We start from the raw sequence: 72,089 nt of genomic DNA, 5'->3' as shown, positions 1-72,089 counted from the left end.
TCTGGATTGATAGTTATAGCCCATTTGATCAAATGGAATAGTTTCATAAATAAAACCATAGACAGATGGCTAAATTTATTTGGATTATTGTAAAACATGAAATGCTAATGTCTTTTTAAGCTGAGCTTTCTTGAACGTCCCTGATGACAAAATACTGCAGGTAGCCTTAATAAGCATTTTGGAGAGGTATAAGGTTATTTGTTGTGTTGCTTTTTAAAATTAATATTTGTTGACTGTTTTGTGACAAGAGTCAAGTCTATTTCAAAATGCTTTATTCAACACACTTACGGGAGAGCCAAAATTGGAAAGTGAACAAACTAAATAGAAGCAGACTCACAGATACAGAGAACAAACTGCTGGTTGCCAGAGGGGAAGGGGGTTGGGAAACTGATTAAAAAAGGTGAAGAGATTGAGAAGTACAGGTTGGTGGTTACAAAATAGTCGTGGGAATGTAAATACAGCACAGGAAATACAGTCAATAATATCGTGATAACTATGTATAGTGACAGGTGGATACTAGGAATATTGGAGGGAGCATTTTGTAAAATACAAGATTGTCTAACCACTATGCTGTACACCTAATGTAAACAGTAATTGAACAAATTATTAAATGTAAACTGTAATTGAACAAATTAAAACAAATAAAAGAGAAATTATAGATCTATATGTTTAAGTACAACCCATGAAAACACTGAAAAAGTAATGACATCAGTATAAAAACACTTTGAAAGCTAAATCTTTGTCTGATGTGTAACTTTAACATTTCCCAGGGTGAGGAGCTACCTGAGGAGGTAAATAAAAACTTCCCTTCTGCATAAAGTCTTGATTACGCCTCATTTCTGTCTCCTAAAATAACAGAAATAATATTGGCTCTTTTTCATCTTGCATCTCTAATAAGCTACATTAGTCCTAAAAAAATAATAAGCACCCTACAATATAAATATTCTCTAAATTACAAATTAACTTTTAATATGTAAATTCCATATAAGCAAAAGACAGGAAAGGTGATGGTCAGAAGAGGCCTGAATTCAGTTAAGTCTGAATTTGCTCCTTCCGTACTCATACACACACACACACACATACACACACACACACACACACACACACACACACACACACACACACCACCTAGCCCTTATTTTTTCTTTATTTTTACTGTTGTCACTGTTACATAAGTCCCCATCCCCACCCCACCCCACCCCTGGCCACCACCACACTAAGCACTCTTGACTTGTCCATCGTCAGTACCTAGTCAACATATTCTGATAAGATCAGGGTAAAAGTTTTTCTTCTAATAGGAATGAAACTAACACCACGTACACTAAAAGGCACTTACATTTATCTTAGCATGTGCTAGGAGAAAGGCAAATAGAAACAACTTTGCAATCCAGCAGCATACAGGGAGTTAAATAAAGCCAGTCTGGTAGACCAATTTTCCATAATTTAAGGTTTAATTCACAACTTTATTTTTATATACAAATAAAAACTAGTGAGAAGTTGAGCACTGGTCTTCTATTGAGCACCAATATTAATTAGCTGTCCTTTCCTAATTCCTTTACTCAAAACTTGGTTTTCTTTCCAGAGAATCTCCATTGATTAGGGGGAATCTTTCTGAAGTTTGTTCCTTTCATAAGTTTTTGTTTCTCTCTTTAGAAATGAATATGGCACATATTTGGAGTAATGCAATTTCACCGCAGAATATTTATTTTATAAATTTTTGTGAGCTAATATTTTTAAAAATCTAAAAACTAGGCATAGTTTCTATGTCTATTTATTCATTACGGGTCCAAAGTTAGGTAGACTAGCACTCTCGTGACTGACCTTACTCTAAAGTACAAAACGACAGAACAAGTCAATCATCAAATGTGTAGAGTAGCATTTTCATTAGAAAATAGGGGCAATATAAAAACGAGAAAAATATTTCTTTAAAAGGAAAGAATACTCCAAAAATGTTAATAGTGGCTGCCTCTAAGACTGTAGGATTGTCATTTTTTTCTTCTTCCTTGTACTTCTATACTTTACGAGACTTAATAAGTTTGAAGTAGGCGCAGAAAGACCTATGTTTTAAAATTCCCAAATCAAAAAGAAGAAAGCTTGGATGTCATTGGTAGGGGGTGATAGTAAGGTAAGTTACTGTCATATGTTCTATATTTGACTCTTCTGTTGGTCAGGCAGCCTTCACAGAGAATAATACAGGCAGTTTTGCCCACATGGTAAAATAATAATTGGATTAAAATAGTTTCCAGTGTTTGGACCCTAAGATTCAAAGTATTTGATTCCTTCAGACCAAGGTGTTTTTGTTTCTCAGGGTTTACAAAACTCCCTGAAATGGGTACAATTAATCTTATATATAAAGCATACAGATTGAAGATTTATATATTTGCATACATTAAACCTACCAGTCATTAATCCAGAGGTGACCTTTGTCAGCTGGCAGATGTTTTCTAATTCTCTGAACACAAAAAGAGTAGACAGTATATTTGGATGGCTCCCACCCTTGGCATTTTGCAATCCACCAGACAAGTCTTCAGCACACAATAAGCGAGCCCTGGACTATATTCTCTGTTCTGTGTGAACAGGGACAGAGTACTCCTGTGAGATTTAACCTTTACCTTGGTTTGTCTGGAGGCCATGCAAACTAAATGCTTTCAAAAAATAAAAATAATAACTTCCCAACTACATTATAATATAAACATTTTCTCCTAAACTTCATGTAGTTAAATCATAAAATTGCTTTGTAGCATGGGTGGTTCGAATATAAGAACATATAAAAAGAAAATGGAACTTATTCTGGAAAATATCATTTCCCAGTCTGGTAAAGGGCCTCAAAAGTTATCTGTTATTGCAAAAATGATGTTATATTGGTTTTTAAAATTTTCTTTAATGTATTTATTTTAGAAGAGAGAGAGGAAATCAGGGAGAGAGAAACATAGATTTGTTGTTCTACTTATTTATGCACTCATTGGTTGATTCTTGTATGTGTCCTGACTGGGGATCAAACCCACAACCTTGGTATATCAGCACGATGCTCTAACCAGCTGAGCTACCCAGCCAGGGCTATATTGTTTATTTGTTTTTTTTTTAATCTCTTAACTTTTTTATTTTGCCTTACAAAACATAAATTAGTTCCCTAGTGTACACGTATAACATTTTTATATTTTGTTACTTGGACTTAAGTTTTTGAGACAAGGGTTAGAATTTATGAATACAGATTAAGATATAATCATGTCATATTATCTATATGCATATATAGCCAAAGTCGAAGGATTTCCTGCAGTGATAACAAAGTCTTCAAATTCGCCTTCTCCCCGCTTGAGAGTTCTTGCCGTGAAGCTCAGGTCCTCAAGTCTGATTGAAAGGATGAATCCAGAACTGCAGAGGGCAGAGATCATGCAGAGACTGTCTGCATTAAGCCAATTATTGATCAAGGATTCACTGAGTGCTTACTATGTACCAGGCACTATTCCGGGGTCTCCGGGTAAAATGAGCAGCACAAGAGACAAGACTTCCACTTTCAAAGAGTTTATAATGTAGTGCAGACTCACTAAACAAACATATTTAAAAATTTAAGACTGCATTAAATATTTCAAAGATAAGGAATCAGAACAATATGAGAGAGTCTAACTAGAGGGGTAGCTGAAACCAGAAGGAAAAAGTTTTGCTAAGGAGGAAAAAAGTTTTTCTCGACACTCATAGGGTCAGAAGATTAAACTCATAGAGATAACAGGAAAGGAGCATACACATTTATTTAACATAAGTTTTACCTGATGCAAGACCCTTCTGAAGGAAATAAAGAACCAAAGAAACAGACCTGAGCACTTCTAAGCTAGGTTTAGTGAAGAGTGGGCAGTTGTGTAGAAATATGACAAGTTAGAAAGTATGACTTAAATTTAGTAAACTGGGGGAACTTAGGAAGGCCTGTTTTGTTAGGATTCTTCTTGGCGGCCCTTTGTTTTAGGAGATAAGGTTGCTCCTTTCCTCCAGGTAGAGGAAGGGCACCTCTCACATACAACATAAGGGTTTATGACCTGTTTCACCGGAGATAGGAGGAGGAAAGATCAGAGTGACCTTTCTGTTTTTTCCAGTTCCTTAAACTCAGTCAGCTTAAAATATTCAGCATGCCCAGGTGTCATATTTTGCGGTAGTGTGTTCTAAACCCCATCACTATCCATGTGAAGATCTGAGGAAGTAAATTCCAAAAAAGGGGAACAGCAGGTGCAAATACCCAATGGTCAAAAAAAAAGAAAAGGGTGGGTTCCATAAGCAGTGGAACATAGCAAGAGAATAGAAGCAGTAGGAGGTAATGGCAGACAAAGGCCACACTACAAAGAACTTGGAATGAAATGATGCCATATTTGATTTTTTCTCAGTGGGAAATCTATCCAGAATGCCTCCACCATTTAGAACTTTGCTTCTGAGACTCCATGTAATCTATGTTCAAGAAGGGCATCCTTTTTATGAACATATTTCAGACTGCTCCCTCAGCCACTTATCCCCAACAAGTCACAGCAGCCACTGGGAGTTTTAGTCTGTTTCAAGCTATTTTTCTTTTCTTTCTTTTTCTAGAGATTTTTATGTATTTATTTTTAGAGAGATAAGAAGGGAAGGAAAAAAAGAGGGAGAGAAACATCAATGTGAGAAACATCAGTTGGTTGTCTCTCACACACCCCCAGCCAGGGGTCTGGGCTGCAACCCAGGCATGTGCCCTAACCAAGAATTGAACCAGTGACCTTTCAGTTTATGGGACAATGTCCAACCCACTGAACCACACCAGTCAGGGCTGAAGCTATTTTTATTTTCTAAAATTATTTTTAAACTATTTACTAGAAATTTTGGACATAAACAAAAGAAAAAAAATAGTACAATTAACCCCAAGTTTTAACAATGATCAACAATTTTTTTTAAAGATTTTATTTATCTATTTTTACGGAGAGGGGAAGGGAGGGAGAAAGAGAGGGAGACACACATCGATAGGTTGCCCCTCACATGCCCCCAACTGGGATCCTGGCCCACAACCCAGGCATGTGCCCTGATTTGGAGTCCAACTAGGGACCCTCTTTGGTTCACAGGCTGTCACTCAATCCATTGAGTCACACCAGCCAGAGCTCAACAAATTAATTTTAAGTACAAAAGCGATTCACGCTTTCTGTAGATAATACAAAAAATTTCAAAGGAAAAAAGGCACTGAAAATTCTACTACTTAGAGATAGCTATCACCAATAACCACAGCATAATGCTACATCCCTTCCAGTTTACACTCACACACACACACACACACACACACAGGGTGTGGTTTTTCTTGCTTCCTTGTTTGTTTCTTATTTTTGTTTGTCAAGGTGAGTTTATGATATACGTGCTATTCTGTAAGCTTAGGCAACCCTTAAGCCATTTCTTTGACTCTCCTTTCCCCCTTCCCATGGAATTCTCTGTTTCACCTGAGCTCATGACACATTTATTTTGACATTCCTAATGTTTATCCATCCTTTTTACATGTCCAACATAGCAGAACTCTGTTGTGTTAAGAATAATCTCCATATTGATAAATTATCTACATAGTTAGAAATTGCAGGTTAGCACAGTAGTTAGGAATGTGGACTCTGGGTGAGATAGGAAAATGATTAATCTCCGTGGCTCAATTTTATTGCTAGTAAATTGGAAAAATAATAGTTTCTACCTCCTAATGTTGTGAATAATGTAAAACAATGTATGTACTTGTGGTGCTTGTCACTGTTGAAAAACAAAATTCAACCTTGCGAATTTGAAGATCTAATTATTAATCTTTATTAAGTGATTCATGAATCTGGCAGCAATTCAACCTAACAACAAGAAGAGCTCTTCAAAAGGTTTTACAAAATGGAAGGTTTTTATAGGAAGAAAGGTGGGGCAAGAAAAGACAAGAAAAGATTACTTTTAGACCAGGACATCTTTTGGGGGTAAAAGAATGGCAAGAATTTTGTCATGTAGATTGCTTCTTCCTATGGGGGATGAGAGGACCCATGTAGCAGACTCCTTCATTGGTGTTGCTCAGAAAATTTCAGACTGGCTAATTAAGATTATGTTCTGGGAGAGGCTGAAACATCTATGAGATCAGGTATTAAACTGAGGTTTGGAATGGACTTTAGCATAAGTGATGCCCATTTTGGGTCTATGGTCTTCTCTTTAACATCATATGTCATGAGCTCTATAAATGGTTGTTATTTTTGTTATTAAAGTATTTGTTATTGGTGAACTAAACTTTTTTGCCAAATGATAAAATATCAAGGATATTGATTTAATATCCCCAAAAGTTGTAATCAGCACCTGAAGTCATTGTCTTATAGCTATATAACTCAGAAGGTATATTTGCTTTTATTAGTTGAAGTTAAACCATAATGTCATGTTAGCATTGTTATCTATCAATCTGCATATGTTATATAATATTGTATTTAAACAAGTCTTGGTCTGAGTTCAAGAGAGGATGGCTAGTATGTGATTAACTTCCACTCCCAGGTGGGGGAAAGAAAAACATTGGTGTTGGAATAAAAACGTATTACCTTTCATTAATCAATAATGAATGAGTAAGTGAGAGCAGAAAGAATCTTGCTAACACAAATCTTAATGACAACCTGAGAGATAATTTATCTGGGTTACACCCAGCAGTTACCTGTGCTTCATTTCTAACCTGTAGGCAGCACTGAAAAAACATTTAAAATAAAGGAATATGGTTTCCAAAAGGATAGAGAGGAGAGAGCCATCTCCTTAATAAGTCTGTCTTAAAATTTTCCTTCCACCCAATTTTGCTGATAAAAATCTTCCTATATTAGATGGGGAAAAAAAGCACTAAAAATAAATCAGAAATAGAGCAGAGACTCAGCAGAAAACAAAGTGAAAAGGTTGATCCCCTTTGTAATTTTATTTTTAAGGTGAGATTTTTAAGAAAAATAACAGTCTATTGTTCTTTGCTACAATCAGGAGTAAACATTGATATGTTAACTACCCTCTGTGCCTCTCATGCTGAGGTGTCATTAGCAAAGTATTTTCAAAATATAAGTTGTTTCCATGAGATACTAATTCCAGCTCTATGATTTCCTTAAATGCATTTAACTTGGCATGGCTTTAATGTTACTTTTTACCAGAAGCAGTCATGTTGTGTGGCCGTAAATTTACAAAACAGATTTGCCTAAAAGTAAACAAATGAAGACTCCATTGAAATTCCTTAACACTGAAGCTCTCTCTTTAGCTTACCCTTTGTCTTACTCCCTCCATTTCTTTCTCTCTTTACATCTTCCTATTTTTCCCTTTCAATTTCTACTTTATTCTTTTCCTTTTCAAATGACTAGATTATTATAAACATCTTTTCCTACACACACACACACACACACTCACACACCATTCACCCAACCGCATCTGCTACTGATTGGCTTCTTGCAAAAGGACAAAGGACAAAGGGTCAGTTAGAGGAGCCATCCTTCAGTTTGTATGTAGAGATCTGCCAGACGAGCTGAAATGGGTAAAAGTAACTGTCATTACAACTCTGTAGACAATTAAATAATTGGATCCATATGTGTTGGCTTACAGGGTTTTAAAAAGAAATTAACTTCAATGTGGAGTTCTGATTTCTGTAAGAAATAACACACTTACAATTATTAGTCTAGTTTACTTCCTGCCTAGTTGGTATACTAATCTTTTATAGAGACTTATGCTTATGTTATAGCATAGATTTTGATGCTTGTGTTATAGAGTAATTGGATGTTTTAAAGCTATTCACAAGAAAATAGTACCTAACTTAAAAAATTAAATTTCTGTAAGTACACACAAACATAAAAACATATTCTCTCTCTCTCTCTCTCTCTCTCTCTCTCTCTCTATATATATATATATATCCCTATAACCATTATATTTCTGAAAAATAACATTTGACTGGAAGTTCAGCAGAATCAGAAATCCAACGACTTGTTCATTTGAAGCCAAAGAATAAATAAAACTTAAAATTCAAATAAATTTCATTGTAAATCTTAACATAATAATGACTGTTTGTTTCTGCAGCTATGGAGAGGTAGCTAGTAACTCAGAACAGGAATGCTAGTTCTCACTGCCTGGGTTCAAACCCTAGATCTGTTTACCGACTATGCAATTTTAGAAAACTATCTTATTTCTCCATACCTAAGTTGATTTATTTGTAAAACAGGCATAAGAGGGTTGTTATAAAGATTAAATTAGTTAACTCAAGTAAAGTTTTTTTTTAATTTTTAATAGCAAGGCATCTTATTTGTTTATTTTAATATCTTCACCTGAGGATAAGTTTATTGATTTTTAAAGAGAGAGAGAAACATCTATGTGAGAGAGAAACATTGATCAGTTGCCTCCTGTACACGCCTTGACCAGGAATCAAACCCACAACCTTTCAGTGTACGGGATGATGATCCAACAACTTAGCCATTCTGCCAGGGCTCCAGTAAAGTTCTTACAATAATACTTGCAATATAGTAGGTGATACAGAGAGAATCTTTCATATTAAAGTTGCTTCTAACAAAAACCATTACGGGTGCACAGTTGTTCTATTACTAACTGACTTTGGCCTTCGGCAAGCCATTTAATGCCAGTTTTGTCTTCTGTGTGGAGAGACAAACAGATTGGACTTCATTTCTAACATTACATATGAGTATTACTAGGACCTTTATTGTACTACAATAGCACATAAGCTAGTTTAAATATTGTGTGATAAGGACTTAACAGTCACAGTAATTGAATAACTGATCACAAATATTTCTAGTTCAGGTACCAAATTTGGGGACTGCTGAGGTAACAACATAATAAAAAATAATAATAAAACACCCCTTCCAGCCAGGTCAAGAAGCTAACAGAGAACCATACCCAACATTCTTATTAAATATCCCATGTGAGTGCTCACTACAGAAAGGAGGGAGTTGGAAATTATTCTTGACTAGTTATGAGGAAAAAAGTCAAGCAAAGTATAACGTTAGGCAACTGGACTGAGCACCCTGGGATAACACTAATTGGACTAGATTCTCTGGGAAAGAGAAATGATATTTTGCAGGATGTTACTAGGGAGTGAAATAAGGGTCAGTGTTGAAAGGATGAAATGCTTGGAAATTGATCAACAACATTTTCTGTACTTTGTCAACCACATACCAACTGGCATGCTACCGCCCTAGTGTTCTACCTGAGATACAGATGCTTTGGGCTTATATTTCTGCTTCTCATAACATGCAACAAAATCCCTGCACACACTAAGTGTTTTCATTTTATGTTTATTAAATGAGTTAATGAAACCTCTTACATTTTCAACCAAAGGAAATTGAAGTAGAGCCAAAAGTTAGAGTTTCAGAGAACTTCAGAATCTGTCATTTAAAGACTAAATGCCTCATTTTTAAATGAAGGGTCTGATAAAATAACTTGAGCAAATCCATATGACTTAGTGACAGGAGCCAGGATTAAAAATTCAAGTTTCCTGACTCCTAAGGTCATGCTATTTCCATTAGACCAAACTACCTTCACTTTTGGTGACGAACAAAATCATCACAAGCCAAGATTCAAATACCAGGTTTCTATTCTTTTACCTTAATTTTAAACTCTAGCCCACTCAACTTTTGTAGTTTAAAAATGATTTAAAATTCTATGAATCTCAAAGTCTTAAATATGTCCTTAAAGAACTCCTACACAAGCTTTACTAGCAGTTTTATATCATATATAAAACATCCAGTATACCATAATTGTTGCCTAGGAGTCACTCAAATTTATTATGAAAATTCCTGAGACTGTATTTAATGAATAAGAAGAAGCAAAGTTAAAAGTAAGGGTAGAAAAGATGAACTCAAAATCTTTCACTTATTTTCTTTTTAAAGAGTAATATTACTGAGACCTCTCCTATGTCAATTGAACAATTTTTACCTAATTTATGTTTTTTTTAATTGATTATTTTTTAGAGAGAGAGAAATATCAATTTGTCATTCCACTTACTTATGCATTTATTGGTTCATTCTTATGTGCCCGCACAGGGGGTCAAACCCCAACCTTGGTGTATCAGAACAATGCTCTAACTGAGCTAATCGACCAGTGTCCTATATTGTTTTTCATTAAAAAATATGTAGCCCTGGGCAGGTAGTTCAGTTGTTTGGAGCATCATCCAGATACATCAGGGTTGTGGGTTCCATCCTGAATCAGGACACATGTAAGAATCAACCAATGAATGGTGGGGATGGCAAATGTCTGTCTGTCTGTCTGTCTGTCTGTCTGTCTCTCTCTCTCTCTCTCTCTCTTCCCCCCTTTCATCTCTCTCTGAAAATCAATAAATGAAATTTGTAAAAAGTATATAAATATATATGTAAAGATCACCAATATCCCTTTTAATTAATAACAGAAGTCTTATCCTGGCTGGTGTGGCTTAGTGAACTGAGTACCGGCCTGCAAACCAAAAAGTCACCAGTTCAATTCCCAGTTAGGGCATACGCTGGATTGCAGGCCAGGTTCCAGTTGGGGGTGTGCGAGAGGCAACCAATTAATGTATCTCTTGCACATCAATGTTTCTTTCCCTCTCTTTCTCCTTCCTTTCCCCTCTCTCTAAAAATAAATTTAAAATTTTTAAAAAGTCTTCCTGATGCCATTTGGTCTATCATCAATCACTTTAACCCAGGGTAAGAATCACCCTGTTCGGGGGGCAGTATCTAAATGTTCCACCTTTGTTGTGGCCTGTATTATTTTTGTACTTCATATAAGTGAGAGCATACCACTCTCGTGACCATGTTATTTAGGGAGATATTCATACTCTCAAAAGTGAATGCCTTTTTTGGAGTTATGGGGTTTTTTGTGAAAATATATGTTTTGGCTCAGATATTATCTTGATGCAGCACTTATAACCAGTAATGTTTTTTCAACTAGCACATGTGCCCAAGAAGATCCTGGGAAAATTTTTGAGTGAGCATTGTACTGAATAAATGCTTTACCACACTCAATATTCTAACTTTATACATTTGATATTTCCTACATGTCTAATTCACCATTTCCTCTAAGTAGGAAGAATGTCAATTTGGTCACATTTTTTCAAAACAAATAATTTTTTATTTACTATGATTCGATCATCTATAATTCTGGTTGTTAGTTTCCTCATTGGTGTTCATTTGGGACCCAGGAATGGCAGTAGATAATTAAGGGAGCCCTAGGAGAGCTAATGTAAGGAATGAAAACTAAAAAGCATGCGATTGATCTAGACCTAGAAGTGGTCAAAATGAAACCAAGAATTAAAAGAAAAATTATGACGAATGTACCAAAACCAAAGGTCAATCAATGTATTGATTTGACATTCACAAAGAGTCAGAAAGCAAGAATGGAAGAAATGGGAAATCAGAAGGAAATATGGCCTCAGGCAGATAACTGAGGTCAGAGCCAGGTATTGGGAAGGGGTAGTCAACATCATCTAAGCAATCAGGAATCAAATAGGAAATATTCTTGGGAAGACAGACTCTAAATTAAGCCATACTATGTCTCTACCAGATTAGTTTTAAATGTTTCCATGTGTGGGTAGGATACAGACCCTGATGATATTAAGATCTACTTCCTGTACTAGGAGTATTCACTAATAAGTTAGATAATGAAGACATGGCAAAGAAGGAAACATAAAATTTCCTATCCTCACGGAGTTTACATTCTATAGAGGTAGGTAAATCACAGGGTATGGAGCTTAGTTACATAACCAGGTTTTCAAACTTGAAAGGCAATTCAGTTTCCAACCTTATCTAGATCAATTTCAAAAACTTCTATCCTTATATTTGCTCTAATTAATTCTTGAAATTACCCATTTTTTCACCTTTCCCAGGTAAATATTTTTCACATATTCCTTCACTTTATCCAATATTCACTTCTGGTTTTAAGTTCTCACCCATTCATTTTTAAATATCTCATGATTTTCATATTTAATTCAATATGAATTCAATATTTCTAGGCTCTGGAAAAAAAAACACATCAAAATGAGAAAGGGCAAGTCTCTCCATTCAAGGAGGTGTTATGTCTGCATGAGTTCATATGTCCTCAAGAAACTGTCAGACCAGGATGAATGTACTAGGGCCCACAAGGGAGGAATTAACGTGCTACAGTGATGAAAAGGCTATGATAACAGAGGAAATTTTACAGACCTCCGAAACAGACTTGAAATCACTTTCAGTTGGCAGGAATGAGGAAAAACTTATAAAAAAAATCTAGGAAATTTAGTTAAATTAAATTCTGTAAAATTTAATGAATACACATTAAACCTTTTTTAAAAAAAGATTTTATTTGGACTTCTGGTCAAGATGGCAGCATAGGTAAACATGGCTCATCTCCTCACACAACTACATCAAAATTACAACTACACTATAGAACAACAATCACTCAGAACTATCAGAAATTGAGTAGAATGAAAGTCTGGCAATGGAATTAAAGAATCCACACCCACTCAGACTGGTAAGAGGGGCGGAGACACAAAATATTCTGGTCCCAAACCCATGTTTGGTGGACAAAAATTCGGGAAGGATATCTCAGGAATGAGGAGTCCCAGCCCCACACCAGGCCCCTCAGCCCAGGGTTCTGGTGCCAGAAAGGTAAGTCCCCTTACTTCCCAGCTGCAAAAACCAGCAGGGATTGAGTCAGTGGAAGACACTTCTGGAGTCCCAAGAAGTTCCTCTTAAAGAACCCACACATGGACTTATTCAGACTCACTCCCTCTGAGCTTCAGCACCAGGGTAGCCGCTTGAAAGGCACCAGTGGCACACAGGGAGGAATTGAAGTGTCTGGCATGAAGGCGAGAGCTGGGGGGTCAGCTGTCTCCCAGACAGAAAGAAGGGCAGAGGCAATCATCTCTTTACTGCAACCCCTCCACCTCAGAACAACGGAGCAAGGAGGCATGTGTCATATCTGAGACTCCATCAACCTAGCTAACACTGTTTCCCCCTTGCATTCCCCAACTGGGGCCCTGGCCCACAACCCAGGCACGTGCCCTGACCGGGACGCAAACCAGCAACCTTTTGGTTCATAGGCTGGCACTCAATTCACTGAGCCACACCAGCCAGGGTAAGAGCAGAGCCCATATCATATTCCTCATCTTATCCTTATGCTTAGAACGGAGCCTGGAATATAGCAATAGTTTAAGTATTCAACAGATATCTCTTGAACTGATCTTGAATGACAACTAGCAGGACTTCAATTACGTAAAACTGGGACAAAATATAGCAGATGTTTACAAAGAAAATAAACATACAGCCTGGTCAAAAACAAGAAAAGAGGAAAATGTGGGGGAGAGTATCCTAATTTGGATGGATTAAAGCTCTCACAGAAAGGTCCTGTTTGAAAGTTTAATGGTTTTATGGGAGACACACCAGTGTCAGTAGTGTGGTGAAAGTTGGAGTCCAATATTGAGGAGATGTATCCTGAGAAGGTGGTAAGGGAGCATAACAATCTTTATGTCAGACATCTGGCTGAACAGTGGATGAATGAAAATGGGCAAAAGGAGAAAATTTTTAGGAAAGATTAAGGTACAGGTGAGAAAGAAGACACCATGGAAGGGACAGGCTCTCTTAGGACAAATGAGGGCATAGGATCAAAATCAAAGGAGTAAAAGACCCAGGACTAGATCAACACAGGCTTCATCTTGGCTATGCTATTAGCTATTTCATTTCATTTTGGACAAGTCACTTAATTCTCTGAGTTTGTTTTCTGACCTGTAAAATGAAGATAAAACTTACATCATAAGATTATGATGTCTAAATAACATAATTTCTGTTTATATACCTGGCATGTAGAGTATGCCAACATAAAAATCAGTATGTTTTATAGAATTACATAGAGAATATATCTACTTATAAAATATATGAATATATAGGCATGTACTGGTTTCCTAGGGCTATTATAACAAAGTACCACAAACCAGGTCAATTAAAATAACAGAAATTTATTGTCTCACTATTCAGGCTGCCAGCAGTCCAAAACCAAAGTGTCGGAAGGTTTGATTCCTTCTTGGGGACTCAGAGGGAGACTATGTTCTATGCTTCTCTCCTAACTTCTAGTGGTTGCTGGCGGTCCTTGCCTTGTAGCAGCATAACTCTAATCCCCTGCTATTGTCACATAGCATTCTCCCTGTGTGTCACTGTGTGTCTGTGTCTCTTCTTTTCTTATAACAACACCAGTCATATTAGATTTAAAGGCCACCTTACTCCAGTATGACCTCAATCTTAACTGATGACATCTGCCAAGGCCCTATTTCCAAATACAGTCACATTCTGAGGTTCTAGGTTGGCATTTGAGGATGACACAACTCAGCACAGTGAAAGTATTTTCCTAAGTTATCATTTTTCTAAGAGTTATTTATTTATTTTTAGAGAGAGGGGAAAAGCGTGACAAAGAGAGGAAGAGAAACATCGAAGAGAGAGAGAAACATGGATTGGTAGCCTCTCGTACTCCCCCCGCTACTGGGGGGCAAACTCACAACCCAGGCACATGACCTGACCAGGAATCAAACTTGCAAACTATTGCATTGTGGGATGATTGATGCCCAACCCACTTAGTCACATCGGTCAGGGCTCTTACCCTTATTTTTGTACAACCTGAAGCACTTCTTGCCATCCATGAAACACTTTTATGAATCCAAGCTCTTATACTCAACTGATTGTACAGAGCAATGTATAAATACAGCACAGTAATGTAGTTTCAATAGGCTGCTGTTATTATAAGAACTAGAATTTTGACCTTAAACAGGGGGATAAGAAAACAGTTAAAAGCTCAGGTCATAGAATCTGAATTCTATCTATTCCTCTCCCCGGTTGTGTTGCCTCTTCAGTCGATAGTTTTCTCATTTAATAAACAGATAGTAATGTTCCAGAAGGTTTTGAGGAGGATTAAGTGATGTAATATATGTAATGCATTTAGTGTGGTACCTGGCCCAGAGGGACAGTTCTTTATTCTCAAAGAGGCCAACCTTTGCTGTAAGTGGGGTGGAAATGAGTGTTTCTGTTCACATAAACAAAGATGATTTCTCATTTTCATATTGAAGTCTGAAAGTCCTATTTGCAGAGCCACCTGCATTGTTTTGATTTACCACTTTGCTACCAAGATTCCTCCATGCCCAGTTGTTCAATACGAACATGAATGATTTATCCCCCTTGTTGACTCACATTCCAGAGAAAGGCTGGATCATTTGCCACTGTGCTTCGATGTTCAGAATTTCGGTTTGCCCATCAATTTTATAACATGTCACTACTATACTGCAGAAAGTGACTGCTTAAACATAATTACCATCATCTTCCTGAAGTTGTTTTTTAAAAGAATGATTTTAAAATATATACATAAATAATGTCTTACCTTCCATAAATTTAATACATTATTTCACTGAAACTTTAGAACTCTTATAAGTTGGAAACCAAGTATTTCGTCTCAATTTTTTTTTTTTAATGAGAAAGTTGAGTTCAAAGTGTTTACATGACAAATATATTTTGCTGTACAGTAATGTAGTTTCAATAGGAACTAGTTTCAGTGGAGATGGCATATGCAAATCTTCCACATGTGGCTTATAATGACCACATTCTAGGAGTTCATTGTTGAACATCTGATAATAAAATGTAAACATTTTAATCTACATATGTAGTCTGTGGTGGTCACTGTTTTATCCATACAGCAAACTCACTACCATACCTTTGAACAGACTTAAAACTTGACTTGAAGTTAAATTGTCAAAATCTATATTGGTCTTCTGGTGGTTTGCGTGATTTAACACTCAGCCCGGTTAGCTTGCTGTTTTCCACTGTGCCAGGGGAAGCTGGCAGGGGAAGTAACAACCTAAAGCACTTTCTGCAATTCATGAAACACTTTTATGAGTCCAAACTCTTATACTCAACTGATTATATGGAGGGATGTATAAATACAGCATGGTACTGTAGTACCCTTTAACACTATGCTTCCATTCCCCAAACAGGCAAATATTCTTTGGATTTTAAGAATTTGTGTATGCTATTTTCTGTTGTAAGGTACATGAATAACAAGTGTCAATGTCAGAAAGGTCCAAACCTGTAAGAAATTTTTATGAGTTTATTTGAGCCAAACTGATGACAATTGCCAGTAAGCCGAACCTCAACGGATTGAGAAAATGCTCTGGAAAATGGCAGCTTTACCACTTACTATATACGTCAGAATCAAAGGGGGAGATGCAATGGGTTACATGAGATTTACTGATGATAGATTAGGGAGATGGGAGAAAGCAAAGCAGGGGAAATCTCTGGAACAGGATAAAAAGTAAAATGAATAGACACATACTTCCTTTCTGTAGGCAGTTATAGGGGCGTTAACAGTTAACATGATATTAATAACAATGAGAGGATTTGTGGTCTCTGCTCTGGCGTTCCGTTGTGCTTTGAGGGGTCCAGATAAAAGGAAATAACTTTGATATTCCAAAGGTATGTTACCATAGATGAATAAAAAAAATAAAAAGAAAAGATATCAGACAGGCTCAGTTAAAGCAAAATTGACCTTTGTTTGGAAAATATACTGGCCTAGGATATGACTACTGGTCATGAACTGCTTTTAGTAAGAAAGTTTTAATTTCAGGTCCCTGAGTTTGTAAGGCTGCCATGCAGGCCTCCATTGAGCTTGTCAAGTTTACTTCGTGGCCCCTTTTTTTTGAGGCAGGCAGGGAATTTTACAGACTGATTTGTAAGATCAAGACAAATCATACATTAATTTCAAACCTCAGGAAGCCCAAGGCTGTGTACCAACTACCTGAACCTAGAGAAACCAAATGAAACGAAATTGCTGGTAGTTCATAAAAGCTGCATATGCTTTGGATCTGGTATTTCGCTCTACATGTGTTTCAAAAGTGTATCTACAAGATTCTTTTGGTTTACTTTATAGTAATTTCCATTTATAACAGAGAAGGAAGCACTTAAAACAAAAAAAGAGATCTTAGTACATATATGCCAAAGACAAGGCTAGATGGTTTTTGTGTCTTCTGAATTCATTGGAAGGTCTCTAATTTCTGTGACTGTGATATTCTGTTAGCCTGGTATTCTACCACATATAAAATGTTTTAACAGAACACAGATTTCATGAGTTTGTGGTCTGTCTAAGCTTTCCTTTTAAAAATCCTGGACATATTGCAGATAAAAATGATCTCCATTACTTTTTAAATTGCACTTCACAAAGTAAAAATATAAACATTTTTCAGATTTATTTCAGAACTTTCTAAATCCCAGGAATGTTTATTGATACAGATTAAGCAATTTAGAAACTGAAGACAAATAGGCCCACTTCACAGTAGCTTTGGTGATGAGAAAGCATTTCAGCACGGGTTTTGCCACAAAGCATTTGGGAGTCTTAAGTTAGAGCTTCAGAATTCCTTCTGAAAAGGACAAAGGAGAGACTTCCTGTCACTTCCATTAGTTTCTGCATGTGGGACCAATATGGGCAACACAAAGTTTAAACAGATGCAAATGGTGAGGGGAGGAGGAAAACTATGCCTATACCTAGTTTTACATATTTCTCCAAGTCCAGATCGCATTAAGTCAGTCTCTCCAAAATAGCTTCCAGAGTAGACTTCCACTGAAATTCTTGCACACTTGAACGGTTTATTTCACCAATATTTGCTTATGGAAATGAAGGGGAGTGACAGAGGGGAAGGAGGAGGGGAGTGGAGGAGGGGTTAGGGGCTGAGGGAGGCTCTGACCACAGCACAGCACACCAGTAACCTTGTCTGATGTGATCATTAACCTCCCTGGAAAAGGCAGCTGGCAGTTCTCTGAGGTTTGTCATTAGAATGTGAGAAGAGCCACACAGATATTGCACAGACTGTTCAAAGAAGTCGGATTTACTTTGAGAGCTACTGCTCCATTTTAGTGCAGCAGAAAAATGAGATTTCAACAATTCTTTTTTGCATTTTTAATTTTTATGATGAGTCTTCTTCTTATCCATGGACAGAGACCAGGTAAGACTGACACATTTGTAGCGAGTAACTTGTTTTTTGTTGAAAATCACTTAGGTGTGCTTGGGGGTGTCGGGGTGTATAGGATTTCAGAGGTATGTTATCTATCCTGTCAGCTCTATTATTTGGTTAGTTTTTGAATAGCTGAGTATTAAAATGATGATATTTTACCACTATTTTTCTGATTTTAAAGAATATTGATCCTTTAGCTATTGTAGCTATATTGTCCTAACAAGTAAAAAGGAGTAAAAATGCTTAGTCTGCTCATTACCGTGGTAAATAAAACTTTATAAATCCAAAGCAGTTTATTAAAAGAGCATGTTGCTCGCTAAAATGGGGCAACTGAATTAACAACGTATAAAAGTCATAATGTGTCAAATTGTAGATGAATTCTTAAAATGGGTCAATAGCTATTATTTCCAGTTATATATAATTAGGTGTGTCACTTAAAACAAAAAAAGTACTATTTTAATATTATTGTGGTTATTAAGCCAAAAATATGTATGGTTAAGATAAATAAATATTAATTTACTGGACATATCTTTCAAAGATGATACCAGTTGTGTTGTATTTATCTAACAAGAATTTAGTAAACAGTTATTCTAATATGCTTTTACTTCAAAGCCAAATATCTAAGATTTCTAAGCACTGGCATGTAAAAAGATTAGAAAATGATCTGACCCAGGAAAAAGTATACTCAAATTTAAATAGAAAGGTGATTATATTTATATCCTAATGTGTTATGTTATCTACTTGATAATATAATTGGCCATTTAGAACAGAAAATGATACATAAGTAGTTAAAAATTCAGCCTCTGCCTCTTAGTTAATCAGAAGTTTGATCACTGAGGATGTTTCATATGGAGTTCCCTGGTGTGCCCTTTTACATAAATAAGAAAAAAATCCAAATTAAGAACACAGAAAGCATTCCTTCTCATTGTTTACAGAGCTTGCTATTCAAACCGTTTCTACTTTTCTGGAATATGAAACACCTTGGACAATGGTCTTGTAAAATATTTGTGCTTAATTCACCACATAAAATAAAAGTCCAGGAGCATTTTGGAAGAAGACACGTAGAAAGAGGAGGATATTACTATTAGATCATGCTGTTACCTTGAACTGCTGGGAATATACCTTGTGTATCAGCATCACCTTAATTTTTTATATCACAGTCACATCTAAACAAATAGAAAATAATCCCATTATAGTTTGAATCCTAAATATTCCCTTGCTTCCCCCAGACTGAACAAGAGTTAATTTTCTGAAAAAGTGCTCTTAATATTTCTCTTTTTCCCCTCAGCTAATTTGGCAATGAGAAGAAAACTACACAGACTCAGCTGCCATCAGAGGAGATGCATTCCTCTCCATTCCCGAGTGCCCTTCCCCTGAGGTATTTGTGATGGGAAATAGCTTTCTTACATTTAGGCAATGTTCCAGATTGGATATTCATAACAAAGAACTCTGTTCATACTTTGTAACGTGTAATAATGGCTTTATGGTGATGTCATTTTCAGGGATGCATGCTAACAGGTGAAACAGTGAAATGACATAATTAAGAATAGTTTAATGGGGTAGATGAGAAAAATGTAAAAAATACTGATAATTGTTGAATCTAAATAATAGTTACATGGGGATTAATACTGTTGTGTGTGTTTAATAATTATAATTAAAAATCAGGCACCAGAAGAAAAAAATTATGGAAGTATCTTTAAACATGTGTTTTGAAAAACACTAAATAGCTCATATTGAAATCATTTGGATATATTTGCCCAACAACACTGTCCAAATGATGTGATAGCCTCAATATAGTTTATTTTTACTGATAATATTTCTTTTAATATATAAAAACTTAATTTCAATGGCGTAGCAGCTTTACAACCTCACCAATAGAACTGTTCTTGATGGTAGCATCTTTAAGAATAAATTCTGAATAGAATTTTGCTCTTCCCCACATGTTTGTTGAAAAAAGAATGATTAAAACACCAATGATTTTACACCACCACTATGAACCAGTAATACTGCCTGAATCAACTAACTTCAAACGCTGTCCATGTGTAAATTACTCTGCACTAAAAAAATAAATAACTTGGCATTCCACATAAGTATTTTAGGCTTTTAAGTCATAAAATATATCTTCCTTAAAATAATGCCATAGAAATATTCCTCAGCTGGTTAAGATACACAGGCAATTGCTGAATTAGCTTATTCAGCTGGCCTATGGAATGTTGTGTTTATGGCACTATTCATTCAGAGGAAAGAATGGTTGCTATACCTATTGTTTAATATGTGCTTTTCAAACCCAGTGAAAGCCTCGAGTAGGACATTAAAAGAAGGAAAAGCAATTCAGTAATAAGCATTTATCACGAAGACTAAGACAAAAAGCCAACTTCTCTCTCCTGTATCTGTAACAAATTACTCTTCGCTATCAACACATGAAAAATAAATTTGGTGGGAGAATCCAGAAAGATACAATAAGAAGTTCTTGAGAAGACAATTGGTAGAGGGTCAAACATGCTTTGAAAGGATTTTATATGTTTAAAAAAATCCTTTGCTGTGTGTTGATAATGCATTCTAGTCTCACATATAAATAAATAAGGGTAAAATCCATGCTGAAGAGGAGTGGAGAAGTTCAAGATTTTCCCAGCACTCCCCCACAAATAACAAAGAGGAGAGGAGGCATTTCACAAAAGCAAGGGAATTCCTGCATATACAAAGCAAGATACCTTACATACAAGCCCTTAGTTAGCCACAGGTTCTATTGGCTTTCTCTACAAACCACCTGCCATAAAAACTAGTGTTGCAAGTAAACAAGACAGAGTTAGGAAATTTAAATCATCAAAGTTAAGAAAAAATTTTGCTCTACAAACCAAATTTGTAAACCGAAGGGAAATTTAAGTAAAGGCTATATAGACTGTTTAATGACAGCAATCCTTTACAAAATTAGGCTGATCCCCTTATAGAACTGCTCAGCTTAGAGCATTCATTTTGTCGGTGTTTGGACTAGTTCTACATTCCAGCTACAGTTCTTTGAAGAATGTGTAAAAACCTTATTTTGGAATCCAGAGATAGTATAAGAACCAATATCAGATAAACATTAGATCATTTTCGAATATCTTGCTGAACCAGGGTGCTATAATAACAAGTGTTACCTTCAGATTTGATAGCATAAATCTCACTGTCCTAAATATTTGCACATTTTTTATATGCCTTGCAACAAAATATCCTGACAACTTGATAACTGGGTAAAAGGCACTACAGACCTAGGTAATGGAGCTCTAAGGCAGAACCCCACTTTCATTTATTCCCCTCTGATTTTCTGCATGCTTTAGATAAAATCACATGTGGTTACTTGATTCAGTTGGGGGTCAAGTAAAACTAAATGGATAGGAAAGGTAAACAGTTAACTTTGGAATTTTTCTAGATTAACCCTTTAGAGGGTTTAGACTTTTAACTCAATAGAAATGTTCTATTACCTTGACTGTCAAATTTTTCAGCTTCTAGAGTCCTCTTCAGTGATCCTCAGTAAGACTTCCTAACAATTAAATAGAAATAGACTTAAATCAAACAGAAAAATTATGCTGTGTGCAATTCACGTTCTTGATATTTTTTTCCTCACAGACGTATTTCTTCATTACATGCAGCCTTAAGTGAATTAGGGCGGAGGAAAGCAGAGAAAGGGCGTCAGGAGTTCTAAGCTTATAGGTTAATGTGAGAGCTATAGCATGGAAAATGGGGTAGGTGCTTTAGACTAGTGATTTCCCCCTTCCCACAGTAAAGTCTTACTACATCAATGCTTTTACTTATAAATGTGTGCTCTAGATAACTACATATCCTATTAGTACATACTCTATCTAGTTTTTAAATAATAATTGTAATATGTTTTCATGGTGTAAAATTTTTCCTAACAATATGGAAATATGTAGAGTCAAAAGTAAATCTTCCTACCCGCTTTCCCATTTGCACTTACCAGAAGTAATGTCTATGAAAAGAATTTTGGTAAAGTGACCTTTTATAAATGAGACCAGCTAATATTCTCTTGCCATCTTTTAAATAAAAATTTAATTGAATTTATTGGGGTGACATTGGTTAATAAAATTATATAGGTTTCAAGTATATAATTTTAGAATTGTCACCCTTGATTGCCATTCAAAATGTAAGTTTTTCTAGTTCTCCATTTTCTGCCTTATTCTTATCCCTCAAAGGCATGGACTTCTTACATCCTTGACCAAATCTCTGCCCTGTCTCCCAACTCATTCTGCTAGTGTCCTGTAGTCTTGGCGCCTCTCGCTCCATTCTGCCTTTTTGGCTAAACTGAAAGTCAACTTTGCCTTTGACACAGAATCCCCACTTTTTAGTGGACAACATCTTCTCCAACTTTAGCAGGGCTCTCCAGAAAGCACTCTTCTGCTTACTCTTAGGTGCTTCTGATTCCCATTCATCTACATAGTTCGAATATTCAATGACCTTTGTTTTCCTTAAACTTCTTTTTTTAAAAAAATATTTTATTTATTTTTATTTATTTTTAGAGAGAGGGGAAGGGAGGGAGGGAGAGGGGGAGAGAAACATCAATGTGTGGTTGCCTCTTGCTCACCCCCAGCCTGGGACCCGGCCTGCAACCCAGGCATGTGCCATAACTGAGAACTGAACCAGCTACCCTTTGGTTCACAGGCCGGCACTCAATCCACTGAGCCACACCAGACAGCCTAACTTTTTTTTTTTTTTAAGAGATTTTATTTATCTTTAGAGAGAGGGAAAGGGAGGCAAAAAAAAGGAGAGAGAAACGTGCATGTGAGAGAGAAATATTGATTGGTTGCCTCTCCTATGCTCCCCTACCAGTACAAACCCATAACCTGCAACCTACAACCTGCAACCCACAACCCAGGAATGGAACTGGCCATTGATTGGTGGGATGGCGCCCAATGAACTGAGCCACACCAGGGCTCCTTAAACTTCTTTACCTCTTTTTCCAACTCAGTGCAAGAGATAATTCCTCTTCCCACAGAAAATGGATATAAAAAGCTGCAAAATCAGACCCTGCCCACAAATTTAGAAACATCTATATCTGCACCGTTTCTATTCTTTCTTCCTAGTCCTTCACTAACAGATTCCTCTCTTGGGTACGGTTAATCTTTCTATACCACAGGAACTTTGATCCAGCAGTTACTCCCTTTTTTTACCTAGAATGTTCCTCAGTCAAAACTGATCTATATTAAAAAAAAAAAAAAAAAGTGTACCATTGACCCTACCGTGCTCTCTAGTGACCAACTCATGTTCTGTACACAGCCAAATTTCTTGAAAAGATGGCTCTTTACTGCCCTCCTAGCTCCTCATTACATTCTGGGAAGGGTCCCTAATGACCCTTCTTCTCAAACCCAGTGAACACATTTTGGTCCTGATCTCAGTTATCTTGCTGTAGGTCACATCATAGAATAGATTTTCCTTGGTTTCAGTGACACCATCCTCCCTTTGGACTATTTAGCTCTGTATTGGGAACAAATCACTATTCCTTTCAGGGCCTATGATGGTGTCCAAATGCCTACTTAGAATCACCTTAGCTGTCCTATGGACTCTTGGAGCTCATGTCTACAGTGTATATGCAGATCTCTACCATGGCTCCTGCACAGCTCATTCCTGTAACTCAGTTCTTAGTTCCTATATCATAGATGTCATCAGGGAAGACGTCCCTGATGATCCTTTATACAAAAAAGCAATACCAAAATACAGTCTTTAAAAAAAAAAAAAAAAGCAATACCTCACTCTACCCCTATTTCCCTTTTCCTGGTTTGTTTTCCTTCCATAACACTGAATGTCATCTGACATAACACCTATTTCCTGTTATTCATTCAGTGTTTGCCCCTCTTCATTAGAATATAAGTTCCACGAGAACAGGGACTTTGTTCTGATCACAGCTATATGCCCAGTGACTATAGTAAGTTCTCCAGAAATATTTGATGAATGAATGAGGAAATAAAGGAATGAATACCTAAAAGTAATTTCTCCTGTTCTCAAAATTTGGAGAATTATAAAGACACTATATATTAGATGTTTACTGTGTAAGAAACTATATGCTATGAAATATACATGTTACTTTCTCAACATAAATTTCCAAACACAGTGCCCTAATATTTAGTTCTAGTTGGTTTCCCAGGAGTATCAGTTCTACCTTAAAATATATATTTTTTAATGTTCTCTTCATCTCGATTACTGCTATCTTAGTGCCTGTTATATCTCTCTAACATGATTTTAACACCTTAACTGATCACTCCAGCCTCCAGTTCTGGTTCTGGAAAGTCTTATTTTTTGTTCCATCATCTGATCTTTCCAAACTAAATCCAATCATGTCATAACATGATTAAACCCTCAAGTGTCCCTGTAGTCTTCAGGACAGTGAGAATTCCCATAGTTTAACAAACAGCACCTTACAAAATGTACCTCTTCAGCATCATCTGTCACCTCTTCTTCCCTTCCTTCTTGCCAAGGGAATAAGGAAGAATTAAGACTATTTGGACTTCTGGATTCGAGCTCTGGCCATATAGCTTGATCCCTGGTGATCATTGGTAGGTCATTTATCCTCACTAAGCCTCCCTCAACTTCCAGGCCTGTAAGATGGAGCTCGTAATGGTACTTAACTTTATCATAACCATTCCAGCACATAATAAATGCTAACTACAATAGATAGTAGCTAGAATTATTACTATTATCATTACTTTAAAGTCAGTCAATTCTTCACCTCTTGCTACACATCTGCCTGCAACGTCCTTTCTTTATTCTTTTCCTTACTACCACGTCATCCTTTAAGAAATGATCCCTGATTTCGATACCCCTACCACTTGTATTAGATGCCCACTTTTTTCCTCAGCACCATCTATATACTTCTATCAAAGTACTTGACTCACTGCATTGTAATGTGTTAACTGACTGCACCCTTCCCTTCTGCCCTCAGCATGCAATAAATTTCCTGAAGGCAGAAGGCAGAATGCAAAATGGAGTATTCTGACTTTGTTACATTAATATTTGTTAAGTGGAGCACCGAGAGTACAGAATGGTGTGCCTTAATTCAACAGCTGACTACAGATAAATTGCAATAGACAAGTTTATTATTCATGGCATGCCCGGAGGGGCCACACAAGGAGGTCATGGCAGAATGGAGACAGAGAGAACAGTGACAGAGAAAGAGGGATAGAGAGGGAGAGAGAGAGAGAGAGAGAAAGAGAAAGGTATGGGACCTGGGGCACATGCTTGTATTAGAGTTTGTGGGTGGAGTGCTTTTGTATTACTGGACTAGGGCTGGACTGGTAAATTCAAACCAAAATAGAAGGGTTTTGATAAGCCCCACAGGGGTTTTATCTAAGGGGTACATAAAGTATAGAGGCCCTGGGAGGCAGGGGAGACTTGATCACAGGGGCTGTTGGAGAAGTCACATCAGGAACTTATACTTGCTTGCGACTCTGTGAACTGCTGTCCAGGACATTTGTTGGCGTAAGGGGGCTAGTATCAGTTTAAGGTCCTTGCAGGCCATTTAGCCAAAACAAGATGAATGCTGAGGCAGCAATACCATGGAGTAGCTTACCTAAACCCTTATCTTTGTCTCTTCAGCCAAAAAAAGTGCTGGAAATACAGCAGAGATTCCCCAAATGTTGCTAAAAGAAGTGAAATGAAACTTTCATTATCTTAGCATTTAAGACTTGTCATGATCAGATCCATCACACATTTTCAGCTTTATTTTCTAGTATTAACTGCCAAACTGAACTTCAGTTTCCCATGTCTGTGTTAGAAGTGTTTCCTCTTCCAGGAATTGATTGCTTCCCTCATCTCATCAAGTTCAAACCCATTCCCTCCTCTAGGGTTCTCTTGAAATTCCATTTTCTATATGAGGCCCATCCTGATCCAATTAACATAAAATAATCTTCTACTCTCTTAACAATCACAGCATTTTAAATGGTAGGGGGTGTTTTCCAATAGATTTTCAAAAGCCATTTATCATATTCTTCTTTATTTTGTCAGATTTCATCTATACTGGCATGTGAGCTCCTTGAACACAAGATAGGGTCCCTAAAGTTTAGAGTGTAAATCTTCACAACGTGTCAATTGCCTGGAAGCATCTTTAAGTTTCCTTCATGGACTATATCTGCAGGATGTCCTACTTAAAATTAAATATAGAAAATTACTGTTTTCTCAATCATAGCCTGGTATCCAAAGATCGTGCTCAGAAAAAAATCCCTCATGTCTCTAACTTACTGATAAAATGAAACTTTTCTATAAAGATCATGATGCCTTAGTGATAATATATTACATATAGATTATGTATTGAATATATACATAGTTGTTATATGTTATATATTGCAAATGTATATGCCCCTATATATACTGATATATACAATGAACTAAATATGTATATGATGAACTAAAGCCTAATTTCAGAGTTTTCTTCACTTTGGAAACTGATTCACATTACAAAGTCTGTAATAATTCTTTCTACAAATATTTACTTAAATAGCAGCTTCTCTCATGTTCAGGAGTAAAATTTTTTTTCTTAGCATAAGTCCTTTGTCTTCAGTTTGTTCTCAGTTATGTAATCAATTACTGACTTAGAGATATCAGGTTAACTTTATTATTACACAGCAGTAATACATTTGAAAAACTATATTCTTCTTAGATAATAACAAGAGAATGTTTACAGTTTTGTGGATGACTTGAAAAAACAAAAATCATTGATAATGAACTACTTCAACATATTTCATTCTTGGATGTATTTTTTAATAGTAGTATATAGTACTGAATGACACAATTCTTTCAACACTATAAATATCAAAATATGCAGATGAAATCTAAACTTTCTGATCATAATAAAATTATAAGTAATTATCACCAGAAACATTCAAATTCTTGTCAGTGTATCTACAATTCCTCGGAATATTGCAAATTTATAATTCTTGATAGTTGACCTATTACCATACAGAATAATTTAAAATATTTATAAATAAATAATAATACAAACCATGTATCTTCTGCTTTGTAAAAATTTTATTGGAGAAGAAAAACAGGTAGATTATACACGCTTCCCCAAGATAGTCTTCTCTACCAGGTCTCAACCATGCACATCTATAGTCACACACGGAGCTTGGTCAGCCACCGCCACTATTCCAGCATAATCAGGCCTTCCAGAATACTGACCACCTTTTCCCATATCCACTGATTGGTCCTCTCTAGTCTTCTCTCTCTTCAGCTAAGATTCTATAATTCATTCTTTCCCTAACTGCTGCCAATGTTATATTTCCTTGCTGCTGTCTTCATCTCATTATTCTAGAAGAATACTAAAGTCTTCATCCAAGCATGTTATTGCTACTGAAGAATATACAAGAAATCTGATTGAAATCATTTTTTTTTTAATTTATTGATTTTAGACAGAGAAGGGGAGTGAAGGAGAGGGGAGAGATAGAGAGAGACACATTGATTTGTTGTTCCACTTATTTTATGCATTCATTGGTTGCTTCTTGTATGTGCCCTGACCAGAGATCAAACCCACAACCTTGGCATATGGGGATGACATTCAAACCAACTGAGCTGCCCAGCCAGGGCTGAAACCACTTTTAAATTCATCTATAATCTCAGTCCTTCACAGTGTCCAGCAAACCTACTACCTTCCTACAGTCAGCTTGCTGCCTTGCACTCCACAGTAACTGTTTCTGACTTTTTGACTCATCTCAAATTTCAGATCTTTTTCTTTTTCAGCAGATGACCTTGTCTCTTATATCAGAGAGAGAGAAAAGTCCTCAGGTGGTATGTACCTCAACTTCCCGGTACCAAACTAGAATCCCATCTAATCCGCCTCTTATCCAGCTCATTCCCACCCTTTTCTTCCCTCTTGGTGCCATGGAAGGCATGACCATTCCTCCAGCAACCCATTCCCCACTTCCAGTGAAAGGAGGGGCAAGTATTAGGAAAGCTGGTCATTACTGACCAAATCCTCCTGATCATTTGGAACCAATGCTGTAGAGGTTATGGTTTGGCTTCCTGGGCCGGTTGTTACAGTTTGTGGGCCAGAGTTCTATTTTAATCTGAGGTCTGGCCATTGCCATTTGCATATTCAGTCTCCCAGCTCCAAACTTACTTCATCTCCAGTTCACAGCACCCAAAGCTAAGGACTATCTACCGTGCACCAACCTCCTCACATCCACTTGTGCTCCTCTTTTATCCATTCTTCTTATTATAGCTTCATGCTTAAGGACCTTTAGCTACTTCTCTTTACGTTTAGGATTAAAATAAAATTCTTAATGTAACCCATAAAACTGTGCAGTCAAGGACTTCTCTCCTCTCCAACCCTTTCTGACTCACTGTGGCTATGAGAGGTTAGCAGAGGCGTCCAGTTTCTTTTCAGGACCCTCACATGTTATTTTCTCTGCCTAGAATGTGGGATGTTCTTTGTCTTATCTTTACCTAGTTTATTCCTACTCAATCAAGACTTTGAGCAAATGTCACTTAATTTGGTGTGTGTGTATGTGTGCACCACATATAACTTCTCTCATTACATTTGCCCAAGTAACTTTGGAAGGGGATTTTGGATTTTGGAGATTTTTAGGTTTTACATTTCATTTATATTGAAATTGTGTTAACTTTATACTTCTCATTTTTTCTCTAACAGTAACGTTTTTACATATACAAAAGTTACATATGTATGTGTATATACCTGACATATACACATATATGTATATAACATATGGAATGTGGAATGCATTTATTACCTTGCCTTTTTACAGGTTACTAAACTTAGGGGTATTTATTTGTACATATGCAGACAGTTATTTTGAATGACTCTAGAATTTCATTGTATAGCCAGGCTTAATTTATTTGACTTGACTATTGATGGATACTTATGTTTTATTTATGTTATTTTGAACAAGGGTGCAATGAACATGTATGAATACATCTTTAAACACTTGCACACTTCTTTTCTTATAAAACATCAAGAATTAGAATCACTAGGGCATGCATATTTTTAAATTTTTTGCGATATAATTTACATACCACATAATTTACTCATTTAAGGTGCACAGTTCAATGGTTTTTACTACATTCAAGTAGTAATCAATTAGAACATCTTTATCACCTCATAAAGAAATACCCATAGCCAGTAGCAGACACTTTCTACTTCTCTCCAACTCTCTAATCTTAGACAACTACTAACCTAGTTTCTAGCTACAGATTTATTTCTTTTGGATATTTTGTATAGATTCTTATAATTTTTGTGTGGGTGTGATTGGCTTCTTTCACTTAGCTTAATGTTTTCAAGGGCCATTCATGTAGTAGCACATATCAGTACATAATCCTTTTTTAATAACTATTAAAAAATATAGACAAATCACATTTTGTTTATCCAGTCAGCTATTGTTCCCACTATTTAGCTATTAAGAACAATTTTACTTTGAATATTCATGTGAAAGTTTTTGTTTGAACATGTTTTCAGTTCTCTTGGATATATACCTAAGGCTAAGAGTGAAATTGCTAGATTATACAGTTTTTCTATGTTTAACTTATTGAGGAACTGCCAAACTTTTCCACAGTGGTTGTAGCATTTTATTAAATTTATCATATTCCTACCAGCAGTATATAAGGGTTCCAATTTCTCTACATCTTCACCAACACTTGTTATTATAGCCATCCTAGTGGGTGTGAATTGGTATCTCATTGTGATTTTGATTTACATTTCTCTAATGACTAATGATGTTGAACATCTTTTTTCATGTACTTATTGGCCATTTGTCTATCTTTGGAGAAATCTCTATTCAAATCCTTTGCTCATTTTTCAATTGGCTTATTTGTCCTTTTGTCTTTTTATTACTGAGTTGTAAGAGTTCTTTATATATTTTGAATACATGGCCCTTATCAGATACAGATTTGCAAATATTTTCTTCCATTCTATGGGTTATCTTTTCACTTTCTTGGTCAAATGTGTCCATTTTTCTTTGGTTTATTGTGGCTTACGTGTCCTAATAAAAAACCATTGACTAATCCAAGGTCACAAATATTTACTCCTATGTTTTCCTCTAAGAGTTTTATCACTTATATTTATTATCTGTTTTAAGTTAAATTTTGTATGTGGTGTAAGAAAGGGGTCCAACTTCTTTTGCATGTAGATACTCAGTTTCGATATCTAGCACCATTTGTTGAAAACACTATTCTTTCCCCCCATTGAATTATGTTCTCACTATTGTCAAAAAATCGATCGACCATAAATGTCAGGGGTTATTTCTGGACTCTAGGTTCTACTTATTGATCCACATGTCAAACCTTGTGCTAATACTACAATTTCTTGATGATTGTAGTATTATAGCAAGTTTGTTTTTTAAGAATTTATTTATTTATTTCCAGGGAGAAGGGAAAGGAGGCAGAAAGAAAGGGAGAGAAACGCGATATGTGACAGAAATAGTTATCAGTTGCCTCTACCTTCCCCCCCAACTAGGGACCCAGCCCACAACCCAAGAATGTGTCCTGACTGGGAATCGAACTGGCAACCTTTTGGTTCACAGGCCGGTTCTCAATCCACTAAGCACACCTGCCAGGGCACGTTTTTAACTGAGGCTGTGAATCCTCCAACTTTGTAGTTCTTCGAGATTATTTTGATTATTCTGATTCCCTTGAATTTCCATATGAATTTTAAGATCAGCTTGTCAGCGTCTGCAAAGAGTCAGCTGTGATTTGGATAGGGATTGTGCTGAATCTGTAGATCAATATGGGATATATTGCCACGCTGACAATTAAGTTTTCCAATCTGTGAACATGGGTTGTATTTCCATTTATTCATATCTACTTTAATTTTTTCTACAATGTTTTGTAATTTTTAGAATAAAAGTTTTATACTTCTTTTGTTTAATTTATTCCTAAATATTTTATTCTTTTGCTGGTATTATAAACGGAAGCATTTTAAATTGGATTTTTAGAGAGAGAGAGAAAGGGAGAGAGAAAAACATTGATATTTTGTTCCACTTATTTATACATCCATTGGTTGCTTCTTGTATGTGCCCTGACTGGAGATCAAACCTACAAACTTGACTTACTGGGATGGCACACTAACCAATTGAGCTAACTGGCCAGTACCTACAAGTGAAATTTTCTTTAATTTTGAATTGTTAACTACCAGTATAAATATATAATTAATTTTTGGTTATTGATCTTATGTCCTGGAACCTTAATGAAATTATTGATTGATTAGTAGGTCCATTAGGGTTTGCTATGTATAAGCATGTTTTATGCAAATAGAGATAGTTTTACTTCTTTCTTCCTTTCTAAGCTGGTTGCATTTTATTTCTTTTCCTTGCCTAATTGCCCAAACTAGAACCTATAGTACAGTGTTCAATAGAAGTGGTAAGAACAGATATCCTTGTTTCAGTCCTTATCTTAGATGGAAAGCATTCTGTCTTTCACCATTACGTGTGATGTTAGCTATGGGTCTTTAGATAAATTTTTATCAAGTTGAAGGAGTTCCCTTCTACTCCTAGCATGTGAATGATTTTATCATGAAAAAACAATGTTTTTTCTGTATCTATTGAGATTATCATGTGTTTTTTCCTTTATTCTATTGAAATTATGAAATTTTCATAACTCATTGTCTATTTTAAAAATTAAGCATGGGCAAATTGGTCTGACGGATAATGTTCTTTCTCCTTTGTCTTTCAAACATAGATCTTCTTTTGCTAACTTCACCCGATATGCCAGATGAAGAAGAGGAGTGAAGGAAAGATACCCATGGACCCACAAAATAGTGTGCTTGCTTAGAAGTTCCTGTTTGAAAAGGAATCGTTTGAAAGCACCTGGGATGTCTTATTAGTGTCACAGGATTCTCTTCTTGTTTTCTTTTTAGAGGGAAAATAACAAATTCAAAAGCAATAACAGTTTGAAGCACAGTAATTTACTTGCACAACAAAAATCTCATCTTTTCTACATATTATAATTCTTATGTGGGTTAAAAAGAAAAAATCTTTGTAATGTATTAGGACTCTATAAAAGTCAAAAAGTGTAAAAATAAACATTTTTCTTTCATATTCCTATAATTCTTTAAAAATATTAAAATAATTGTATATGTTTGAGTGATTATTTTAAAAAATGCTAAATCTGGAATCAATTTCAATGATTATTTGGCTTTGCAGAATTGAGAGAAAATAATTGGTTCATCGATTATTTATATAGAAAGACTAAGAAAGAAGTTATTAATTGCTACCAATTTTATATTATAGGCTTTAATGTTTATGAAAGTATTTTTATTTTGAATAATATTCATTTAAAGTTGTAAAAAAAGTTTGAAACACAAATTGTAGCTCACTTTATTTTAAAACTGAAATGTTCATTTCTGAATCTTTTTCTCATCATCTAATTACAAGAAGCCAATGTTTTATTTTCTTTGATGTGCTGATTCCTTTGTATAGTTTCTTAGAAAGGCCCCCTTAAAGTTGACATTTAAAATACAGTTACGCCATCACTCTCCCTCTTAGGAGAATGACTGAGCCTTCTCCCCTTCTTTCCCGAGCACACTCTCTCAGGAAGGGGCCTGTGCCTTTCTCTTCCTCCTCTTCCCTGCAGGATAATTCATTACCTTTGCCTTTCTCTCTCCTAAGCTTCAAGGGTCCATCTTTTGCCTCTGTACTTGTTTCCTGAGCTTATACAGCCCACCTGGTTTACTTCTAGTACCTCCGTAACTTTCTAAATAAACTTTCTCTTATATTTTAGGGAAGTGTGTGTGTGTGTGTGTGTGTGTGTGTGTGTGTGTGTGTGTGTGAAATGTGTGTGTGTGTGTGTGTTACTTATGTCAATGAAATCCCAAACTGAGCAATATATCAACCTAACATATGAGTGCTCATCATTCTTCTAGGCTCTGTTTAGGTGCTGTTCAACTTCTGGTGATGAGATTGGTTTAAAAAAATCAGAAGGAATTTAAGGATAAGAAAGATTACCCAAGAAGGAAACTATTCTGTCTAATCTGAATTGTATGATAATTAGGTGTCCCCAAGTTGTTAAATATGCTCTTAATTTGTATTTATTGAAAGACTGTTAGCTCACTGTCACAAAATATCTGTTAGTTTACTGTAAGTTAATTCCAGATGTAAAATTTACAGATTCATACCTTGACTAAAAATTTTACTTTGTGAAAGAGTAGAAGCTATAAACCATTAACCCATATTTTGCAAAAACAAAAGGTTGGGGTTGATATATAAAGAATTTGATAGAAATTCTGACATCATGGAGTTTGTCTCCCATTTATAACTTATTAATGGTGTCTTTTACAATAGAAGATGTTTATATAAGGCACCGTAATTAAACTTACATACAAACAAAAGATGCTTTATAAAATATATTACCTCATTATTTAAATTGTATAATTGGGGAAATCCTAAATGATTTACTGGATAAATCATAATTCTTTTACACAAATGCATTTCAGTAGAAACAAGCTATTATGAATTATATTTATGTTTAAAACATGTATTTGTTGAGATGGTCATATATTTTGTACAAAAAGAAAAAAGAAAAGCTATATATAATTCAGATACATCTCAGTGAATACAAGCCTATACTTTTTCAAGTACAGATTCTCACATTCACAGAAAGTAATCTCCCAATAACTCTGTGGGATTAAGTTTTTCTTTTTTGGCCATTTTTAGATGAGGAAATAGTGACTTAGAAAGTAAGAGTAACCTAAAATCACATTGCTAGTAAATTGATAAATTTGGGGTACAGTACTCCACATGCCTGCCACAATGTGTTCTTAATCACTAGGATATGCAAGGGGTTTTAAATTATTTATTAAAGCCAGATATTTTGTAATGGGATAAAAAAAGTTTCCTGACCTGCACCTGAAAAATGGGAAAAACTTTTTTAGACCATAGTTTTAGGCTTTCTCCTAAAGGAAGATCAGTGTAGGGATCACCACTTTAGCTCACTTAGCCAGAGACCTATTCATGTCGGTGTATGACTCAATCGAACAAAGTTTGGATTTATCCCTTCCAAACTTTCCTCCTCTCTTCTCAAGGAAACTTAAAAATCATTATTTACTCTAACTTTTTAAAAGAGAAAAACAGTACTCATACAAAGTAAAATTACTTTTTGTTTATCATAGTTAAGCAGAATATTTCAAATTATTCTAATAATAGTATGTTTGGGGTTTTTTGTCTGTTTTGTTTTGGGGAGGTAGCAACATTATGCTCCAGAAACTATTTTTTGTCTTTGCCAACAACTAATTTAGCACAGGTTTGATGTAGGAGTCATAATTTCACAAGTCAATAGCATACAGGAAAATATCTCTTAATAAAACTAAATAGAGAAATAACATACTCCAAACAAAGGATGGATTAATTACACTGTATTTTCAGGCAAGGGGAGATGAAGCAATGAAATCTAAATTTAATATAAGGTGCATCTTTTATATAAGCGGGAGCACTTGGAGAGTTGGCAACCACCAACCAAAAGGCCGATTTCCAGTTGCCAGCGCTGAAGTAAAAGATCCATATTGCTAGAGCAGGTTGCTAGGGTACAAAGATGCCAGTGTCAGCAGGCAGTCTGATCTCTTGCCAAGCCACTGTGGGTTTATTAACAATGTTTTTGAGGAGTACCTCCCCAAGACAGGAGCAAATGCCCCAAGGATGTTCGGAGAGTCAGGTTAGCGAAGTCACCCACCCAAACTAAAACTCAAATAGTCCTCACAAACTCAGTGTTTATACTCTAAATGTCCCCCTACCATCCTGGCTGGTGTAGCTCAGTGGATTGAGTGCTGGCCTGTGAAACAAAGGGTTACCAGTTCAATTCCCAGTCAGGGGACATGTCTCAGTTGTGGGCCAGGTCCCAAGTTGGGGGTGTGAGAGAGGCAACCACACATTGATGGTTCTCTCCCTCTCCTCCCTCCTTTCCCCTCTAAATAAATAAATAAATAAAATCTTTAAATGTCCCCTTACCATAGTTGCTTCTCCCTGTGTTCTTATTGATAAGCCCCCAGCGGAGCCCCTCAGCAGCTGGGCTGCTGACTGCTTATCAATGACAAAGACATTGAATGATGACATCTTGGCACAACTCACTTCATTCTCATATCAAAGCAACTTTTTTCTCTGTCATAAATGAGTGGATTAAAACAACTTCACATAAGTCATAAACAAGTAGCTCTAAAATCACATAAATGAATATAGAACATAGCATCCAAAGAGCCTGAAACAAAAAACCTTTACAAATGATATAAAACAATATGACACACCTGCTCCCTCTAAGTCTCCCTTCTGCTCTGAAATAGAAATAGACATTTTAGATGAATTCATAGATAACGTGTATGTTCATATATGCATACACAAATATTCACATTATCTATTATCTATTTTTATACTACATTTACCATGCCAGACACTGTTCAAGTGTTTAATTTATGAAAAGTCACTTAGTACAACTCTTAAGAGGCAATTGTACCATTATCGTCCCTGCCCCTTTACTAGATGAAAAAGAGGCACAAAAAGATAACTTGCCAAAGGGCAGAGCTCGGATTTGTACTCCCAGGACCCTGATTTCAAAGTCAGGAGTCTTAAACCACTGCTTATTAGCTTCCCCTACACATGCAGCAGGACACAGATGGGTGTGCATATGCATACAGATACACATCCATATACATGTTTCATGCTACATTTTAAGTTTGTCAGATGCCCTTGCAGACTTCTACATGTAAGCATGAAGGACAAGAAAAGAATAGCAACGGCTAAAACAAGAGGGAGTAGTCAGAGACTAAGACTACATAGCATGTCAGACAGTAACGGAAATGAAAAATATTCCTTGGCTAAGAAACTAGATTTCAGGTAAAACAATTTCAGTTCTTACACAAGGAGTAAGGGTGAAAATGAGATTGCTTCTGAACTAGCCTTGTAGAAAAGAAAATAATAATTCTTAAAACACAATGGGTCCAGAGGAAGTACCCAATGTATAACAATCAATTGTTAAGGAAATTAGCATCCGGCAGGTAGGCTGGCTCCATCCTGTTAAATCATGCTCTAACCTACAAAGCAAGGCCAGTCTTGCAGAATTCAGCGTCATAACAGAGGAGCTCCCTGTCTTAAGTAACTTTTTGTCACGAACTATGTTAGGGAATGACTCATATTTTGTATTTATAGTATTTAAATTAAAACTGCATACCCACCCCACAGTAAAAGAACAAACAAAAAGAGGAAGTTGCTGCCACCAGCAATTCAAAATGTTTAGACATACAACTTTAACAATATCTGTTGAGGAGTCTAATTCACATCTGTACTTAACTGCTCACCAAGCATTACTTCTTGTATTTCTTAAAGGCACCAAAAGATCTATTTTCTGAATTGTAGCCAGTAATCCATTCAAATTTCAAATTGTATTAGAGGCAACCTTTGCTCTATTGGATTTCCTAAGTGTTACAATTTTTTACGAAGTAAAGGCCAGATCCCCTACCAGCAAAAAAGATCACTTATTGCAATACTTGTTTTAGTACATTGGTCTGGAACCGTTTCCACCATATCGCCGAGGTATGCTTTTACACCATGTTAACTCTTTGAAATGCTTCACTTGTTTCCTTTGCACTTGATGAAGACCAAAACCCTCAACCTTGCCAGAATGGTCTTGCAGCAGCAATTCTTGCCTATCTCATCAACCTCACAAAAGCCATTTTTTATCTTTTCTGCTTCCTGCACCTCCCTACTTCCTCCTGGGTTGTTAGCCAAACCAACTTCTTTCAGTCACTCCTGTACAAACTTCAAACTTTAGTTAAGGGCCTTCTCACTGGCTCCCCCTTTATCCTTAAAGACTTTTATCCTCGAATTTGTCCAACTAACTCAAATTCGTTCCTCAAATTTTACCTTAAATGTCACTTCCTCAGATCTCAGGGAGCTGAGCTGAGGTTTGGCATAATTCTACAGGGTGGGGCAGACCCACCCACTCATCCACCGATATGCAAACTGATCCATGGAGGCCATTGTTCCTATTTCATTTCCAGGTTTGCTACCCCCTCACTAATCACCCCAAAGTGAACCAGCTTCTCTGCAGCAAAGTTCTCCATTACTTAGTGTATGAGAGGAGGGTGTGATGCAGGAGGTTTTAAAACCAACCTGAAAGCTTGACTTGGATCCTCAAGTTGCTCAACAATAAGAATCTGAAAAGCCTGCCGCTGGTAATGAAATGATCAATTGAAGCCAACAATGGCCTTATCACTCAGGGAAACGCCCCCAGCTGTGCTCAAGATCTCTTCCCGCGTTTCCCTCTTCACTCAGGGTCATCAAGCAAGTGCCTATTACCTGCCCTCTTCGGGAGGAGCCGCCGATCACCGCACAGGCCGCGTGTGTGCCTCTGACGCAGGGAACGCCCGCTCAGGCTTGTTGGGTCTCCGTCCTGCGTGGAACCAGGTTCTGAGGGTCCAGCAGCCTCAGTCCTTGAGTCATCAGTTCCAGGTAAGCCGGGAGGCTGCAGAACCCAACCACGCGGGGCTGTCGTGAGGCTTAGCTGGCAGGTCGTGGAGGCTTCCTGGGCATCTACTATGTGCCAGACCTTGGCGTCGTGGCCTGTCCACGAGTGGGTCTCCTCAGTCTGGCAAAGACCTTGTGAAAACTACGACTTCCTGGTCCCAGACCTGTGGGGGTAGTGGGCCTTACTTATTAAGTTTTCAAGATTTCGATCTGAACAAGAACTTGAGAATTGCCACGTTATCTCCAAAGAATGACTCCCTGTGTTTGGTGGAGGACAGCGGGAGGAGAGAGAAGGGGCGGGAGGTTAAGGGAGTGGAGTAGTGGCCACCATTTCAGAACCCACTAGCCTACACCTCCTGGCCAATTTAAACAGCCCTTAATCCTCACAAATGTCTTACAGTTAAGAATTATCTTTGCAGATTTATAGATGTGCTGATTTAGTCTCAGGCATGTTAAGAATCATCCTGTATGACAGTGGTTCAAACGGAGAGCTAGAAATCTCCCACAGGTTGGTTTTTAAAGTTTTGTTTAAGCAATGGCTCACAAAGGAAGGTTCTGAGGCCAGCACCATCACATGGCAACTTCTTAGAAATACTACGTACCAACTGAGTCAGAAACTGGGGATGTGGCCCAGCAATCAAAAGACCAGTTTGGCCACAGTTAGGCAATTGATTGGCGGCACCATTGTGTTTGGGGGTTAGAAAAAGGGCTCACGCTGTATTCCAGGCAAGAGACATGGGTAGCTTGAACTAGAATGGTAGCATTGCCTGTAAAACTAGTCGTGTTCCCTTCATGGTCTGTTTTTTCTTTCTTTCTTTTTTTTTAAGTGTATTTTATTGATTATATTGTTAGTCTGTTTTCTTAATGGTCTGATTCTGAAAAATGTAAGTGCTTGGGAACTGGAGCACAGTGATACCTAGAGAGAGTACCTACTATGTTCCTTGTACAGTACTAGAATACTTTTTTTTGTACATACTTTTGTATTTTTAAAGATTTTATTTATTTATTTTTGGAGGGAGGGAGAAAGAGAGGGAGACCTGGAGACCTGGCCTGCAACCCAGGCATGTGCCCTGGCTGGGAATTGAACCTGCGACCCTTTGGTATATAGGTCAGTACTCAGTCCACTGAGCCACACCAGTCAGGGCCCTGTACATACTTTCTTAACAGTTATATACTTTTTCTTTTGATTTTAGTTTTTCCATTATGCTCTGCAATTTACTAGCTGCATGATATTGGTTGGGCAAGTTTTATAAAACATCCTTCAGCCTCAGTTTTCTAATCTCTGGACTACTCTGCAACCTCATGTCTAATCCCATGCACTCCGCCGTCTTTCTTGTATGTATCTCCTGTATAAATGGGCGAGACCCAAGAAAACTGAGTAACTCACCAAAATAACAGAAAACACCACCTTAAATATTAGCTTAAACTGAAGACAAAAGATGTTGGTGGGAGGAGTCAGTTATGGGAGGGTACAGTGAAAGAATTACTGGGGAAAGCACAATAAATGAGGGTAAGATTGTTATGCAGATTTAAGTCATTGTCTTTTGATTAGCGTTTCTATGGGTAAAGTCATATCCCTCTTCCTGGTCCAGCCTAGGAAGACAGACTTAAAAATGGAGGTTTCTCCTACAAATGTAAATGTTTTTTACAAAGGGTAACTTTCACTTGGTTTTCTGAGCTTCTCCAGAGTGTAACTCTTTCTTAAAATTAATCAGCCTACAATAATACTATGCCAAAGAGGCATGTTTCGGGGTAACAAATTCTGTTCCCCTACAACTCCTAGGCTATAAACCTGTATGTACATAATGTTACTGTACTGAAGACTCTAGGCAGTTGTGACACAATGATACTATGGTAATAGGAATTTTTCAGCTCCATTATAATCTTATGGGGCCATCATAGTATATGTGATCCCTCTTTGGTCAAAACGTTATGCAGGGCATGGCTGCATCATGCAAGGACTGAAAGTCACCAAAGCCTTAGTAGCTATCATTACACATCATGTGAGCAGGTAGGGAGAGTGAATTGTAAGAAATTTGTGCTTTATCTGATGTAGTTTAGTGTTGGGAATTATTAAAAGCTGAATAAAATTAAATGTATTTTAAAATTCTGAAATTTGTCTCCTACACCTCCAAAATTAGAGTGGGAAATTTTCTGCATCATACCCTTACAGTGAGCCTGGTGGGAATTAATGCCTTTACTAGTCACTGAAAATTTAACCACTATACCAGACATGCAGTTTTAGGTTAAATATCAGTAGTGCTTTTTATATGCAAGTAAATAAACATACATGTAATATATAATGTAAAAAAGTGTAACATTTTATGGTATAGGTATGTGGATTTGGCTAGATATCTTAGAGTTTTTGGGATTTTATGAGATAGGCTTATAATACTTTTTATTGTACATGTGTTGAATGCCTGCTCCATGACATGTGCCTTACATTATTTTCTCAATGATAGATATCACTTTGTGAAGAACTGAAGCTCAGAGAAATTAATTTGACCAAGATAAGTGACTAGAGTTGGACGAAAACTCAGTTTTGTCAGGTGTTGCTACCTCTGAATTTGTGTTATATCTGTTTCATTGTTACATTGCTGGAATCAATAACCCCCCGTTTTTCCCTGTACAATTTTTTGGAATATGTTATCAAATATTAATAAATATGAACATATCAATATAAAATTATATGGTGCTCTGAAATAGATGTAGAGGGATGCATAGAATGCTGTGGGAGTGAGGAAGAGGCAGTATAGCGATATTCAGTCACTACTGAATATCATACCAGTGCTTATGCCAATTAATGTAATGTTGTGTGAGTATACTTAAGTTATTGTAGACTCAACTTTTACAGCTCTATTGAGTATGATAGCTCCTAACTTATAAGGTTGTTGTGAGAGCTTAATAGAATCAGTGACTGTATGAAAGATTCTTAATGCCTAACACATAATAAACCATCCTAGAGAGCATCTCTCCTGGTCTGAGTCTCCCAAAGGAGCTAAATTTAGTCCTAGGAAAGAAGTGAGGAAATGATAAGCAGTGTGGTTTGTGAAGAGGAATAACAGTGTGAATGGAAATAAGGTATGAAGGACTCTGAATGATAAGAAACTTGAGATTGTGTGTGTGTGTGTGTGTGTGTGTGTGTGTGGGCATACCTCAGTACTCATCAACTTCAGACTTCGTCAAACCCAGTACTCGTCGCATTTTGATGAGAAAAAAATGCTTCAGCCCCCAGCGCTTGCTCGGGACTTGTCATACTTGCTAGAACTTGTATGAGTCGCAATGCTACACCACCACCCCCAACCCCCACAAAAGAAAATGCTTCATCACTTGGTACCTGTCACAAGTGCTTGAACAAATTAGCAGGGAGTACCACGGTACCACTGTATATATAAAAACTTGAGAGAGTCTATAGGACAAAAGTGGAGGCAGGGGACATTTAAGAGAACTAATCAAATGCAATGTGTGGGTTATATTTGGATGCATGTTAAAATAACTCCAAAATAGAAAGCTCCTTCCTCACTGACCAAGAACAGTAGGTATATATTGGTTGGCATTTATATGATATCCTTATTTTAAAAAGGTCTTAATCTCCATGTTATAGGTCAAAGAACTGGCATTCAAAAAACATACATACATTTTTCCTAAAAAATACACAGTAAATAACCAGAAGTCAAACCTAGTATCCTTTTCATATGTTAGCCCTTACATTGTGGAACACTGCGTCCCATAGCATGTTATAATAGCTTTTACTTGTGCAGGCCCAAGACAGACTTTGAATTTCAGAATAATTTATCAGTGGAGACTTTGCAGAACTACTGCAGAGAATATCGGTGTAGTAAAAACTTGCTAGGTCACCAAGACAAAGCTGATTTCAAACATCAAAGCCATGCCCATATTATTCTCACTGTCTTTGGGTTATAAGGAAAGGGAGAGGAAAAGCACAAATTGAGAAAGTATTAGTGTAGGGAGAAGGGAAGGAATACTGGATCGATGGTTGAGTGACTCACAAGCTTGGAGGGATTTGATTGGCTTAAAATTTATTGTATATGGGTGTCTTGAAAACAAGCCAGGAAATTTTCTCCCTAACTTTTTGTTTGTTTTAAGATTTTATTCATTTTTTTAAAGAGAGGGAGAGAAACATGGATCAGTTGCCTCTCGCATGGCCCCAACTGGAGACGTGGCCCACAAGCCAGGCATGTGCCCCGATTGGGAATTGAACCAGTGGCCACACCTACATAAAAGTTGAATAGGTTGCAAGAAACATAGACATACTGTATATATTTTTGCCTAGATTTAACAATTGTTAACCTTTTCTGTAGTTACTCTTTCTCTTATTTATACAGTAAGTCCTCACTTAACATTGTTGTTGGTTCTGTGACTTGAAGCTAAATGATGTATAAAAAACCAGTTTTACCATAAGCTGATTGATAAAAATAAGAGTTAAGTTCTTGTGGCATCTCATCATTATAACAATACAGCATTGATCAAAAGTGTTATTCAAGGACCTTCTGTATATACATTTTTAAATTATTGAACCTTCTGAAAGTAAGTTGCAGCCACCATTTTAAAAACTTTTTTAATTTATTGATTTTTAGAAAGGGAGAGAGAGAAACATCACTTTATTCCACTTCTTGCATTCATCGGTTGATTCTTTTATGTGCCCTCCCTGACTGAAGATTGAACCTGCAACCTTGGTGTATTGGGACGACTCTAACCAACTGAGCTACCAGGCCAGGGCTATCGGTATGTATCTCTTAAGAACAAGGACATTTTACTTGTTACCTATGATAAGTTAAAGCGATAAATTAAACACAATTTAATACTGATACAATAGTGATGCCTGTACTAAAATTCTCACATTTGTCCTAAAAATGTTCTTTTAGTTTAACTTTTAAGATACCAGAGTCAGTCCTTTTGCCTCATTACCCAAGAGAAAGCAAGATGGGTCACCAGCAGCTCTACTGGAGCCATCCGAGAAAATTCGGCCAGGGTTCTCATTCTTGCCGCGTCTGCTGAAACCGGCACGGCCTGATCCGGAAGTACGGCCTTAATATGTGCCGCCAATGTTTCCGTCAGTACGCGAAGGATATAGGCTTCATTAAGTTGGACTAAGTAAACTTCCTGTGAACGGGTCATTCGAAACATCTACTGTACTACAGAATGGCTAGCTCTTTGTACATAAAATAAAATTTAAAAATTCAATCATGAGTGGTTCAATGTGAATGGAACAGGCCATGATTATAGAACTCTCCTTTTTAAAAATTTACTATTCTCTGGATTCATCTTTAAAATTTGTGGCTTATCCACCCCTTGCCCTCTAGTTATATAAAGTATTCATGCTTCAAAAAAAAAGAAAAAAGATATCAGGGATTGCACATTTGTCATACTCCTATAAACTTAAATCTAGACTTTAGATTGAAATGGAATATTTTTGGCAAGAATATTTTATAGGCAATGTTATGTGCTTATTACTACATCATATTAGGAAGCACATTAGGTCAGCTTTTTGCCTATTTTTGTTTTTGATTAATACAAATGTGTGAGGCAAATCTCTACAACTCTGAATTCTTGTTTTTCTAAGAACTTCCACCCAGTGATTTTAGCATTTATTGACGATTCCTGTGTGAATGTTTTAATACATGGGTGATTATGAGATCATATTTTTTAATTTAATGTCTTTTCTCATCCATAGGAAGGATTCCTTGTTTGGACCCAAGGCTACAAGAAAGCCATTAAGCTTGACTTCACATCATTGGGTGGGAAGAGCAGCAGCCCAGCTGGTATGTTCTAATACACAATAGACTGTGGCCTGTGGTGTATTACTTGGCAACAGCTAAGGGACAGAGGGATTAACAAGTTTGCAGAAGTTTCTATCAACACACCAAACCAGTGAAACTGAAAGCTGGTCAGCTTGTAAGGTCTAGGGGAGGATATCCACTGCTTACTGGGTCTTGAGGCTAGAGCCAGGCCTCACTAAGGCCGCATTCATTACCTTATCCTCCACCACCTGTGTTCACAGCTCAATGGAGTTTGTGACAGCCCTGGCAGACTTCCAAGCAGGGGCTAGCTGTCCCATCTGTTTGGACTACTTGAAAGACCCAGTGACCATTCACTGTGGACATAACTTTTGTCTCTCCTGCATCACTATGTCCTGGAAGGATCTGACTGATACTTTCCCCTGCCCTTTTTGCCGATTTTGCTGTCTAGAACGGAAATTTGCAAGCAACCCCCAACTGGGCAATTTGACTGAAATTGCTAAGCTACTCCAGATAAGAAGAAGCAAGAGGAAGAGACAAGACGAGAAGCTTTTATGTAAAAAGCACAATCAGGTTTTGACCTTTTTCTGTCAGAAGGACTTAGAGGTTTTATGTCCACAGTGTAGTTTCTCCGATGATCACCGGAATCATTATGTCTGGCCCATAGAAAAGGCTGCTCCCTATCATCGGGAAAGATTGGAGTGTTGCCTTGAACCATGGAAAGAGAGAGTGGAACAAGTTGAAAAGGTGATAACTATGCAAACCAGAAAATCATTGGAGCTAAAGAAGAAGGTAGAATATAGGAGAGAAGAAATAAAGTCTGAATTTGAGCAACTTTTGTTGTATCTCCAAAATGAGCAAGAAACTGTTCTTCGGGAATTACAAGATGAAGAAACAGACATTTTAACAAAACTAAATGAAAACCTAACAAAATTTTCAGATCATGCTTCCACATTAAAATATTTATTAAAGGAGATAGAGAGCAAATATGTGAAGTCAGAACTGGAATTCCTGACAGATTTTAAAAGTATCTACCATAGATATAAAACCTTAAAGGCCCCTGAACCTTTTTCATTCCAGTTAAAAGAATATGGTTACCATCTTCCTCCACAATATTCTGGCCTAAACAAAATTATCAAACATTTTCAAGTTGATGTATTTCTAGATCCTGAAACAGCACATCGTAAACTTATTATTTCAGATGATAGAAAAACTGTAGAATATGGAAATAGAATGCAAAACTTACCTCATAACCCAAGGAGATTTTATCTCTGCCCAGCTGTTCTGGGTTCTGAGGGATATAATTCTGGCAGACAGTATTGGGAGGTAGAAGTCAAAGACAAGCCTGAATGGGTCTTGGGTGTCTGTAAAGACTCTATTCCCAGAAGAAGAAAGAGTCAGAATCCATCGATTTTATTACAGGATGGATTATGGTGTATCAAGAGAGGTGGTCAAATTAATTATACTGCACTGGGTCCTAAAAAAGTTAATCTTCTACCAAAAGTAATACCTAGGAAGATTGGCATTTTTTTAGACTATGAATTGGGTGAGGTTTCCTTTTACAATTTGAGTGATAGATCTCTTCTTTATATTTTTAATGATTATTTCACAGGAGCACTCTGGCCTTATTTTCATACTGGAACTGACTCAAAACCTCTTAAAATCTGTACAGTAACAGATTTTGAATAATGAACTGTTGTAAGACTTGTCTGTTTACCTCAATAATTCTCTGTAATGTGTTTTGTTCTTTTTATTGTGTCTTTGTCAGTTTTGACTTAGTACAATGAAAAATGAGGTAGTGATCTCATCATATATATATATATATATATATATATATATATATCATATACTTATGTATACACACACAATCAATAGATAATCTTCCCTCTGTTTCTTTTTGAACAATGTACCCTCTTAACTGTTCAGATGCCATCCCTCACCGCATTTAGGAACTGACCTTTTTTCTCAAAATCCCTGTTGATTTAGTTGTTTTTCTTCTTAGGCGTACTCTATTCAAAGCATCACATCTTAGCAATATTGGGGCTTCTGATCCATGAACTCATTTACTCGGGTCTTTAACTTCTCTCTGCAATATTTGTAGTTTTCAGTATATATGACTTTAACATTTTGGGACAGATTTATCCCTAAGTAGAATCCATTGGATTTTCTCTAGAGGTGCCCATGCCATTTGTAAATAGACTTTCACTTTTTCATTTACCATCTAGGTCCTTTTTCTTTTCTTGTCTATTTGCACTGACTAGGACCTCCAGCACAGTGTTGATACTTATTTTGATTGGTTTTACCCATCATTTTACTGCTCACATTTACTCAATTTTTATACTTTTTTTTTTCTGTTGTTACTTTTACTACATAACTTTGATAGTTCCCAGTCTTCACTTAAAATAATCTGTTTAATACTGTCAATTCAATATTGTCTAACCATTTCCCCACTGATGGATATATATTCAGGTCATGTCTAACTTTTGCAAATAATGTACATTGAATATATATTTATACTTTTAAATTGTGGAACATAATAAAAAAGAAAACACCCAGATATCTGTGACCCAATTTAACATAACACTAACATCACCTTTGAACTTTCCTTTGTGCCTCTTCTCAGCCCCAGCCTTTTCTCTTCCTGGTTCTATTCAGGTCCCTCCACTATTCTTAATTTGACATTCCATTGTTCTAACTTTTTACTATGTATGTTTGTATCCCTAAATAATGTTTAGTTCCACATGTTTTTGAGTTTCGCATAAAATTGACACTGGATTATTCTCTCGAGTATTATGTTCATGAGATTCATTGTGCTCTTGCTTAAGGTTTTACTTTGTTTTCCCTCTACTTCTGAAGGATACTCAGTTTGAAACTGAATATTTTATATCTGGTTTCCTTGTAGAGTGAATTGCTGGACCTTCATCTTTACTGGGTAATGCAATTTTCCCCCCAAAATGTTGTCAATTTATACTCCTACCCATAGTATATAAATATTCTCGTTGATCTGTACTAGTAGACCTTGATGTTTAAAAATTCTTTATTAATTTGCAAAATGTTAAATGTTATCTCTAATTTTAATTATTTCTATGATTTCTAATAGAGTATATTTTTATGTTTAACAATCGTTTCTATAAAATACCTGTTTTTTTTTTCTTTGTCTTTTTTTTTAATGGTTCTTGCTAAGATCAGCAATGAACTTTTTTTTTTTAATTGATTTGAGAGAGAGGAAAGCAGAGAAACATTGGTGTGTTGTTCCACTTATTTGTGCATTTATTTGTTGATTTTTTTGTATGTGCCCTGACCAGGGATCGAACCTACACCTTGGTGTATCGGGATGATGCTTATAACCAACTGAGCTACCTGGTCAGGGCTCCTTGTTTTTCAATTAGTCTGTTTTATTGATAATGACTTTTCTGGGTTCTGGTCCTGTAGAACTTATACTCACCACAGGAATCTTCAAGTTTTTCTCTTTTTGGTGTCTTGTATAGAAGTACTTATGTTTGATGCAGTTGATTGTATTGGTCTTTTGAGGTTTGGATTCTTGTTTAAAAAATCCCATTCTATAGCAATGCCATTAAAATACTCTGTGCTTCTAAACATTTTAAACATCTACTTGGAGTTGACTGTATATACTGAATAAATAGCCAGTAGTCACAACTTAATTTTTAAGCAGTCCATTATTTCCTCAACCAATTTGCAATGCTAACTGTATCTGATACCGAATCAGTTCTACTGGTCTATTGGTCTATCCTTGGGCCAATACCATACTCAAATATTATAGCTCGCTCATTCTTGATATCTGATGAAAATTTTCATCATCTATTCATAGTTACCTTGGCAACTCTTGGCCTCTTCCATGTAAATTTTAGAATCAGTTAGCCAAATTAAACATAACCATGGAGATTGTATTCAAAATTGCACTGAAGCTATAAATCAGATTGGACAAAATAAACTATCTTCACTTTATTGAGTTGCCTGATCCATGAACATAATATACCTTTATATCTATTAGTCTCTTTTAATAACTTATGTAACATCCACTAGTTGGCTGCCTTAGGGTAAATTAAACTTACTACCTCACATAACATCACGATAACTCAGGATATACTTCAGCTTGCCAGCAGCTAGCTTCTAACATTTTCATGAAATCCTTACTGGGGTCTACATAGCTTAGAAACCCAGGAGAACTTCTCTTGAGTTCCCTATGAAATGGCTCAGCTGGGAATAAATGAGACATGAGCAGGTGAGGGACCTGCACTGACAAAAGCTTCATGTTCCAGAAGACCACTAAATCTTTTAACTTCCTGACCAGTGAGTGAGTTCCATGGATTGAAGAGGACCTTCTGAAATTATACTAAAGAGTCATTAAGTGATCTCTGGAGAAAGCACATGTATAAGGCAGCAAAAGTATTGGAATTTGAACTTGGTATGTTCTGGAACCAGTTTCCTTAACTTTAAAATACAAAAATAATTACTGCATAGAGTTGACTAAAGACAGTGCTCCCGGCTGCCTCCCTCAATGATACCATAACTTCGGGCCTAGTTTCTCCTTTCTCATTTCAATTAAACAATGCAGCTAAGCATTTTGTGCTTTAAGAATGGTTTATTTGATTTCAACGGAATTTTTAATCTAGTTTTAATGTTTCAATTAATGTTCACTGTTTACAAGATTTATTAGAATCACCAACCATTGCTTTACAACCACCATGGCCAACATTTTAGAGGCAAACACTTTCTTTTTTTTTTTTTTTTAGAGGCAAACACTTTCAACTCATATTCTTTGGGTATTTACTTTTATAATCACTAAATAAGCTAACAGTGATAATTCTGAATTTTTCCGTTTGAGGTATTATCATTTGATGTCCTACTTTGGAAGATGAGACTTTCATCCTGGCTCTCCAAACAATTTTTCATGTTTGTATGGAGTATTTTCTAATGTTTACATTGTCTACGTCAATGCCATTCACTTCTGAATATTATACAATGATGGTATTTTGCTTCTCATTTGCTTTGTTTTTCATGTCCTTCTTAATTTGTCCCGAAACTCCCTGCAGTGGTCTAAATCTCTCAATTTAAGCACATACAGCTTTCTACCACTTTGATTTTTGCAGACTACTCAAGGAGCCATCTGACCAATCCCAATGCAGGCAGGTAGTTCACTAAGCCAACTGTCCAGATATCCTTGGCTTCTCGAGTTGTTTTTCCTATTTCCATGTGTTTTTCCATTTGGAGGTTGGTGTCTCCTTTCATTGGAGAATGCCCTTCAGTAGCTTCCTAATCAGGATGCATGGGAAATAAATTGTTTGAGAACTTAATGTTTGAAAATGTCTTTAAGTTATCTTGATACTTAAGTTTCTCAGTGTATAAAATTCTAATTTTGAAATAATTTACCTATATTTTTAGCATTTTTATTGTGAAATATATTGTGGTATATGAAATGTGCTTTAAATACATCAGCATAGACAATATGCTATAAGCACAACTTAAAAAATATTTCATTCATTGATTTTAAAGAGAGAAATATCAATTTGTTTCAGTTATGCATTCATTGGTTGATTCCTGTATGTGCTCTGACTGAGGATGGGACACACAACTTTGGGGAATTGTGACAACACTATCAGCTGACCTACCCGGCCAGGGCCTAAGCACAACTTAATACTGTATATATAACTCGTCAGTTGGCCTGACAAGGAATTAATATTCAAGAGTGGCCAGCTGGCTTTTCATTGAAGAAACTCCAGCTCCATGTGCTACAATTGCTTTAGTTACCTTAATCTCCTATAAATTTTGAAGCTATAATTAAAATAATGGATTATAATGGACAAAAACAATGGCCTGGTATTGGTGAAATTGGACATATATGGTTTGACTGAAGTTTTTGAGTCTCTCCACACTCTCGCATGTACAGGACAATAAAGCATAGGGAAGGAATCCTGCAGTCTGTTCTTCATCAAACATGAGCCTAGAGCTCCAAAAACGTCTGTCCAGCCATTGGTTTTGAGGATGCCGGTAGCCTCATGGTAACATCAATATAATGTTAGATGAATCTTGCCTTAAGGAACTGTGTTTGCTTCAAGTGAACCATTTATAAGATCAAAGCACCTAAAGGCCAGAATCCTGAGAACCATTTTACCAACAAGACTACAAATGTATAGTTCCTGCCTGCTAAATACAGTGACTTTTAAAAATATCCACATGTAGGGCAGAATTTTGACTGGGACTTGATTATTACCCAGTAGTTAGTAGTTCACCTTTACAAAACGCATATAACTATTGACAGTTATCTATGGAGAGGAGAAATAATTGTGCAAAATAAAATTGACTTAGGTCATTTCTTAACATACATGATGGACACCCTGTGTAAATAGAAGTATCCCTTTATATGTCTAAAGGATACCATTCAACTTAAAAAATAAACCTTTCACTTAAAAGCCCCTCTGCGTCTCAACTCAGCTGCATTCCATTTCCTCCCAGGGACCAAGTTGCAACAAAAGCCTGTAATCATCACTCCTTAGTTAAAATGAACTTGTCCCGGAGTTTTTATTGTTTAGCAACCATTGTGAATACTTTTAATATCAGTTTAGTGATTGTCAGTCTGACTGACACCGTTTTCTCTGCTATCTCACTTATTAGAGCTTTGAGTATGAAAACATGCATGGTCTGAAAATTTTGTTTTCATTTAGTTTGTGTCTAATATCCTATTTTTATACTTCAAGGCTTTCACGGCTGCAGCCTGTTCGTTTTGCATTAAAAGCATACATTGCTCAAAACCAGTTTAATTCCTCCAATACCCTGTAGCTTTAATATATTTATAATCGAGTATAATGTATCCTTTACATGGCTTCTGCTTCCTTTTTGAGGCAGCTTGCACTATGGAACAAGTGAGCCCAGTAGGAGACTATTGCAAATACAAACTGTCTAGGTCCTTCTCACAAAAAGAAGGGGCGGAGAGGCAAGCGGACTAAACAGTATTTCCTTTCCAACCTTTTCCTCCTGCGGTTGGCAATTTCAGTGATCTATTGGGGTGTTAATACTAAACTTCCTTCCGACATAGCGAGAGGCAGATAAGGCAGGGAAAGCATTTAGCTCTTCCCAAGACTGGTGATTGTGCAAGAGCAATGGCATTTGTGACGCACGGTCGTCACTGGGTCACAGTTGGGGTAGCCAAGCCTCAGCGTTAAATTTGTCAAGGCAACCTACTCGATGCCCTGAGCAGGGAACACAGTGCTCACCCAGCTGACCCCGCACAGCCTTTTCTCCACGCTCCGGGACTAGGTTAGAGGACAGCTCTTCTGCCCATACCCTGTACCTTCCCACTTCCCTGGCGCCGAACGTTACAGGAAGTCTCCACAGCCAGCCTTGGCCTCTCGCTCCTTCCCTGGGAAGCACAGACCCAGAAGCCCTCGTGCGCCACGGCCAGTCACAGCTCGCCCGCTCCGACTTCTGACCAGGGTCGCGAGAGCTGCTTGTCTGCGCAGCACCTGGGGCTGTAGGAGCGACTGGAGCTCACTTAGGGTGGTTGCTTCTTTCATGTTCTGCCGCCCGTCCCCTTCCCCGCCACATTGCGCATGCTCTGCCACCTTCCAGCCTAGCTGACTCCTGGCCCTCACTTAAGTCACATTCAACTACCACAGTGGACACCCCCCACCCCCACCCAGCGGACCCGTCTAGTCTCCTGTCTTCTTTCGTGTCTTCTTTGTAATCCAAACTAAGGTCTAGGAAGGTGCACTGGCTTTTGAGTGAGACACTGCAAGCGTGTCATTCCAGGCTCCACCTGTCTGACCCTGAGCAGGTTACTAAGCTTCCCAGACTGTCAGGTATACTGGCAAACCGCGGTAGCAACCCCTTCGGTTTCCGTCTGCCTTTTGAACATTAAGCATAAACCCAGTCATGGTGTTTGGCACATTTCTCTTTGAACAACTAGAATAGCTTAGGCAGATAAATGTAAGATACTTCAAATTGATGTTAAAATTTTACACTTGTTTTTGCTTTGATTTTAATCTGCTGATGTATTAAACGTTAAGGAATTAATCTGTATAGGAGATGACTTGGAGATTACTTCCAATTTTTTTATATACCATATGTTTCATATACAATGCTAAATTCCACCTGAAAAGTTAAAAGCATAAAATACACTAAAGGTATTTAGGGAGATTTTAAAAACATTTAATTTCTGAGGGAGGAAGACTATAGTATTAACTTAAACTCCAAAGAGATAAAACTGCCAAAAGTCTGAATATAAATGAAAGTACCAAAAATATTTGCAATATTTTATTTCTACTAGATTATGATTCATATCTGTAAAGTTTCAGCAACATAAGAAATGATAATACATGACTCAAGAAAATTAAAGGACACAAAAGCAAGATAGAATTAGTCAATGTTCAAAATAATGTTCAAACATGCTAATAAAACATGAGGTTGGAGATGTGAAGTTGTCATAAACAGATTTTGTAAACCTTAAAAATACTAATGGATGGGAAGCATGCAGATGGCATTCTTGTTGGTAGGAAGGTGATCTGAAAGCAATCAAAATATAATAGTTTTCCAAATTTAAATTGGGTTGTCATTGTACCAAAAACTTATTCTATATTACTACTACTAGAAATCACTAGGATATGTATTGAACTTCCATTTTCATTTCCAAACACCAAAAACGGCTAAAAGACTATCATCAGAAGGATATTTGCCATTCTTATCACATCATATCAAGGCTAACAGCTATCAACATATCAGTAATATGAACCTTAATCACCTGATTAAGGTAGTGTTTACAAGCTTCTCCACTGTACAATTACATCTCCTGCACCCTCTACCCCCCTTTTCCATACTGTAATCTTGGGAACAAGTTACCATACCCGAGACAAGTCATGGTACTCTCAGAATGTCAAATGTTAAGGCCAGGGTGGATCCCTGGCCAAAATGTGGATCAGTTTCAGGACTGATGATGCCACATACACCAAATGGATATGAAAAGGTTTATTACTTCTGTAATGAGGTTTATGGGGAGAGCAGGGTGTTGAGATGCAGGGAAAGGAAACAAGCTTTGCGGTGTTTATGCTGGTTACTGGGTGGTAGTGGTGAGAGGGTTCTGGCACTACTAGGGGCTTGCTTGGTTCGAACTTCCCACCTGTAAAGGGTGGAGCACCTGGGCTTTCTCATCAGCTTTCCCAGGTGAGAGAAAAATGGCATAAAAGAAGGGTGAGTCCCAAAAGTCTGATGAAGATACCATCTCTAAAAACATTCTGAAAAATAGTTTGAAGCAATTAGTGCCTTACTCCCAACACATTCAGAAATGAGAGAAATCCACAATTCTACCTTCTATTCACCTGGAATTTAAGGAAATTATGCATAGGACCATATCCTGACATGTACACAAAATTTGTAATATATGTAAATGTACACAAAATTTGTTGAAGCTGTGGATTACAATGTATGCATTCTAATTCTAGAATTTCAGAAACACTTTACAGTTATTCTCCACATCTCCATTTGTTCCCACAACATCTCTTGCTACTAAAGCAAAACCAAAACTGAAAAAAAGAAACATCCCAAGTATTCAAGACATAGAAGTGCTTAAAAGAACTTTTTGGTGCAAGACGCACTGAGAGCTGTACAAAATTCTAACTACTGTTCACAAATATAGGAAGAAAATGAAGCAAAGTTACAGTTCATCCTTCGTAATCTACAGCACAGAGTGTAAGAGGATTAGGATCACGTCCAATACGAAAGTAAGGCTTTAGCACTTCAGAAAATTTATCCATGAAAGAATGGATGTGAGACATGTCATTCAAACTATAAAATGAAATTTGCCCCAACTCATAGTCCAAATAGATGCCAATCCCTCTGGGCTTTTCCTTCAGCAGAAGGGTGGCAGAAACAGACCCTCGTACCACATAATCACCATTCTGGAGCTGAATTGTCCAACATCTCTTTTGTCCTGCTCGGGACTTCCTTCTCTCCCTGATAAAGGAGTCCTTACAAACCCCCACGGCCCATTCAGGCTTGTCATCCACCTGGACCTCCCAGTAGTGTCGGCCACTATCAAACCCTTCAGAACCCAGGACAACTGGATCAGCCATAAATCTCCTTGGATACCGAGAAACTCTTTGCTTTCTCCTTGCAAATCTCACCGACCTCCTATCCTCAGACACAAGCAGATTAGGATGTGCTGTCTCAGGATCCAGGGTAACATCTTCTCTAAATCTCTGTATAATTTTCTGCAGAGCTGAAAGCTGCGGAGGAAGACTGCACCCTTCTCTCTGTAACTGGAACAAATAGACACCTGGGGATTTCACACTTTCACAACTGACGAGGGTGCTCCTGATGTCCGTCAGCAATTTCGCATCTGACATCACACACTTCTCTGCCACCTCCTTCAGTATACTGTTCACGTTGAAAATGTGGTCTGCTAATGCACTTGTGTTTGCATTGAGTTTCTGTTGGATGTTCTTCTCTTCTTCAGCTAACCTTGAAAGAACTGCCTCTTGCTCACGTTCTACAGACTGTGTCAGATGCTCAAATTCAGAAGCTAACTTCCTTCTCCTGTCTTGCACTTTCTCTCTCAGTTCTAACAGTTTCCTGTCTTGGGTGGTGACTAGTTTCTGAACATCTGCCACCTGCCTCTTCAGGGGCTCGATGTAACTGGTGAGCTGTTGCCTGTGGTAAGCGGCAGCCTCCTCCATGGTTCTCACCTGGTGGCCCTCGTGGTCAGGAGGCTGAATGCACAGGGGACACAACAGCTCTAGGTCCTCCTCACAGAAGAGGGTCAGGACCTGGTTGTGCTTCTTGCACAAGGGCCTCTCTTCCTGCTGCTGCTTCTTGCTCCTGGTGATCTGGAGGAGCTTGGCAATGTCAATCATCCTTCCCAGCTGGGTGTTGCTCCTCAAGTGCTTTTCTGGGCACCGGTGACGGCACACAGGGCAAGGGAACTTGTCTTGCCTATCAGCCCAGGACTGTTGGATGCAGGAACGACAGAAGTTGTGCCCACATTCGATGGTGACAGGGTCTCTCAGGTCATCCAGACAGATGGGACAGTTGACTTCTGCCCGAAGTCCTGCCAGAGCTGCTTCAGCCTCCATTGGGCCCTGGATAGACTGGACTGAGGTGGGTTTTCTTCAGGAATTTGGGATCTGTGAGATCTCTCCACTGAGATGCAGATGCACACTCAGATCTCACTGTCCTTCCTGTCCAAATTATCCTTGTCAATCACAGGCAGCCCTTGGTGTCCTACAGAAGTAGGAGCGCAGAGGAGCTCCGCTGACCACCAGCAGCCAACCAGAGTAGCTGCAGAACTAGCTATCCTTGGCAGCTCAGAGGATATGAGTCCAAGCTCAGCAGTTCTCTTGGTCAGAAAGCAGTCACGACTCTTAAGTACTTATTGGTTCCTGGGAATGAGAAAATACAGTTTCATGTAAAAAAAAGAAAAAAGTCTACTATTTGTCTTGTGGCTCTGCTCACTGCCTCCTTTGAGGGACCACTGATTTCTTTTCCCCGGCCCCATAGTCCACCTACACCCACATTAACCACATGAGCTACATGGGACTACAGAAAGTGTGAATACTTTTGATACTAGATCCTTTGTCTCTGCATTAGTTTTCAGCTTTAGTTACCTATTATCTGAGGGACTTGGAAAAAGCACTTAACACCCTTATTGTTAAGAGAATCAGGTTAACTAACAAGAATAATAACCCCAATTTCAATAATTTCAGATTTTTGAAAAAATTCAGAAAAGGATTTGGCACCTTTTGGCTTAAAACAGTTATTTCTGATAGCACTGAACCTGTGATATATCAAAATTTACTTGTTTTTCATATACTTCTCAAACGCAGGATATATCCAACTGGTTACGTAAGCGGATGGGTTTTGGACCAGATTAGATTTACTCTGAGAACCTTGCTAAGCAGGAAAACTGATTATCACATGCACACAATGCAATTCAAGATCAAGAATTCAATGTGAGAAAAAGCTGGGAAGCACACACACACACTAGCCTTTGAAGTCGGTAAGCTACAACTAGTGGGGATTTTTGAGAAGAGAACTGAGAATTCCCTTACAATCAGTCACTAAGCCTAGGAGGCCGAGAGGCTGAGGTGACCTCCATGTTGCGTCACCAGCTCACCACAGTGCCACGGAACAGTAAAAGCAGTATCATGAATTTTCTTTCAACTCATGTTACAAATTAACACATTTTGTAGATCTCAACTTCCCACTATTGTAACCTCCGTGTTATCCCCACCAAGACTGTATCTCCAATTATCTTCTCAGTCCCTGGCTAAAGCTGTTGAATGACTAAAATATTGGTCAGGTCTCCTTTAAGGACTTAGTGATTTCAGGCCACCACCTTATATACTCTGAGAATTTGTCAGCAGGCAGGTTAAGGAAGATCAAGTCAAAGCAGGGTCTGAGTACGAGGAATACAGGCACATAGCTCTAATTTCTCCATTCTCCCATACGCAAACCTCCCCGCCTATCCCCACTTAAATACAAACCCTAACTGAGACATCTTGGAAGGGATTCCACAGGCAGCCTCAGACCAGCACCACTAAGTGCTTACTCACACATGTCTGTCACCCGCTTAGGTCAGGTTGGGTGTGGTTTCTGTATTTTGAGCAAGCGTTCGGATGACTTAGGCCAAAGTTCACTGAGGGACCCGAACCATAATAAAAGCATGTGTACAATAACCCGAATCCAAGTTAGGACTTCCTTGCGAAGTGCGGCCCGGCCCTGCGAGAGGACACCGCGCTCCCACTTCCGCACTTAGCTGGTCCCAACTCCCACCTAACGTGGAACCCGTGGCCATGGGCAACTCTGTGAGGCTGGTGTTTGAAACTCGCCTTGAATAATCACATACTGACGTTCTCCTGTCTTACCTCAAGGATCAGATGTGGGTATCTAAAATTTTAACGATCATTTAGATAACTTAAGACAAGGCTCCGAAAGGGACCAGGAAACCATAAAAAAAAACTCGTGTTTTAAAATAAGCCAAACCCGAATTTGGTTTCTCTTTTGAGGTATATATCTCACTCCGGCACAGAGCGGACGCTCAAGAACCCATAGTTCTTACCTCACAACCGACTCCGGCATCCACCAGGTTCCGGGCGGGGCTGTAAGGCCTGCCCGGAGCTGTACGGCCTGCACGGCCTGTCCGGTCAAAACGCAGCGCTCCTCAAGAGGGTAAGAAGCCGCCTGACACCGGACTGCGTGATCCCTGACGTGACCCCTGCGTGTGTATATATATATATATATTAGGAGGGTGGGGCTATTGAGACCACACCCAACAAAGGCCAGTGGCTCCTCCCCCACGGAGGGAGGGGTGAGCCAGGGTATGAGGACTTCAGAGTTGCTGGTTACGTGCGGCCTACGTCCCGTCCGGTGATTCGATCGAGCTGAGAAAGACTTCCACGGTTAGTACGAGTGGTACCTTGGGAATTCTCCCATGATCCTCTCAATACCCTTTAACGCCATCTTTGCTGATGAAGAAAATAAATCTGAAATCTGAATTCTGAAAGCCTGAGGCCTCTTCTTTTTCTCACCCAGGAATGTGTAACTCTGGAACCCACCAGTTCCACCCTCTCTCTACAGTTTGCAGTCTCAGCACTGTGCAGTCCTGCCTTGTCTCTCCACGCCCAGGACCCGGCAGTCCTCTGCTACAGGGCTGTTAACACAAACAGCTTTCTTCCATGGCCGCTCCTATGCGCCATATACATTGTTTACTCCCTTCTTTACTGGCATTCTTACGTCAGATCTCAGCCTAATTGTTACTTTCTCTGAGAAGCACTCTTTGAGCTCTAGAATTCTGCATCACAATTTATTTTGGGCAGATTACTTATTAGGAAAGTTGGTATTCATATTGATTGCTAAAAATTTACCCGAATTATTTTATTTTTTAGTTTATTTTTCAATGATAGTTGACATCACCCACATTTTTATTTTTTAATTTTTTTAAAGATTTTATTTATTTTTAGAGAGAGGGGAAGGGAGAGAGAGGGAGAAAAAGATCATGTGTGATTGCCTTTTGCACGCCTCCACTGAGGGCCTGGCCTGAAACCCAGGCATGTGCCCTAACAGGGAATCAAATCTGGGACCCTTCGGTTCACAGGTCAGCACTTAATCCACTGAGCCACACCAGCCAGAGTGACACCACCCACATCTTTAAAAACTCAAACATTTATTACATGCTACCAATCAATAAAACAGTCATTTTCCAAAGGAATATATTGGTAGAAACATGAACATGAAAGGTTCATTGGTGAGAGCTCAGATGGATATGAAAAAATGTTATAAGAGACTGGAATGAAGATTATTTCTGTTATATAGGGACAGAAACTTAGCTGAATTATGTATTACCATTGTGTGAAAAGCAGAACTTGTAAGTGATGAACTTGGATATTTAGCTGAGGAGAGTCATCCTCTGTGGCTGAAGACTTCACATTCTCGTTAATCTGAACCAGTACTTGGGTTATATAAGTAATTGTGGCAGCTGAATTTTGTATATATTGGAGCCATGCAAAGTGCGAATTCATGGCCTTCATTATGTAAAACCAGTTCTTTAAGTAGCTCCCAGACAACTTAAACACAGAAGTCTTTCCCAGTTGAACTTCTTTCCCACATTTATTCCATTGTGTTGAAACCTTGGTCTCAATGATTCATTTTCTAGTGAATCAGTGAAACTTCAAAGGAACACTGTTTTCTGTTTCTAAAAAATGCAGAGTGTTTTAAGGCTTATTTTACTAAAAAAAAAAAAAAAAAGACTCCAATTTGAGGAAGTTATTGAACAACTGTGATATGATTAAGCCAAATTAATGTAAATTTCTATGTTAACCTATTTATAAGTTCTAGGTTAAGAGATTTAATTCTAGCACTCCTCATTAATATAAATTTAACTAAACTGTAACTGAATTCAGGAATTGCAAACAGAAGCTTTTCACCTCATGTATTCTCGTATTCTTGTATGCCCGTATTCTTTCCTACCCCTTGGGGATAAGAGAGGTTTGCAACTACTTTTAGAATATGGAATACAAGAAAATGTGTGTCACTTTCTGGTGCAGGACTTCAAGACTCAGAATGCTCCCTCTTTTTAGTTGCAGTGACCCAGTGCTGTGACAGCCCATGACTGAGGGAGTTACATTCCTGAGTGGATAATGGAGCAGTGCCCCAAATGCATTTACAAAAATAAGTATTGGTTTGTCTTGCTAAGCAGCTGAGATTACCACAGCATGGATGGTTACTCCAATCAGTGCAGGGATCCCTTGTACAACAATAAAGGCTCTGCTGAACATCTTTTCAAATTATGACAAAAGACAAATAGTACAGAGATATACAAAATAAAACTCTGTTCCTTAACACTGTAAACAATACACATACAGGCTTCCAAACAGAGGCATGATCTAAAACGTCAACAGTTTCACGTAATGTTAAACATGAGTATGTGACATTTGGAGGTTATATATGAAAATTATTTTATAAAATATGAAACAAAAGCAAAACAATTAGAATTCCCCCCCAAAAAATCAATGAAAAATAATAAAAAGTAAATACAATGTGATCCTTATGGAGATTTCTGACTTAGGTCACTTAATGCACAACAGAGCCTCGGGAGAAGTCAGCAAATGCAGCACAAAGCTGAAAGGGCAACCTTGCCCAGGGAAGCAGGGCCTGTTACAACACAAAGCCAGAGGAGAACCCCCTGTTGGAGGTGCTTCACGTCTGGGTACTCCTATTCACAGTGCCAATGGAGGTGACCAAGTTGCACAGCCAGGGTGGACCTCTCCAAAATTTGCTTCAGGGTTAACACTGACGATGACTCACCATTACCTGCCAGCAGTGTATGGAGAGGTTTATTACTTACTTTATGAGGTTGTCAGGGGGAGAGTAGTGTGGATCTCAGAGTACATCCCAAAATAACTGAGAGCACAGGGAAAAGGGACTAGCTTGTGGTGTTTATGGCAGTCGCTGGGTGCTGGTGGTGGGAGGGTGCTGGCACTACTAGGGGTTTGCTTGGCTGGAACTTCCCACCTGCAGCAAAGGATGGAGAACCTGGGCTTTCTCATCAGCTTTCCCAGGTGTGAGGTAAGGGGAGAAGAGAAGGGTGAGTCCCAGAAGCTTTCAACAGTCAAATATTAAAACTGGAATCAGAATCTTCATTACAACCGTTCCTTCCAATAACAAGGGAAGAAAATAACCATATACAATGTAATTGTCCTCCACATTTTTCATCATTTCTCTCTGATGGTACTGATTGTAAGAGATTTTAAAGAAGGTGCACTGGAGAAATAAGGCATAAGTTTTTCTGTAAACATATCAGTGAATCTAGACAAATATGACCTGGTGTTCATATTATAAAATGAAACCTCTCCCAACTCATAGCCCAGAAAAACACCAATCAGTTTTACTGAGCATGAACCACATGAACTAGTCCAGAGGGGATATTGCCAGCATCCATTGCTTAGGGATGCTCATATAAGAGTATTTCTGGGGAAAGATTCTTTATAGACACCTAGGAAGTACTCACCTGTGCCATTTCTACTGGCCAAAAATGTCTGCCACATCAAATCCCTCAGAACTGAGGACAGCTGGGTAAGGAGTAAGTGCCTGGGGATTATGAAGGTCGTTTGGTGTCTCATATGTCACACTTCTTCTATCTCTTGAAATAATGAGACTTGGATGGGAAGTTTCGGGATCTAGTGTCGAATCTACCTGAAATGTGCTGATTATTTTATACAGGCCAAAATAATATGGAGGACGAGTGAAAATCTTCTTTAATTCATATGAAAAGCCCGCTGGGGTCTCTAGGTGCTCATACCTGTTGTGGATACTTTCAATACCTGTGAGTAAATCTAGAGCTGTCTACAAATTTTTCTCTGGTATTTCACTTAACAGATTGTTTAGCGTGAACATATAGTTTGAGATTTTCCTTCTATTTTCAGTTAGTTTTTCTTCAACATCTTTCTCTTCCATGCATAGACTGGAATTAATTTCATCTTGCTCTATTTCCAAGGAACACGTAAATTCTTTACATGCATAGAGTAATTTCCTCCTCCAATTTTCCAGCTTCCTCTTCACTTTCAAAGATTTTGCAGCTTGATCTTAATATCCCATTTCAGCATCTTCCATCCCCACCCTCTGGTGCTCAACATACCTTTTGAGCCTCCTTCTGTAACGAACTGCTGCTCTTCAGTGGGTATCAGGGGCTGATTGTGGTGGTCCAACAAGACCCTGCACTGGGGACACAACATCTCCAGGTCCTCCTCACAGAACAGGGTCAGAACCTCATGATGCTTCTCACACAGGGGTCGTTCTTCCTGCAACTGCCTCTGGCTCCCTGTGGGGGAAATCTGCTTAACAATATCAGTTATGTGACACAACTGGGTGTTCCTCTTGAAGTTCCTGTTAGGGCAGTGATAGAAGCAGACAGGACAGGGAAAGAAGTCCTGGAGATCTTCCCAGCACTGCAGGATGCAGGAGCGACAGAAGTTGTGTCCACACTCAGTGGTCACCGGGTCTTTCAGGTAATCCCGGCAGAGGGGGCAGCTGGACTCTGCTTGGAGCTCGGCCAGGGAGGCTGCAGAGGCCATCGTGCGGTGCAAGCTTCTGTCTGAAGAGACTCTCTTAGTAAGCGTGACCCTCCAGGAACTAGGAAAAGGGAGAAGCTGGTGTGTGCTCAGCTCTTCCTCTCTGCGGAAGGCAGCAGGAGCTCCCAAGAGTCACAGCCACCAGCAGATGTCTAGTCTTCCTGTCACCCTCTCCTGTATTTATCACCACATTGTCCCAAGTGACATGGAGTACTCACGGTCAAAAACCCTGCACAATCCAAGTCACATATGGTTTCTGTGGACAAAATGATATTTTCATTTAAAGGACAGTTCAGTCAACATCAGTCCTTCTTACCCTGTATATAGGTTATGTCAGGTAGACAAAATCATTTATCAGGACAATATTTATGGAGGAGTTAGCAATGAAGACTATCATCTATTTTGCGACTCTAAATGAATTTAGCAATCTAGGCAAATTTAATACTGGCTACACCCATCACAAAAAAGAATGACAAGCAGATAGCATCGTCGTCGTCGGCAGCCGTCCGTCTCGAGAGACAATGGTGTAGCTTAAGAGTCTATCTGCACCGCCGAGAATGGCTGTGCAGTCCGACTCGGGAGTGACACGGTATCTGTCTCCTCCCATGTTGAATCGACATCTTGCGATGACGCTGGAGTGTCCTCTCCAGTGAAGCTGAAGCTACAGAGCCTGGGCAGGGTGATATGGAGGGTCTGCTGTTGCCCATGCAGCAGACCCCCCCTCTCTTCGCAGCTGAAGGGTCCAAGGGAAAGACGGAGTCAATACAGCTTGGCTTCAGGTGCGCCGCAGGAGTTGCCGGTGTTGACTACAATGTCAAACCGCCTTAGGGACTCCGGCTCCGGATTTTCTGTCGGGGTTTACTCCCTTAGCCTTTCCCCTGAAGAGGTATGCCGCAAGGCAGCGGAGGTTTTTTGGAATCAGAGTTTTCCTTCTCTGATGTGCCCTGACTGGAAGATCGAACCAGCGACACTTAGCTCGCAGGCCGACGCTCAATCCACTGAGCCAAACCAGCCAGGGACAATACTAATAAGTATTCTAATGAATACTAAAGTCTGAGAACTAATGTCTAATTAACACAAATGAATGCAAATGATCCAAGACAGCGACAAGAGCAAAATGCATAAAAAAGGTGAAAAAAGCAAAATAAGTAAAAATTTGGCACACTGTTCTTTTGAGAAAACATAAAATGATGCTTGAAAACTGGTGGATTTGATGTAAGAGAATTCCAAATGTGTAAATATACAAGCCATTCTTGCTAATACCTGTGAAGACTACTCAGGATATGACATAGAAAGTACTCATCAACGTAAGGTCATATAATAGAGAGGGTACATAGTGGATGCACAAGTGTTTGTACACAATGTTAACTATTTTTTATAACAACTACAGTTATGATTAGGATCTCCATTCTAAACTTTAATAGCCTAGACAAAAAACGAACTTTTGCCGTGATAATCTTTACATGAACAGTAGCATAAATTGTCAAATATTATGTCAGATACCAACACGTAAGGTCAGGATCCAGACATTTACTTTCAGACCAAGTTAATCTCTCTTTTTATTGTCAGACTTATGTAAACAAGGACAGGGAAAACTACAGAGTTCAATTTCTCAAGACTAAGAGCATTGCATGACAACTCAAATTTCCTTGAAAAATCACAAAAATATGTATACACAGCCTTTATTATTCTAACTGTAAGCAAAGATTCCTGAAGGTGAAGTGTTTATTAAGTTCTAACTCATAATTTTACTTCAGTAAGCAAAGTCCATTTTAGTTTCATAGGGATAAAAGAAATTTACATTACACAATTCCTAAAGGATCTCACTATCAGAATGCAAAACTGTCCAGTCACCCCATAAAATGCATCTTTCCCCTATAAACCCCTAAACCCAATTAAAGTGTTATATTTTAGTGTCTTCAGGAGAGGGTTGGGGGGCTGGGTAAAAAAAGTGAAGGGATTAAGAAAAAAATCCCATAAACAGACAACACTGTGGTGTTTACCAGAGGAAAAGGGGGGTGGGGGGAGGCAGAAGAGAGTAAAGGAGGGATAAATGGTGATGGAAGGAGACTTGACTTGGGGTGGTGAACATGTAATATACAGATGATGTATTACAGATTTGTACACCTGAAACTTATATAATTTTATTAACCAATGTAACCCCAATAAATTCAATTAAAAAAATCTCTTTTGACTTATTTAGATTAAACCTTATAATACATTTGGAAACCTAATTATATTCTAACTCTAAGATGCATATGTTTCAACATTACCAGACATGATTCTTACATCTTATAAATGAAACAAACCATATTGGGGGAATGAAGTAGCTAATGCATGCAAATAGATTACATGGAAAAATAATGATGCTTTCGAAAGGTACTTTAATTTATTATCAACATTCGGCTTGATACAGAAGGTCTAGAAGCATCTAAAACCTCTCTTTGATACTTTTTCATTTCACAGTTATGTTTCAAAAGTCGATAGCATAGATATCAAAGTCTAAGCAGATAGCATAGAACTGTGGAAAGGATAATACTAATTGTGAAGAAGTTTTTTCAGAAAATAAACCTAGATCTCATCAAGCAGAGGTCCAACTATCTATTTAAAGGAAATATAAGGTATGGAGAACCATGTGAAAGATAACCAGATTAATATTACCTGTCAAACTGATTGGGCCACTGGATGTCCTGGATTGCCGGTGAAACACTAGTTCTGGGTGTGGCTGTGAGGAGATTTCTGGGAGAGATTAGTATTTGAATCAGTGGATGAACAAAGCAGATGGCCCTCCCCTAATGTCAGTGGGTGTCATCTAATTCATTGAAGCCTGAAGGGAACAAAAATGGGGCAATGTTGAATTCACTCTCTGCTGGACCGAATAAGCCAGCACATCTACATCCTATCCTGGGTGCTCCTGGTTCTCAGCCCTTCAGACCCAGAATGGAATCTGCACCACCTGTTCTCAGACTCTTAGGCCTTCCAACCACACCATCATCTTTCCTGGGTTTCCTATTTGCAGACAGCTGACCATGGGACTTCTTTGCTTCCATAACCTTGTAAAGCTTTAGTAATACATTGAGTAAGGAATATGTAAAATGCAGACTGTGATACACTCTACTGAAAATTCAACCATGTTTCTGGGACACAAATGTAAAAGGAGAATAAACCGATCGAGGACCAATATAAGAATTAAGGTAGACTTACAAGACATCCTATCTACAATATATAAACCTATTTTCATTCCATTTGGAAATACTTCATGAAAACTTATTTGGGAGGTTGAATATCAGGATAAAAAGAATAATAACTGTGTTAGATTAGGATATGAATGGCTTTAGAAATATTTAAAGTAAGAGTCTCTTAGAAATATATACTGAAAAATTTACAAGTGAATTCCTATGATATCTAGGGATTGCCTTCATAAAAATAGCAGATGTTAGCAGGACTATGGAAGATGACTGACAAAAAGTTTATAGTTACCACACTTGGGTTCTTCATACCTGGGATCATTATAATATTTTCTCTCCTTTTATGAATGCCTAAAATATTCTTTGCTTAAAAAGGGTATTTTTTCCCTTAAAGATTTACCTTTTGAATTCTACTTGTTTCTCTGCTCTATTCTAGCCAAGCCAGCTTGTCCTACTCCCTTCTTTAAACCCCATCCCTTTCCCTTCACATAACTTTCAGACCCATTCTCTCTCTTTTCTTCCTCACAGTTGTTTCAAACCGGTCCCCTTTCTCCTCCACTCCAAATCCATCGTCTTCTTCCCTGTTCCACTTCCCATCCCCACCTTACAAATCTCCCAAACTGAGATTGTTTGAGAGTGAGGAAAGACTAACACAAGCATTAAAGTTCCATCTGTTTTTTGTTATGTTGGTAGGATTCCAGGTCTGATCTCAGACAATTTGTAACATTGGAGATGGGTTCTTTGATCCCCTTTTCAATCAGGGACACATGGAACAAGAAAAATAAAACTCACCTTCTCTTTCAGTTTGGCACTGGCATACACATAAATTTAGATAAACTTCTTGGAGCATCTGATTTGAAACAATAAGAATATAACACTAGACACACAAGACACTCAGAAAAGAATCCACACAAGGTTCTGAGCAACACCTCTGGGCACTTTGCAACACACAAATATTAGTCAACCCTTAGGTCAGGTTGGGATCAAGGTATCTATATTTTTAGCAAGTATTTAGAAGACTTAGGACAGGTTCACGTAGGGACCTTAACAATAATAAAGGCATGCATCCTAAAATGACCTGAATCCAAGTTAGGATTGGTTTGTGTGTTGGGGTCTATGTCCTGCCAGAGCACCTGCACAGGAAACCGAGGCTCTTAGGATGCTCACACCTCCCACACCCACATCCTTGTCTCCCAGCTCATCTGGTACCAGTTGCTATGGGCCAGTCCGTGAGGTAGGACAGTAGGAAGGGTCTCCAAAGCCAGTCTCATACCAGTCATGTAGTTAGTGATGTGCCCCTGGCATGTATATACCACTAGGAGAGTGGAACTATTAGGACCTTGCCCACCAAAGACTGGTGGCTCCTCCCTCAAGGACGGAAATGTGGGTCAGGTAGGGGTAAGAGGATGTTCAGACGGGCTGGTTGGTGGGGAAGGAATCTCCAGTGATTCAATTGGGCCAGCAGACAATTGACACATGCAGGATCTAATTTGTACTTTTGAAATGCCCCCTTGACCCTATCATCACCCTTTAATCCCATCCTTGCTGATGAAGAAACTGAAATATGAAAGGCTAAGGGAGGCCTGTTCCTTTTCTCACCCAGAAACATGTAACTTGGGCCCACCAGTTTCCCGCTCCTGTAATCTCAGCACTGTGCATTCCTGCCCTCACTGCACACGCAGGACATAGCACCCCTCACCACAGGCCTTCTGCATAGTCAGGCTTTGTCCATGGCAGCTCCTATGCCCCACATTGTTTACTCCTTTGTTTACTGGCATTCTTTCCTCAAATCCCAGCCCAATTGTTACTTTCTCTGAGAAGCACTCTTTGAGCTCTCAAATTCTGCATCACAATTTATTTGGGGCAGATTATTTATTAGGTAACATGCTATTCATATTGATATCCCAAGTTTTGCCCAGTTTATTATTTTAATTAAAAAAAAATTTTAACCCTCACCTGAGGATTTTATTATTTTATAGAAGGAAGATAGAGAGACATTGACGTAAGAAGAAACATAGTCACGTGCCTCCCGTATGTGTCCTAATGGGGATTGAACCCCAAACTTTTTTGGTGTATGGGATGTAGCTCCAACCAACTGAACCACCTGCCAGGGCTCTTTTCTTTTTTCTTTTTATTTTTCATTATTGTTGACACCATTCACATTCTTTAAAATTCAAACATTATATGCTAATCTATAAAAGTGACTGCTATGAAGAAAACTAGTACAGAATCACAGTTGCTTCTTGTCAATCTCATTTCCAAGAATACAGTTACTAAAAAAAAAAGAGACATAAATAGCGAACGGTGACTCCTGGGAGGAGGGGGGTATAGGGGACTAAATGGAAAAAATATATAATGAAGATTAAATTTAAAAAATATATATATAATATCAATTTTTTAAAAATTCAATAGTGCCCTGCCTGAGAAGCTCAGTTGGTTAGACCATCATCCCAGTTCCCCAAGGTTGCAGGTTTGATCCCCAGTCACGGCACATACAAGAATGAACCAATGAATGCATAAATAAGTGGAACAACAGACTGACATTTCTCCCTTCCTCTCTTTTTCTAAAAACAATAAATTTAAAAAATTTAAAGACTGAATAGTATTCAAGTGACTTTGCTGCCAGGATGACTAATAAAATCACTAAAAATGGTTTCAATGGAATTATAAGCTCAGATATAAGATTGCTTCTGGTTAAAGTGTGAAGAGGACACTAAGATATAACTTCTTCAATCCTCTTCTAGAAGATTCAATGTACAACACAGTTGTTTCTTTAACTCAATTCCATCAAGATTGTCCCCCCCACCCGAGCATTTCTATATTCTAACCCTTACTATATGCAGAAATGGGATTTACCAGCCCAACAGTGAGACCATTACAAATAAGGTAAATTAGCCATTGAGAGGATATGTATTTCCCAAAGAATGTCTGTAGAAAAATGAAAGTGAAAAGTCCTCTGGTGACAACTCAGATGTAAATGAGGAACATGTTATATGAGACTGAAGAAAAGGTGATTCTGTCATACAGTGACAGAAAACATAGCTGAATGGTGGACTACCATCGTGTGGGAATCAACTTAAGTGATAAATTTGGCTGAGAAGAGTAATCCTCTGTGGCTGGAGGCTCCACCCTCTGGGTCCATATTGTTTCTACTTTAAGAATTACAGTTAATATACCATGTTTAACTGAAATTTAAATCGATGAAGGACTTGATTATTTAAGTAACCATGGCAACTGAATTTTGTGCATATTGGAACATTGCAAAGTGTGAACTGCCTGTGTAAGTTCTGAACATACCTCAACACTTCCGCTGGCTTTTACAATGTCACACCATTCATTTAAGTAGCTCCTTGGCTACTTATCCACAAGAAGTCCATCCCAATTGGTTTTTTCCCCATTCATCCCATTGGGTTTTGACATTAGTCTCAATAATTCATTTTCTAATAAGTCATCAAAATTTCAAAATAATGGTTTTATATTTCTACAAAATAAAGAATGCTCGAAGGCTTATTTTACTTAGAAGAAAAAACTTTATTGGGGGAAGTTACTGAACAACCGCTATAAGATAAAGCTAAACTATTGTAAATGTATATGTTAATCAGCTTAAAGTTATAATTGCAGACTTTTAATAATTCTAACACACATCATTAATATAAATTTCACTAACGTCTAATTAGAGTCAGGAACTATGGCAAACAGCTTTTCACCTCACAATATATGCATTCTTTCGTACCCCTTGCAGATAAACAGAGCCTTGAAATTACCTTTAACAAATAGAGTAAAAAAAAAGAGAAAAAAAAATTGTCTCTTCCAGGTGTTGGCCTTCAAGGCTTAGTGTGCCCCTTTAATGCTTCCTCTTACTCTAGTTGTTGTGAGCTGGTGCTGTGATAACCAATGTGTTAGGGAGTTAAGATTCCTGGAAGGGTAGCGGAGCAGTATCCTGCTGACTCACACTGCACTTTACAAGAATAAGTACTAGTTTTATTCTTGCTAAGTAACTGAAATTATCACAGCATGGCATGGCTTATCTGATCAGTGCAGGGGTCCCTTGTACCTCAATGAAAGCTGTGCTGAGCATCCTGATTTAGGAAGATAGACAAATAGTGCAGAGATATACAAAGTAAAACTCTATTCCTTAACACTTTTAACACTTAACACTTAAGCACATACAGGCTTCCAACCAGAGGCGTGTTCTAAAATGTAGACAGTTTCACGTAATGTTTAACATGAGTATGACATTTGGAGGTTATACATGAAAATTATTTTATAAAATATGAAACAAAAGCAAAACAATTAAAATTCCCCAAAAATTAAATGCAAACTAAGTAAATACAATGTGATCCTTATGGAGACTTCTGACTTAGGTCAGTTAAGTGCACAACAGAGCCTCGGGAGAAGTCAGCAAATGCAGCACAAAGCTGAAAGGGCAACCTTGCCCAGGGAAGCAGGGCCTGTTACAACACAAAGCCAGAGGAGAACCCCCTGTTGGAGGTGCTTCACGTCTGGGTACTCCTATTCACAGTGCCAATGGTCTTTACCAGATTGCGTAGCCAGGGTGTAACTCATCCAAAATTTGCTTCAAATATTAAGACTGATGATGACACACCACCACCTTCCAGCGGTACATATAGAGGTTTATTATTTACATTATGAGGTTGTCGGGGGGAGGATAGTGAGGATCTCAGAGTACATCCCAAAATAACTGAGAGCACAGGGAAAAGGGACTAGCTTGCGGTGTTTAAAGCAGTTGCAGGGTGCTCATGGTGGGAGGGTGCTGGCACTACTAGGGGTTTGCTTGGCTGGAACTTCCCACCTGCAGCAAAGGATGGAGAACCTGGGCTTTCTCATCAGCTTTCCCAGGTGTGAGGTAAGGGGAGAAGAGAAGGGTGAGTCCCAAAAGCTCTCAACACTCAAACATCAAAACTGAAATCTTCTTTGTAAGTATTTTTTCCAATAGGGGAAGAAAATAACCTTATATGAAATTATCCTCCACGTTTTTCTTTGTCTTTGACGATACTGAGAGTAAGAGACTGTGAAGAAGGCGCACTAGAGAAATAAGGCATAAGTTTTCCTGTAAATGTAGCATTGGATCTAGACAAATATGACCTGTTATACATATTATAAAATGAAACCTCTCCCAACTCATAATCCAGAAAAACGCCAATTCGCATAACATGTCCTCTAGGGCATGTTCCACATATAGTAGCACAAAGATCAATGTACCAGAGGTGACTGTTCGGCGATAGTGATATAAGACAATCTCTGGGGGAAGATTCCTTACACAAACCTAAAGACCATTCACCTGTGCCTCTTATTTCTACGAGCCAGAAATGTCTGCCAGCATCAAATCCCTCAGTAGTGAGGACAGCTGGGTAAGAAGTAAGTGCCTGGGGATCATTTGGATCAGTTGGTGTATTATATGTCACACTTTTTCTATCTCTTGAGACAAAGAGACTTGTATGGGCAGTTTCAGGATCTAGTATCAAGTCTACCTGAAATGTGCTGATCATTTTATACAGGCCAAAATAATGTGGAGGGACAGTGAAAAACTCCTCCTTTAATTCATATGAAAAAACTGCTGGGGTAACTAAATTTTCATACCTATCACGGATACTTTTAATACCTGTGAGTAAATCCAGGTCTGTCTGCAAACACTTCTCAGCTACTTCACTTAACAGATTATTTAACATGAACATATGGTTTGAAATTTGCCCTCTATTTTCAGTTAGTTTTTTCTTAACATCCTTCTCTTCCACAAGTAGAGTGGAATTAATTTCCTCTTGCTCTATTTTCAAGGAACACTTAAGGTCCTTACATTCATAGAGTAATTCTTTCCTGCAACCATCCATCTTCTTCTGCACTTCAAAAACTTTTGTCACTTGGTTTTCAAATTCCGTTTCGGTATCTTCAACCTCCACAGTTAGGGCCTCAAAATAATTTTTGAGCTTCTTTCTGTAACGAATTGCAGCTTCCTTAATGGGTATCAGATGCTGATTCTGGTAGTCTGACGAGACCATGCACTGGGGACACAACAACTCCAGGTCCTCCTCACAGAACAGGGTCAGAACCTCATGATGCTTCTCACACAGGGGTTGTTCTTCCTGCAACTGCACCTGGCTCCCTGTGGGGGAAATCTGCTTAACAATATCAGTTATGTGACACAACTGGGTGTTCCTCTTGAAGTTCCTGTTAGGGCAGTGATAGAAGCAGACAGGACAGGGAAAGAAGTCCTGGAGATCTTCCCAGCACTGCAGGATGCAGGAGCGACAGAAGTTGTGTCCACACTCAGTGGTCACCGGGTCTTTCAGGTAATCCCGGCAGAGGGGGCAGCTGGACTCTGCTTGGAGCTCGGCCAGGGAGGCTGCAGAGGCCATCGTGCGGTGCAAGCTTCTGTCTGAAGAGACTCTCTTAGTAAGCGTGACCCTCCAGAAGCTAGGAAAAGGGAGAAGCTGGTGTGTGCTCAGCCCTTCCTCTCTGCAGAAGGCAGCAGGAGCTCCCAAGAGTCCCAGCCACCAGCAGATGTCCAGTCTTACCTGTCACTCTCTCCTGTATTTAATGTCTTTCCTCCAAATTGAAGACGATTTGTGGACTCCTTTTGGTCAAAGCACCAGCACAATCCAAGTTTTATGTGGTTTCTGTGGACAAAAAAAAATATTGTCATTTAAAGGACAGTTCAATCAGCATTAATCATTCCACCCCTGTTTGAAAAGTACCTCAGAGCCGCGGCTGGGGAGTTGGTTAGAGCGCAGTCCAGATACACCAACGTCACTGGTTTGACCCCTGTCAGGGCACAGAACAAGAGTCAACCAATAAATGCAAAAATAAGTGGAACAACAAATTGATCTCTCTCTCTCTCTCTCCTACTCTTCCTCTCTCTCTAAAAGCAATACAAAAATTAAAAAATGAAAATAAAAAGTAACTCAGGTAGACCAAATCATGACAAAGGAGGAAGAGTTAGCAATGAAGACTATCATCTATTTTGCAACTCTAAAAGAATTTATCAGTCTAGGAAATCTATCACTGGCCTCAACCATCACAAAAAGAGTGATAGCAAAATGGTTGAAGGGAGTACGTAACACTATTTATAAAGATGTTTTTCCAGAAAAATGAACCTAAATCTCATCAAACAGAGACCTAACCACAAATTTACAGGAAATATAAGGGATGGAGAAACATGTGAAGGACAACCTGGTTAATTTTACGTGTCAATTTGATTGGGCCACTGGAAGTCCCAGATAGTTGGTGAGATTAGTATTTAAATTGGTGGATGAGCAAATTAGAAGGCCCACCTCATTGTCAGTGGGCTTCATCCAATCCATTAATGGCCTGAAGGGAACAAAGTTCGGGGGAATGTTGACTTCACTCTCAGCTGGACTGAATAAGCCAGCACATTCACTTCCTATCCTGGGTGCTCCTGGTTCTCTGCCCTCAGACCCAGACTGGAATCTGTACCATCTGTCCTCAGACTGTCAGGCCTTTTAACTACACCACAGTCTTTCCCGTCTTCTGCTTGCACACTGAAGATCATGCGACTTCTTTGCCTCCATAACCTTGTGAGCCAATACTTTTAAATATATCTCTTAACAAACTATTTGTTCTTTTCACCAGTAAACCTTTATATTACACTGAGCAAGTACTTAGTAAAATACAGACTGTGATAAACTCTACTGAAAATTCGAAGATATTTCTTAGACACAAAAGTAAAAAGAAAACAAAAAAACTCATGGAGGAAAAATACAGAAATTAAAATAGAAGTAAAGGAAATACTAACCAATTACAATGTATAAACCTAATTATATTGTTTCTTGAAATACTTCATCAAAATTGAATAAAGTTGGATATCTGTGGATAAAAAATTAATGACAATTACGTTGAGTTAATGAATGGTATCAGAAGTTTATAAATTCTATTTTTCATTTTATTTTTTTAAAGATTTTATTTATTTTTAGAGAGAGAAGGGAGGGAGAAAGAGAGGGAGAGAACATCAATGCGTGATTGCCTCTTGCATGCCTCCAACTGGGGACCTGGCCTGCAACCCAGCCATGTGCCCTGACTGGGAACCGAACTGGCGACCCCCCAGTTCACAAGCTGGTGCTCAGTCCACTGAGTCACACCAGCCAAGGCTAAATTATCTTTTAGAAATGTATAATGAGAAGTTTGTAAGTGAAATCCTATGATGTCTTTGGATC

The 72,089-nt window shown here is 38.1% G+C and overlaps 3 protein-coding genes and 3 pseudogenes across 3 annotated transcripts; 3 read left to right on the top strand and 3 right to left on the bottom strand.

Annotated features, from left to right (window-relative positions):
• The first annotated feature begins 17,677 nt into the window (after window positions 1-17,677).
• APELA (apelin receptor early endogenous ligand) lies at window positions 17,678-32,176 on the top strand. Its single transcript, XM_090288942.1, has 3 exons — window positions 17,678-17,935; window positions 19,233-19,322; window positions 31,613-32,176. The coding sequence occupies exons 1-2, from the start codon at window positions 17,860-17,862 to the stop codon at window positions 19,319-19,321; spliced, it is 165 nt and encodes a 54-aa protein (XP_090145068.1). The 5' UTR covers window positions 17,678-17,859; the 3' UTR covers window position 19,322; window positions 31,613-32,176.
• Window positions 32,177-42,324: 10,148 nt separating this feature from the next.
• LOC149999353 (small ribosomal subunit protein uS14 pseudogene) lies at window positions 42,325-42,585 on the top strand (annotated as a pseudogene).
• An 821-nt stretch (window positions 42,586-43,406) lies between these two features.
• Window positions 43,407-44,828, top strand: LOC149999352 (tripartite motif-containing protein 60-like). Its single transcript, XM_090288993.1, has one exon. The coding sequence runs from the start codon at window positions 43,407-43,409 to the stop codon at window positions 44,826-44,828; it is 1,422 nt and encodes a 473-aa protein (XP_090145119.1).
• A 7,982-nt stretch (window positions 44,829-52,810) lies between these two features.
• On the bottom strand, window positions 52,811-54,265 carry LOC149999351 (tripartite motif-containing protein 75 pseudogene; annotated as a pseudogene).
• Window positions 54,266-59,356: 5,091 nt separating this feature from the next.
• Window positions 59,357-60,715, bottom strand: LOC149999350 (tripartite motif-containing protein 60-like; annotated as a pseudogene).
• Window positions 60,716-68,882: 8,167 nt separating this feature from the next.
• LOC149999349 (tripartite motif-containing protein 75-like) lies at window positions 68,883-70,274 on the bottom strand. Its single transcript, XM_090290162.1, has one exon. The coding sequence runs from the start codon at window positions 70,272-70,274 to the stop codon at window positions 68,883-68,885; it is 1,392 nt and encodes a 463-aa protein (XP_090146288.1).
• Window positions 70,275-72,089: the final 1,815 nt, after the last annotated feature.

This window comes from Furipterus horrens, unplaced genomic scaffold, assembly GCF_987537825.1.
Source record: "Furipterus horrens unplaced genomic scaffold, mFurHor1.1.pri manual_scaffold_10, whole genome shotgun sequence".
NCBI lineage: Eukaryota > Metazoa > Chordata > Mammalia > Chiroptera > Furipteridae > Furipterus > Furipterus horrens.
The sequence above is the reverse complement of the archived record's forward strand: the minus strand, read 5'-3'. Positions and strand labels throughout refer to the sequence as shown.

Excerpts from the sequence above, each read along its gene's own strand:
- APELA (XM_090288942.1), top strand. The coding sequence starts at position 17,860 with ATGAGATTTCAACAATTCTTTTTTGCATTTTTAATTTTTATGATGAGT. Across the intron at positions 17,936-19,232 it reads TATCCATGGACAGAGACCAG|CTAATTTGGCAATGAGAAGA; the intron begins GTAAGACTGACA and ends TTTTCCCCTCAG.
- LOC149999352 (XM_090288993.1), top strand. The coding sequence starts at position 43,407 with ATGGAGTTTGTGACAGCCCTGGCAGACTTCCAAGCAGGGGCTAGCTGT.
- LOC149999349 (XM_090290162.1), bottom strand. The coding sequence starts at position 70,274 with ATGGCCTCTGCAGCCTCCCTGGCCGAGCTCCAAGCAGAGTCCAGCTGC.